The sequence below is a fragment of the Cydia amplana genome, chromosome 19 (genome assembly GCF_948474715.1).
Source record: "Cydia amplana chromosome 19, ilCydAmpl1.1, whole genome shotgun sequence".
NCBI lineage: Eukaryota > Metazoa > Arthropoda > Insecta > Lepidoptera > Tortricidae > Cydia > Cydia amplana.
Genome location: NC_086087.1, coordinates 7,237,666 through 7,307,587, shown reverse-complemented (window position 1 = coordinate 7,307,587; position 69,922 = coordinate 7,237,666). Strand labels below are relative to the sequence as shown.

The 69,922-nt window shown below is 35.4% G+C and overlaps 5 protein-coding genes across 5 annotated transcripts; 2 read left to right on the top strand and 3 right to left on the bottom strand.

Annotated features, from left to right (window-relative positions):
• Nucleotides 1–20,593: 20,593 nt before the first annotated feature.
• On the top strand, nucleotides 20,594–22,813 carry LOC134656960 (uncharacterized). Its single transcript, XM_063512523.1, has 4 exons — nucleotides 20,594–20,730; nucleotides 21,153–21,287; nucleotides 21,565–21,778; nucleotides 22,607–22,813. The coding sequence occupies exons 1-4, from the start codon at nucleotides 20,626–20,628 to the stop codon at nucleotides 22,759–22,761; spliced, it is 609 nt and encodes a 202-aa protein (XP_063368593.1). The 5' UTR covers nucleotides 20,594–20,625; the 3' UTR covers nucleotides 22,762–22,813.
• Nucleotides 22,814–27,381: 4,568 nt separating this feature from the next.
• LOC134656919 (alpha-tocopherol transfer protein-like) lies at nucleotides 27,382–31,276 on the top strand. The gene is made up of 6 exons (XM_063512472.1): nucleotides 27,382–27,464; nucleotides 28,135–28,306; nucleotides 28,804–29,020; nucleotides 29,482–29,668; nucleotides 29,950–30,166; nucleotides 31,122–31,276. Exons 1-6 carry the CDS (start codon nucleotides 27,453–27,455, stop codon nucleotides 31,274–31,276), a joined length of 960 nt encoding a protein of 319 aa, XP_063368542.1. The 5' UTR covers nucleotides 27,382–27,452.
• A 2,143-nt stretch (nucleotides 31,277–33,419) lies between these two features.
• Nucleotides 33,420–38,802, bottom strand: LOC134656934 (uncharacterized). The gene is made up of 6 exons (XM_063512488.1): nucleotides 38,647–38,802; nucleotides 37,850–38,009; nucleotides 37,105–37,219; nucleotides 35,429–35,560; nucleotides 34,198–34,411; nucleotides 33,420–33,565 (listed from the first exon to the last, which is right to left on the bottom strand). The coding sequence occupies exons 1-6, from the start codon at nucleotides 38,795–38,797 to the stop codon at nucleotides 33,420–33,422; spliced, it is 918 nt and encodes a 305-aa protein (XP_063368558.1). The 5' UTR covers nucleotides 38,798–38,802.
• A 2,339-nt stretch (nucleotides 38,803–41,141) lies between these two features.
• On the bottom strand, nucleotides 41,142–46,310 carry LOC134656935 (alpha-tocopherol transfer protein-like). The gene is made up of 7 exons (XM_063512489.1): nucleotides 46,227–46,310; nucleotides 45,209–45,353; nucleotides 44,333–44,492; nucleotides 42,893–43,007; nucleotides 42,374–42,505; nucleotides 41,861–42,074; nucleotides 41,142–41,299 (listed from the first exon to the last, which is right to left on the bottom strand). The coding sequence occupies exons 2-7, from the start codon at nucleotides 45,351–45,353 to the stop codon at nucleotides 41,151–41,153; spliced, it is 915 nt and encodes a 304-aa protein (XP_063368559.1). The 5' UTR covers nucleotides 46,227–46,310; the 3' UTR covers nucleotides 41,142–41,150.
• A 3,505-nt stretch (nucleotides 46,311–49,815) lies between these two features.
• LOC134656929 (uncharacterized) lies at nucleotides 49,816–55,580 on the bottom strand. The gene is made up of 6 exons (XM_063512482.1): nucleotides 55,356–55,580; nucleotides 54,120–54,276; nucleotides 53,478–53,592; nucleotides 53,104–53,235; nucleotides 52,396–52,612; nucleotides 49,816–49,976 (listed from the first exon to the last, which is right to left on the bottom strand). The coding sequence occupies exons 1-6, from the start codon at nucleotides 55,516–55,518 to the stop codon at nucleotides 49,822–49,824; spliced, it is 939 nt and encodes a 312-aa protein (XP_063368552.1). The 5' UTR covers nucleotides 55,519–55,580; the 3' UTR covers nucleotides 49,816–49,821.
• Between the last annotated feature and the right edge of the window lie 14,342 nt (nucleotides 55,581–69,922).

Here is a 69,922-nt window from a genome sequence, read left to right as displayed (position 1 = left end):
AGTTTTCATATGTAAAAATAAAATCTTATCGAGGTTTGAATTTCAGTTTTGACCCTACTCACCCCATTAAACGGTAGCTTCTTCTGAAAGGTAAATTATCGTGCTTTAAACTATCAACAGTACTAATTTATCTTTATTTCATCAACATTAAATTCGTTCGCCAATACCCATAATTATTAATTTTGCCCTATTTAACTATTGTTAAGTTTTAATAACGTTAGATGAAAGTATCCATTATACATGCTAACGCCAAACGTCAAATGTCAAACAACAACAGGCAGAAGGATATAGTATATGGATGTTATAGTATCATGTGTTGCCCCTTGAAGCTCAGTGGCGCCCTCCATAAAATTCTACAATTTTATGTACTACAATTGAGGCTTGTAAAGTTTTTTACAGTGCATATGGTGCTACTTTCCCGCACTAGTGCGGGAATAAGCACTTTCCGTGCCTATGTCGAAAATTTAAAGGGCCATATGTACTGTACAACGTTGTACGATACACGTGCGTTCCTCTTTTCCGCACTTGTATCGTAAATAACTAAAGGGATAAATGAATGAAATTACCGTACAGGTCCAGAATAGATTTCTGCTCCCCACCTAAATCCTTAGGAAGGAGTTGTTTTGGCATGACTTTGTGTAAATCTTCAAAGTTTTTTACTACATGTATCCGTTTCCCAATTTTCTCACTAACAATTTGCTTCATAAGTGTCACAAACGCGTTGATCATCTTTGACGGAGATATAAGGTAAATGCTTAACACTCTGAACCCATACACTTCCTAGAACAAATAAGCATAAAGATTTATGTAATATTAATTAAGTAACATGTGAGAAGCGCATTAACCCTTAAATGCATAATGATATAGATCTACATCGTATATTTTGATGGCCCCTGGCTCAGTAAGTACACAAAATATCAAGGTTCTTTTCTCAATTATTATTTTCATACTATATGATAATAATTTCATTTTAAAATGATGAGCTTCATATTATCAGTATATTTCATATCGATAACGATGCATGGTGGGTTGTTCGAGTACCTATGTTTGTAGTTTATTTTAAATTTCGGTTTGTACCTACCTACCTGTTTAAAATATAACACTTACAATTATCATTTCGACGACGGATCGTAAGTCGATCCAGTCTACGTTGCTTATTAGATCTGAGATGTTTACGTCACCAAAGTCATAAACGGCGTGGTAACCGATGGAATAATCATAAAGTTTGATATATTCAAGAATCTGTAAATAAAATTTTCACCTGTTAACGCACATTTTATTTAGAAATTTAATCGGTAGTTAAGGAGACCGTTTTAGATTAAAGATTCTTAAATGTTACGGTTATGGTTTCGATCTGGTTGACTTTTATGATCGACAACGCACGCGCAGTAATATATTGACATGCACCAATCAGCGTCAGCGATCATCAAGTTTGTGTCAAAACTACAAAAAATAATAAGAATCGGCCTCAATCAAATACTTCAAGGTTTAAAAACCATAAAGCTTGCAACATAAAACATAATTGATACAATATAAAATAACAGCTAGTAAGTAAAAAGAAATGTCTAGAAAACGAAAATATGAAACGATCTATTTTTTTTTCTTAAATTTACGATGAACAATAAATTTGAAATATCTACTAGTATTTATAATGTCATGTTGGGAAAGAGAAACATATTTTATTTTGCTCGGGGAAACAAATACAGTATGGAAATGTCCTACAAGTGGTTCGCTAGCCTCAATTTTTCTTTTATACTATCTAAAATTGAAGAAAAAAAAAATTATAAGAGTTCTTTCACAAGTCAATACAACATTTACAGTGCTATCATATAGTGACATTATTCTAACCTTAGGTACTTAGGGTCTCTATTGTTTCCCAAAAAGTTTTAAGTCATAATGTATTGTTTGCCCGCATTTTCGTTACTCTGTCATAATTTATTTGGTTCTGAAACGCGTGACTTTTCAGGATTGCCATAAAACAAACCTAACCTAACCTATCTATAGGATAACATTACGAAAATCCTGAGAAGTTAACGGTTTCAGTTTTAGGACTAATTATAATATGACAAACAATACATTATAACTTAAAACTTTATGGGAAACAAAGGGACCCCAGGTACTAAAATGGGGTGAGTAGGCGAGGCGCAAAACTGACATTCAAACCTCGATAACATTTTATTTTTAACACGCTTTTATTAGGTCGACCTGTATGTAACTAACTTGTAATGGAATCTTGCAAGTTAAATTTGATCCACTTCCCGGTTTCCGCTTGAGCTGAAATTTTGCATACACATGTAAGTCGGGTGACAATGCAATATTATGGTACCATCGAGCTGATCTGATGATGGAGACAGGAGGTGGCCATAGGAACTCTGTGATGAAACAACGCAGCCTAATTGTGTTAGAAGTTTTTAGAATTGTCTCGATGAGTATTAGTTGTCTGTCGTAAGAAAAGTACAGTCAGCGTTAAAACCGTGTACCAAAAATGAAATTTTTGCCAAAAACTTATTACATATGCAAACTGAATGGTGTATATAATAAGTGTTCCGGACGTTTGTATTTTAGTTTTTATTTTATTTTGGGTAGTTTCATTTGACTTTGACGACGATAAACAGGAAAACCCACCTCACCCCGTAGTCCCTCGTGTTTGGGGTGAGTTGGGTTTTCATACAAAGGTGATTTTGGAAGATTGTTGGATCGATTTTTTTTAATTATGGGTATTACTATAGCTCCATTTTAAATTGGAATACATTATTTTTGTAGCAGTAGCCTTAAAAAGCCATCTCACCCCCCTTTCATCCCTTCTCTCCCCATTCATAACCCAACTCTCCCCGCGAACCCTACTCACCCCATTTTACGGTACTTAACTATGAGAGCAAAAATAAAATAAAATGTTAGTCGAAGAAAAACCTACAATTCTTAAATGTTGATACGCCTCCAAACAACCCAAGGGTGTGATATTTTTTGTCATGAATTTTCCTACGTGAATCCTGGTGTTATCTTCAGAAGGATTAGGCATAGTGAGATTAATGCTGCAACGAACAAAAAATATTATTAACACAATAAATATGTAGTATGTTTTTATTATTCGGGATGCTTACTGCATAGGTAATAATTATACATAGGTTGATAGACTGATCTACTAGACGCAAATTACAAGCTTCCACATATATAATGCTAAATAACATAAATATAAAAGTCCCAAAATAGCAAAATATTACACTAAAATTATAGGTAATATAGGCACTTAGTAAATATAACACAAAATTAGGTAATGATGTTAAAAGTATGAAAATCGGTACGATTGATCTTCAGGCCATTTGAATTAATTTGACCTAAGATAGAAGCAAAAAAGAAGAGGATTTATGATGTCATCTGTGTTTTGTAAAATAATTTTTGGTCAGAAATCTATTTGACACCCCCCCCCCCCCCCTTTCTCGAGCTCACCCTCCCCCATCAAATGTTTTTTTTTCTTAAAGCTTAGTAAATAGATATTACCAAAGGAACACCTGACGTTTTGTAACAACTAAAAAAACATTACGTGGCAATGATTTCTTTATTGGTTGCACATAGATTACCCTGCAACATTGGCTTGGTCTGAATATATATATATAAACATAAAATTAGCATAACATACTTACAAAAAATTACGTAAATTTGGAAAATCTTTTGTTGCGTGGCATTTTTGAAAAAGTTTAGGGGTCATTGTTTGCATTGTGAAGAGTCTGTCTATTCTTTTTTTCCCTATCTCCACAGATCCCTTGGCGGAAATTATCGTTCTTTCCAAATACTCTCTAGCTGTGAAAGCAGACAAAAACTAAGCAATTTTGTACGAAACTTATTAATATGTATTTACCATCACCGAAAAATGGTGCTTTGGACATTCGGGAGGCACAATACGTAGAGGCCCTTTTGAAATTTTAATGAAAAGTAAGGGGTGTACCCCTTACTTTTCATCGGCGGGCGAGCGGATGCTGCCGTTGCCCGTTTCATGGGACGCACTCAGAGGCAACACCCGCCAGGGAGTAAAGTCTATAGAGTTGATGGAACCTAGGATGCTGCCTGAGTACTAGGATATGAACTAAAAAAAGTATATGAAATAAAAAAAAATCTGTTAAAACTCACGTAAATCTTTCTTCATGAAATGTTCTTGTTTTTTAACCCAATCCTTTAAAATATCAATGCCTTGATCCATTTCGTCCAATCTGTGTAAATTAAACTCTTTCCTTACATTTTCTTTTGCATTAGGATTTAACTGAAAATAACACTGTTTATTTTTTGCTGTCATTTTAGATATTAGTTTTAGATAAAGGTTGCTCTTGACTTGTTGTCTAGGCTACGAATGATTTGTGCTTACGTTATTATGTTAAACCGATAAAATAAAATCTAGTTTCTCACAAAAGTTATTCATGACATTAAAAAAGCTGACAGCTACGCAAATTTAAACTTTAAGTATAAATAAGATAAGGAATAATATGAACGCAACATACAACATCCAAATAAAGCGCTCCCAGAAGTTGACCTTCTCTTCCTATAATGAGTGTTAATAAAGGTGCTGTTCCGATGTGAACTGCAGCTGCCTTTGCCGTTGCGGCATCGTTGTTGCCGCTTGCCGCCGCTGTATCGGTCAACTTTTTCAGGCGTGGCTCACTCCGCGATTTCGTCGCTTTGCTACAGGTAGCTAAAAGTACATCCGTTCCACACCAATTTTGGTGGCTAGCCATAAGCTGCGCGTGGCGCTGTCGCCACCTAGCGGCCATATCTGTGCTGATCGTAACAGGCGCGTTTTGTTAGAGAGTTAGTCTTCTGTACCTAGTACTATTATTTATTCTGTGACTTCTTTTATAAAATTAGTGACGGAATCAACGTCATAATCGCGACAGTAACGACGCCGAATGTCACAATTATTTATCAAGGAAATTGACAAATACAGCGACTGCAACAACGACGCCGCAAAAGAAATGCAGTTGACATCCGAACGTTACCTTTAGATAGGTATTTTTATATTTCATAATGAATGTCTAAACTACGAAAATCAATTTACGAACCGGTCAAGTACCTACGTGTTGGGCCACGTATAATAGAGTAGGTACCGTAAAATGGGGTGAGTAGGTGCAAAACTGACATTCAAACCTCGATAACATTTTATTTTTACATATGCAAACTGAATGGTGTATATAATAAGTGTTCCGGACGTTTGTATTTTAGTTTTTATTTAGTTTTTTATTTATTTTATTTTGGGTAGTTCCATTTCATAACTTTGCCGATAAACAGGAAATCCCACCTCACCCCGTAGTCCCTCGTATTTGGGATGAGTTGGGTTTTCATACAAAGGTGATTTTGGAAGATTGTTGGATAGACTTTTTTTATTATGAATATTACTATAGCTCCATTTTAAATTGGAATACATTATTTTTTGTAGCAGTAGCCTTAAAAACCCATCTCAACCCCCTTTCATCCCTTTTCTCCCCATTCATAACCCAACTCTCCCCGCGAACCCTACTCACCCCACTTTACGGTACGTAAATTGTAAATGATATCATAAAAAAACCGGCCAAGTGCGAGTCGGACTCGCGCACGAAGGGTTTCGTACCATAACGCATAAAATGGCACGCGCCGTGCCCGTGCCGAGGCGTAGGCGTCCGACATGTCATTTTCCATGACGTCTGATTCGTGATCACGTGGTGCTTTCCATAGAAAACGAAGCGCCGGAAGCTCCAGCTAGGCCGTCCCCGGTCTAGCGTGAGTCATCCTTTAAGCAGACGCGTGACGCGTGTACAGACGTGCCGCGCACACATATAAACGCAAATCATTTCTGATGTATGGCGTATCCGCCCTGTGACTATGTTATATAGGTACAAGAGAAGATGTGGAGGGTATTTACAAATATATTTACAATGTTATTTACATCAATTTTTATTCAACAAATCAACGAATCAAAAATAACGTGAGATTTTTCGTCTTAGGCAGATCTGTAGGTATAATGTGTGTATAACCCACAGACAAGACATCCTCTAGACTGAGCATAGTAACGCTACCCCCTCTGCCACTTATACTGTAGTTTTACTCCATCTTCGAGTCAATCCCGTGCCGTGATTTGTCCGTGTCTTTGAACGGACCAATCACGGCACGGGATTCGCTCATTTCGTCCCCCCGCACCCCCGTATTTTTGGTAGCATCGGTTTCATGAAATAATTGCTCTAAACTCCGTCTAGAGGATTCCTAGTCTATGGTATACCCGTTGCCTACCAACGGCGGTGGCGCATCGCGCAGGCGCGCGGACTTGGGCGCGTAAGGAGAGTGGCGAGCGGAGCAGGTGGCCACATACGACATCGAATCAACATACTAACTTTAAAAAAACATAACTAATAAAAGAGACCAAGACTTCAAACAGGATCCCCGCTCACCATGATGCCACGGCAAGACAATAAATAAACCATTTACTTAATCTAACTTTAATAATTTATTTGTACAAACAATATGTCGAATGTAACAATAAAGGGCCCAAAAGGATGTAAAAAATAAAAACTAAACTTAAAAATAGACTATAAATAGAAAATCTGCCCCAAATCGCCGCGCCGTCTACTGGCAGCGTGCACAGAAGTCTGGCAGCATTGCCACGTTGTATGGCAATGCTGGTCCTCTGTGCTAGATATGACCCAGCCCTCTGGTCACGCGTCAATTGCACAAGCTACGGCTACATTCATTTAATCTACATTGAGCATCTTAAAAGTGCCTGACATCCCGAGGTACTCTGTATTAAAATTGTCTGAAGATCTCAGCTCTTCGATGGTACGCGCGTTTTTCATCTCCTCCATGTGAACTAAGTGCTCCGGAGATGTGAGAAATTCATTCATTTCATCTGAAATGAAAATAAAATTGTATTTGAGTAAGGGAATGTTTAGTCGTAATAAGAGATCATTGTGGCTTGCTCAGTAGCGATCAGTCACATATTTTTCTGTACCAAATGTATATTTTTTCTTGTAACGTATGATGTTCAAATCATAAAAATAAAATACTAATTATTATAATAACAAATGTGGGATTAGGAATAAGACTATTTATAAAGTACAGAAGATAACACTACTGTCACACACATTCTTTACCATTCTCGCACAAAAAAATCCACTCACTGACTTTACCACGACCCTGACGGTCGTGGCAAAGTCAGCTATTATAATATTTATACCTATATGTATACATAATAAATGCATGGTGGAGCATATATAATGTAACCTATGCGTCTAATTATATAATGTCAAAATGATAGGTGTGCTCGTACTTGGATACCTTGGTACACACAACAGAACAGGTAAAGCTGGTTAGAAAACTGCACAGTAGAATGCTACATACCTACGCTACATTTTACCTTTGCAGTTGGCAACACAGCGAAAGCATGGTAGTGTGTATGGCCAGCTTTAAATTAGCACCAATTTGCTAATTATAATATGTCTTTATTTTTCATTTTGACGCATGGTAGTGTGTATGGCCAGCCTTACATTAGCACCAATTTGCTAATTATAATATGTCTTTATTTTTCATTTTGACTCATGTATTGGTAAGAAAGGGATAAAACATGAACTAACTAGGTGAGGCTTACATGAATAAGGGGGGAAATGAGTGCATACCGTACAAGTCCAAAATAGATTTCTGCTCTCCACCAAAATCTTTAGGTAGGAATTGTTTGGCCATGACTCTGTGTAGATCTTCATATTTTTTTACTACATGAATCCGTTTGCCAATTTTCTCACTAACTATTTGCTTCACAAGTGTCACAAGCGCGTTGATTATCTTTGACGGAGATATAAGGTAAATGCTTATGACTCTGAATCCATATACTTCCTACAACAAAAATACATATACTTAATCCAACAACTTTGTCGCCTTTTGAAACGGGGTTTGCTGAAAATCATAATCATAATCAATTTGTTAGTAATAAAACATACAGGTCATAGATTTTTTATAATCCTCTACCAACCACCAGAAGTTTTTAAAAGTCTGTAAGTTTAGTTCAATTTTAGGTTTTGTATTTAAAATGTAACACTTACAATTATCATATCGATGGCCGATCGTAAGTCGACCCAGTCTACGTTGCTTATTAGATCTGATATGTTTACATCGCCTAAATCGTAAACAGCGTGGTAACCGATGCAGTAATCATGAAGTTTGATATATTCAAGAATCTGTAAATAAACATTTCACACATTTTATTTCGAAAAAGTTTGATCGGTGGATAAAGAGTCCGATTCTGACTTAAGATTCTTAAATGTTTTGATTACGGTTTTGATCTTGTTTCGAACGACCTTGGTGATCGAGATCACACGTAATCAATAAGGGACTCACACTAGCGTCATTGTCATCGGTGTCTAGTTATTTTATATGAATAAGATCACGTTGGGTAAGTGTAACAAATAATTTATTTTTCTCGGGGCAAGAGCGACAGTATGAAAAATCCCTTCAAATGTTTTTCTAGCCCCTATCTTTATCTTACTTGTAGGTCTTCGATCAACACGGGCTTCCGACACGTCGGAAGGGATAGGCCCAAGCGTTATCTTGACATTCAAATCATTCTGCCATTTTTCGCGGGGGGAACATGCACACAGTCGCACTTCTCACACACTTACATACAAACTCCAATCTGTAATGACGACACAAATACATAGAAAATGACACACGTCAAAGACAAATCTTGCAAACCTCGATCTCTTTTTGTGTACGGACGAGTCACAAGTGTGACAACACGCACACTAACACATTTACGTCGAAGAATTTTATTGTATTCTGAGAGATGAGAAGTCGGATTTGTCGCTCGACCGATCCGCAATTTGTACTGGGCGAGCAAAATCGATAAATCCAGCAATTACATGAGACTAAAATATAATAATTGTGTATAAATGTAATTAAACGTATGACATGTAAAAAAAATATTACATGTGAAATGTAACACCTTCTTTTTGTAAATTTGATGTCCTCGACCTCTTTTTACAACAAATAACCGAGCAATTAGGCATTTTTTCTGCTGCTGTGTTCACTCGCGCGTCTGGACTCGGTCTAGTTAAAAATCCGAGCGCAACTAGTTTTATTACCCGCGCTAGATCAGTTGATCTTGTACCTAGGCAGAGGGGAAATAGTGCGAATGCCGCATCCCTTCCGTGTTGATCGAAGTTGTAGGTACTCTATCTAAAATAAAATAAAAATCTAAATTCTAAAACATATTTTTTAGATAGTCAAGGGTTCTTTCAGATATCAATTAAATAGGACATTTACAATGACATTATTCTAACATTAAATTTCTTTCCTCTTATCTTCTTGAAAAAAATGTATAGGTAGAGGGTAAGAAAAACCTACAATTCTTAAATGTTGATAGGTCGCCAAACAATCCGAAGGTGTAATAGTTTTTGTCATGAGTTTTCCTACGTTTAACCTGCTGTTATCTTCAAAAGGATAAGGCATACTGATCATTAGGCTGAAATGAACAAAACATGTTATTAGTTAGGTAATTTAAACAATAGCATTATAATAAATGTAACGTTTAAAATAAAAAAGTTAATATTGAATTATGATGAAAAAAGCTATAAATTAAAGGATTAGTTGTATGCGTAAGAATCAATTAATATGTTACAGTAATAACATCATCATTTGCCGACCGGACTGGCCTAGTGGGTAGTGGTAGTGACCCTGGCTATGAAACCGATGGTTTCGGGTTCAATTCCTGGTAAGGGCATTTATTAGTGTGATGAACACGGAATTGTTCTTTAGTTATGGGTATGTATTTAAGTGTCTGATATTTATCCAAATCATCAGCTAAAGATCAGCTAAGGATCATTGCTAATATATTTTTTAATTGGTTGTCAAATGATTACTCTGCAGAATTGGCTCTACTCTTTATACAATAACATAAAGCAAACATACTTACAAAAAATTACGTAAAAAAAAGCGCTGGTGGCCTAGCGGTAAGAGCGTGCGACTTGCAATCCGGAGGTCGCGGGTTCAAACCCCGGCTCGTACCAATGAGTTTTTCGGAACTTATGTACGAAATATAATTTGATATTTACCAGTCGCTTTTCGGTGAAGGAAAACATCGTGAGGGAACCGGACTAATCCCAATAAGGCCTAGTCTCCCCTTTGGGTTGGAAGGTCAGATGGCAGTCGCTTTCGTAAAAACTAGTGCCTACGTCAAATCATGGGATTAGTTGTCAAGCGGACCCCAGGCTCCCATGAGCCGTGGCAAAAATGTCGGGATAACGCGAGGAAGAAGAAGAAGAAGACTTACAAAAAATTACGTAAATTCGGAAAATCTATTGTTGCGTGGCACTTTAAAAAAAGGTTAGGGGACATCGTTTGCAATGTGAAGAGTCTGTCTATTCTTTTTTTCGCTATCTCCACAGATCCCTTGGCGGAAATTATAGTTCTTTCCAAATACCCTCTAGCTGTGAAATAAAAAGACAAAAGTGAAGTATTAGTTGCATTTTCCTACGAAACTTATAAATATATTTTAGTTACCGTAAAATGGGGTGAGTAGGGTTCGCGGGGAGAGTTGGGTTATGAATGGGGAGAGAAGGGATGAAAGGGGGGTGAGATGGAATTTTAAGGCCACCTACTGATAAAAAAATAATGTATTCCAATTTAAAGTGCAGCTATAGTAATACTCATAATAAAAAAACATCGATCCAACAATCTTCCAAAATAACCTTTGTATGAAATCCCATCTCACCTCAAATACGAGGGACTACGGGGTGAGGTGGGATTTTCTGTTTATCGTCAAAGTTATGAAATGGAACTACCCAAAATAAAATAAAAACTAAAATACAAACGTCCGGAACACTTATTATATACACCATTCAGTTTGCATATGTAAAAATAAAATGTTATCGAGGTTTGAATGTCAGTTTTGACTCTACTCACCCCATTTTACGGTACCTAATAATAATATTCATTCGGAATTATTATTCACAACGACGGCCGTCTGCTTAGCCTCCTATGCCCAAGAGTCATTTATGAATTTGAAACCTTCGTTTACGTATTCGATTATAGTGTAAAATTATTTGAAATTGATTTGATGTTGTATTTTTAAGAGAACATCTGGACTTAGGAGGCTATTTCTCAGCGAGTTTCATCCAAAGGATATGAATTTAATGCACCTTAAAGTTAAATTAGGATATGAACGAAATAATATTTATACAAAAATAACAAAAACTCACGTAAATCCTTCTTCACGAGATGTTCTTGTTTTTTAATCCAATTATTTAAAATATCAATGCCTTGATCCATTTCGCCTAATCTGTGTAAATTAAACTCTTTCCTTACATTTTCTATTGTATTAAGATTTAATTTTAAATAAGACTGACAAATTTTTGCAGTCATTTTAGATTTTAACTTATGTGTCTTGACTACGATGTTGTAATGGCAGACATAATAAAATCTTGCATCCACAAAAGTAATTACTTATTCATGACATTTAAGAATAGTCAGACAGCTACGTAAATTTAAACTTTAAATGTAAATAAGATAAGGAATCATTAAACGCAACATACAACTTCCAAATAAAAAGGTCTCAGAAGATGACCTTGGAAAATCCAAAACCTTGTCCGTTAACGTTTTAGAAAATATTTTATGACAATTGTTATTTATATCTTCTTCGAATACCTATTTAAAATTATGTTTCGAAACAAAATTTGCATGCAAATTAAGTACTTATACGTATGGCTTATGAGGAATACAGTGAAAAATAGTAATTATTATTGGGAATACGTACTCGCCACGGCGTTTTGAACAGTATTTTTAATTTTTCAAGGTAACATGTAGATATGCCGCGGTAGAACATTAATGTGTTAAAAATTATTTGGTATGAAAAAAATGCATTTATTTTGTACGATAAACTTTTTTATTTTTAATAGAGAGAGTCATAACTATCTTGTGCAAAAACATAACAGATTGTTTAGTATATCAGTTATAGTTGTCAAAAGGTTACACGATAATAACTAGTTGTTGCGACTACGTATCAAAAACCATATTCCGACGTCTGAAGTACTTCTAGATACCTACGTAATAAAGTCTAATTTTGAATACACGATTAATCTTGGATTTAAAGCTTGTTTGGGCCTTAAATACCCAGTTCAGTGTTGTATAAACAACTATTGAGAGCGGTTCACAAGAGATTTCCAGTCAAATATATTGTAAATATGACAGAATTTGGACCCGGCATGGCTCAGAACGGGTTTTAGTTCTTAAGTTTTATAATGTACCTTTACCTTACATGTTATGTACCTTTATATTATTATATAAAATTAAAAATAATTTAAATTAACTATATTTATTTAAAAATCTACAATTCAAACTTATTTGCTATTTCACAGTCCTAAAAACTCTCGTTAGAAAAAATATAAATAATTTTGCACAGGTGCATTTAAAATATATGTATACTACTACCTAAGTTAGAAATAAATACATTATGGACTGTTTCTTTTTACCCGTTGCATGAACAGAAATTTGAAGTAAGGTCAAGTGAGGTAAATGCAACTATGGGGTTATTGCGTCTCTCCGTTCTTTCTCGAATACGATTGGTCGAAACGCCCTCTACTATGCAACGTTTCATTTCCAAGTAGCTCAGGCATGAAACGTTGCATAGTAGAAGGCGTTTCGACCAATCGTATTCGAGAAAGAACGGAGAGACGCAATAATCCCATAGTTGCATTTACCTCACTTGACCTTAACAGATTTTTAATACAGTTACAAAAAATCTCCAATTTGAACGGTAACTACAAAAATTCTATAAACGTTCCATGGAAAAAAGGGGCCTCAGATAATTTACGATTTGATGTACCTACTTGCTCTACTCTAAGTTGACCATGAACAAGGAAAAAATTGCAATACCTAGTCATATATTATTTGAAACAATGCACACTTAAACGACCTTTGTTGTTAAGGTTTCCAGGATTATAAATAATTAAAGACGTAAATTATAATTAAGTAGGTGTGTCTAGTAGAATACCTCGTATTTTTTGCTTTCTACGAGTACCTATCTTAAGCAGAAGCTCAGTATTTTTAAGGGGAAACTACTCGTACGAGTATACTAATGTCAATAAACTGACAGTTTATTTAAATTTGTGTGTGTATGTGTCAAGTTTTAATGTTCAATAGCTAAAATTAATGGATTGAAGAATTGAAGATCGAGTCTGATCTATACTCAGGGATAGATATAAAACAACTTGTAACTTGCCCAAGAGTACCCGTTAATACCAGATGAAACGTTTCATGAACCAAAGATTTATTTTTGCAGATATGATCCTTAGGACCCAAGGATAGATTTAAGAAGTGGAGTAACTAAGATTTCACATGTTACGTTTTAGTGGGGGGCTCTTTCCTCGTATTACGTTACTACATTAGTTAAGCTACTAGGCCAAGTTTGCAACACAAGAAGTATTGAACGAGTGTCTACCCAAACATTTCTTACCAGAAGACTATAAAGGGGAACATCTATTTCGACATTGCATGGTAACTATGGTAAGCACATAAGACAACGTATATTTTAAATCACGTATTTTTATTACTAAACTTCACTTTTATTATCATAACATAATTATGATATCATAATCATAATCATAATCATTTAATCGCAATCCATGGTATTACAGGTGTTAACTTAGATTAGGTACAGCATGGACCCTACAAGGGCGTGGCAACATAATAATATTATACATAGGTATATAAGGGAAATTAAACTAATTAATTGTCCATAAACTCTTGCAGAGTGTATGGGCATTCGGTTAAAAGGTAAGTCTTGAGCTTATTTACAAAGTTATCATATTTATTTTCATTTTTTATGTACTGGGGGACCTGGTTATCATGATTTTTAATAGAGTAAAAAAGTTAACAATAGATACCTACTGCATATTATTGTACTTTTTCTCTCTTAAATCAAGTTATGAAACGTATGAATAACTAAAGAGTGTCACGTGTAGGTATGTAAGTTGAAGTTTTATAAATAAGCTTGATCTTAGACATAAATATAACCACGTTTTAATCATCTAACTCAGTGATGCCTTAACAACTACCGCGTGTAGTTTGTTATCGATCTCAAGGCAAATACGTTATAATGATGACGGAATCAACAACAAGAGATATTTTACAAATAAATTCCCGCACTGTCCAGGAAGTTAGAAAAGAATACAATTTGGACAAACCGGGAATGATGGACCAAGCTGTTGATATTTTGCACGATTGGATTCAAAAACAAGAACACTTTGTTAAAAAGGATTTTCGTAAGTTGCTGACTATAGGAATAGTTTTAATAATCTTAGCTTAGACATACATTTTTTTGTTTTGTTTGCAATATTGCATTAATCTTGGGTGAATATTTCACCTCACGGGAGCGGCCTAGTACAATAATAAAACGTAAAATCATAATAATAAGGATCAGGGTCATGTTGTCGTGAGGTGAAGTAACCTACACTACCCACGCATGTGACCGTACAGGGTTACAAACCGGTCATGTTGAATTATTAATATATTATGCATGGTAATTGGTAACTTTAGATTTAACTTAACCTAAGAATAGTATATATATACAGTTTGCTCTGTACTCTGTAAGTATAACGCATAAAGTACTTACTTATATAGTTCATTTTTTTAGCATTAGAAAGAACTTGAAAGAAGATAAGCGATTTTGACATCTCTTTTAATTGAAAAACACTTTTTAAAAATCAATAACTATTACTTATGAAAGCAGAAGACTATAAAAGATCGTATTAGATTGATAATTGTTACATAATTACCGTAACTTATTTTTAAAATGTGTTTTTCAATTAAAAGACACATCAAGATTGTTTACCTTATTTCTAATGCTAAAAAAACGAAGTATAATAATAATTGAGAGCGCACTATTCGCCAACAAACTGTCTACAGTTTGGCGAAACGTTTGTATACCTGGACATAAGTATTTTTTTGAAATAAATAAATTAAAAAGGAAAAAAAAATTACCGACTTCAAAAAAAAGACTTTTTGAATCCGTCGGAATCTATTATTTTTATTTTATTTAGGAGGTCTGCGCGGGACCAAAACGTAGAGGCCCTTTTGACACTTTAATTAGATGTAAATGGTGCACCGAGGGGATGCTGCCCTTGCCCGTATCGTAGGATGTAAGCACCCATCAGGGTGCAAGGACTATCAAGGGAGTTGATGGATTCTCAAATGAAATATAGGTTATTGGATGAAAGCGACGAACTAAATACTGGGGCTATAATGGGGTTCAAAATCGGACGCCTGCTTAATACCGTTTGGTATGCTATTTTATTTTCCTTCTGACGATAACTTGACTGATTTGACCCCACAAGATGGGTCTCCACAAAAAGCGACATCTAGGATGACTCAAGGGCAACACCGGTGTGAGGCTTGGAGGTAGAGATGTGTCACTGAACTAATGTAGCCAACTCGCCACTCACGTTTGCACATCTACCCTCGAGAACGCAGCTTTCGCGACTCCACTCTAGACAGCCGGCGTGATCCTGTGATCCGGTCCCCCCCCCCCATCTACATTTCGGGTGAGAGAGCTCCCCTAGGACCACTCGGGTACGTGAGGTCGCTACTCCCCAACAGCTCGGCACAAGCTGCCCTGGGTTCACTGATTCCACTGGTCTTTATTATGTCTTACCTCAGGAAAATACTAAACATTCGTGAATTTAAACTTATCTAAATTTAAACATCATTTTTCCATGTGTTATAAAAGTTTAATATCAGTTCGCCAACCGGTTTTACCTGATGACCAATCTATAAATCTAGCATTTAATTGTGCCGCACTACGCATATCGAGCGTCATACGCGTTTCAAGGTTAATTATTCAATATCTGGGTGACCGAGTTTCGCTCGGAAAACATATAAAAACTCGAAAATGCGCGTTTTCCCAGAGATAAGACCAAGCTAGATCGATTTTTCGCCCCCGAAAACCCCCGTATAGCAAATTTTATCGAAATCGTTAGAGCCGTTTCCGAGATCCCCGAAATATATTATATAAATAAATAAATAAATAAACAAAAATTGCTCGTTTAAAGGTATTAGATTAGATAGATAGATTAGATAGATTAGCTGCAACTTCCACGTTAGTTCACTGCGTAATAAGCTGTTAATATTACACTTTAAACAACATTACTGAGCAAAACATTAAAAAAAAATTCGAAACGACGTCGCCATTTTGAATTTTTACCGGAATTCCTTGAAATTTATTACCGTGAGAATACGGCATGGTGGGGTAAATAACTTGAAGCCATTTGTTTCTGACGTCTTGTTTCATAATGAATGATTTCAACAATTTTTCTAAAATATTAAGTTAACGATTTTAGAGCAAAAATGTAAAATTGATAGATTTAAGAAAGAAAGAAAATAAATTTATTTACGTCAAACCAATTTAGTCATAGAGATTGTACACTTTTTGTTAGGTATATCTAAATAACAAATATTGGTTTCTATTAGCACGTCTTCTCATCTTGCCTTTTTAATAATGAGGTCGCGAGCGTGCATCACCGGTAATATATGACGAGAAGGGGCAGTTATTAAAAGTTCATCAAAAAATTATGGTGGTAAATTATATAAAATGATGTATAAGAACAGTTTTAGGAAATGCTGTAGATTGTTTAAGTATCAAAATCACGAGAAATTGTCTGTTGTTTTGAAGTAATTTCTGGTGAAAATTGATTTCGTCTAACTTTCATTTATTCTTGTTCAATATCATAACACAAATATAGTCTATTAAAGATAAATGACAGGATATAAATAATACAACAACACTTTTAGCAGTCTAAACTTTTAAAATTTTATAAATAAGGGTTCTAAAATCAGAGCTTTACGCGGATTCTCATAAACGAAACAAAAATCATTATTAATTTAGAGACTCCTTTTTCAAAATTGTGATCTATTAAAAGAAAATATAAGAAAACGTGATAATTGGAACAATTACTGTTTATTTCTATTAGTAAACGAATACTGTAAAATTTCAACGATGAAAATTACCAATTTTACATTTTTCAACTTTTTTCGTAAACGGACTCTTAATATTAGAAAAATACAAACTCAAATTTGTAAACTAATTGCCTAAAATTTAGAATTTATATACATTTGAAACCATTCAAATATTTACGTTTACCTACGTAACAATTGAAATTAGATATTATAGATATCGACTTATTAGTTAGATTCAACGAACCGACCCAAGCGTAATAAATACTTTTGGACCGAAAATATTTAATAGTAAATACTGAAATATGATTTAGCTACTTTATTTACATCTCATTAAGCGCCACTTGCACAATCCCACTAGCCCGGGGTTAACCGGTTAAACCGTTAAATCAGTGACAAATTATACTGGTAACCATGGTAACTCCAGGTTTAACCGGTTAAGCCCGATTACGTAGTGAACGTTGCCCTAAGTGACAAAATGGAATCTGCGTGTTGGCTTCGGCTCCGCGCACATCACCCAAATGTCCGAAACACCATTCTTCCGTGTTGGGTAAAGACATACAAATTAATATTAAGTATTATTACCTAGTCTTAGTAAGTAAGTACATCATTCTTAGTAAGTACATCTAATTATAACTTTTCAGATAGAGACTATTTGGAACGCATAATCATTTCTACAAAAGGATCTGTCGAAAAAGCGAAAAAAAGGATAGATAAAGTTTGCACCATGCGGACTATGGTGCCTAACTTGTTCGAGAAATGTCACGCGAAAAATGACTTCCCAAATTTACATCAGGATTGCTAGTAAGTACAGTAGAACCTCGATACCACAAATCTCAAGGTGTACGCCAAAAAGTTCGTGTTAACGAATTTTTGTCTTATAGAAGGTATCTGGGGGCACGGCAGTGCCCCCGCCAAGTCGAGCGCGAAGCAAACACTGCCGTACCATCCTTTACTGGAACCATTTCGCCGCATTTTCAGGCCCCTATTTGAGAACCTCCAGATAAGACCAGAACGCAGAAATTTTCGTCATCCAGTAAGCTATAATCACATACTTAAAATCCAAAATTTCAAGTCTGTAGGTCATTTCGTTCCGAAGTTAAGCGAAAGCAAAGTTTCGCATTTATGACACTCACTCACTCACTCATGATCATCAGAATAGAATTAGTACTTCCCATAAACTCAGAGAGCTGAAATTTGGTACAGAGTTAGGGTTTAATGGCCATATAAAGGGAAAACCTAAAAATATTGCAATATCAGTCACGTTTTAAAGATCGAAGAACTGCATAAGTAAGTTTATAATCCCATATAAATATATGATATTACAAAGTTACTGTTGCAGTTCCTACAAATAGTAGGTTAAGTAAAGGTACACTACGATGTATGTACGATGTGAATATGAATAAAGACGTGTTTAGTTATGATATGTGTATACATAGTATGGGTATGAGTACCCGAAAAGATGGACTGCCTACAAAAAGAGATGAGATCCGATCAAAAACATTACATGTAAAAAGGTGCAAGTCTCGCAACGCTTTTACTCCAAAAAAGTTTTGAGATGTAATGTGAAACCAAGTCGGTTATTTTAATCAGTGCCAGGGGGTGTTAAAACCGTATCAATAAGATATCTTTAATTTGTAATACATATAATGACTTGGCAATCGCACATAATGCTTTACTCAAACCGTACTCGTAAATATGTGTAATGCTCAAACTGCAATTAGCGCTAGCGTTATGTTCAATTAGAATTATTTTTAATAGGTGACGATGATCCTTTTGTCATTATGCAGCCGTGCGATGGCCAAGTCATTATACGTATTACAAATTAAAGATATCTTATTGATACGGTTTTAACACCCCCTGGCACTGATTAAAATAACCGACTTGGTTTCACATTACATCTCAAAACTTTTTTGGAGTAAAAGCGTTGCGAGACTTGCACCTTTTTACATGTAATGTTTTTGATGGGATCGATTTAAGAGCCAACAGGAGTGGTAATTTCCCCATACAAACGTACTCGACTGTTTCCTCCGTGGGTTTTGAAGCTAGAGCAATGATTTTTTCAACACAGATTAATATTTTCAATATCTGTGTCGGACCGTTTTGCTTTTTTTGATATTTTTGTTTTTTAAGGCGCTCGAGCCCTTCAAAAATGGCCAAAATGGCCTAATTGACTATGCCGCAATGAGAGGCGTGGTATTCAAAACTGATATCAAGTAGCCAAAAAAGTAAAACGGTTCGACACAGATAATTACATATTCATTTAGATTCCCAAATTTGGTTACGATGGGTTAAGTTTTGGAGGAGGAAACAGTCGAGTACGAAACCTCGATTTTTGAGATTTTTACGCACGATCTTTCGCCTTGTCCTTATCGCACTAGTTTTAGGAGTCGCTTCCGTTAGCGAGACGGGTATATTTACCTAAAATATTTAAATCTCAGCTCCTTTTTCGTCTTAAGGTTTTTGTTCATATGGAAGTTTTGGGCTTTGAAGAGAAGGGAAACAGCATTCGCTTTAACGGGGATTTTACTTAACGATAACGAGGTTTCACTCTATACATCAACTTTACAATAAATAATAAATATTTTTATGTTTAAACATGTGCTAGAGGTACAGTCACCAGTAATACGTTACTCTTCGAAGACCGCAATAATATGTGACAACGCTCTTAATGGCTCGACAAATAAGATCATGTCAGATATTTTTGCGTCCTTCGTTGTGTAACATAACATAAACAGTTAAGATCCAATTTGGCTATAATATAGTTTAGAATTTGAAACAATATTTCAATTTTTTCTAATAAATAAGATCCTAGCTTTGATAAATTCGATTTGGACATTATTTACAAAGAGAAGAGACATATTTCAGAACCTATTATAATCAAGAAAATTTTAAAACTAATAATAAAGACATTTACTTTTATTCTTACCAAGAGCTGTTTTGTAGCTATTCTTTATAGTCCGACTGGTCGGACAGCGAGGAATAAATTCCTTATCGTTCGACATGTCGGACAGGACTGTCAAACTACGAGGCTGGTGGGAAATAAAAAAAAATATTTTAAGTAACTGTGTGACTCATAAATAATCTAATAACCTTAACCTGCCGAATCCCACGATATGACGTCACCATAAGCGTTCTGGCTCATATATGAGCCGTGGGAGCTGACAGATTAAACGACCAATTCTTGTTTATTTATTTATATATATATATATATATATATATATATATATATTCGGGGATCTCGGAAACGGCTCTAACGATTTCGATGAAATTTTTGTATATAGGGGTTTTCGGGGGCGAAAAATTGATCTAGCTAGGTCTTATCTCTGGGAAAACGCGCATTTCCGAGTTATTACATGTTTTCCGAGCGAAGCTCGGTCACCCAGATATTTATTATTAAATGAATATGATTAACTATACTTGGTCAACTAGATCTTGACAGTAGAAAAAGGCGGCAAATTTGAAAAATGTAGGCGCGAAGGGATATCGTCCCATAGAAAATTTGAATTTCGCGCCTTTTTTTACTGACAAGATTTGGTTGACCAGCTAATAAGTATAAGTTTGCACCACGCCGCGTACATATATTTGAACCGGTTTCTGTAGCGCATCCTAATATTAAGTGTTCTGTATTTTGTTTACAAATAAATAAAATGTTTATTTTTCAGCATAAACCTTAACATGCCAAAAATAACTGATGACAACTATAGAATATTCATTGCAAAAATAAACAACAAACCACTTTCGGCTTCGGTGTTTCTGCAGGCGTATCAGTTTTCGGTTATTGTAAGTTAGATATTAAGTAATAAAGCAGTCCCTCTTGTATGTAGTTGAGAAGTGTTCTGATAGACTTGGCTTATTTGATATTTATGATACAGTAAAAGATTTGGAGACTCATTATTTACTTTGCTATGAACATTTTAAATCAAAGTCAAGTCGCTTAACGAATGTGTTTCTGTAAATCATACACAACAGGCTGGTCCAAAAATACTTTGAATTTTTTTACTATTTTATCGTTGATAAATTTAACAAATTTTCAACGATATGTTTTAGTTAAATTATTGTCTATTTTTTGTAAAAGAAACAAAAATTGACAACGTATTTTTGGGCCAACTATTATATACATGAGGGGGGCTTTACTTAAGTTTTTACCTTTACTTTATTGACTTCTTTAAAAAATATATAATTAATATAAAATATTTTTTCAGCTTTCTGAATACATGAAACTTTACGATTACACTCTTGGCTACCACGTGATAGTTGATTTGAAAGATACCAATATTTTGGATGTGGTCAGTAAGATCGACTTAGTGGACCTCCGCAATATTATGGCGTTATACACTGTAAGTTGACCAAAAATACGTTAATAAAAAAAAATATTTCTTATTTGACGGGTACTTAAGTAACAAAAATATTAGAATTGCAATCGTTTAACTAAAACATACCGTTATTCTCTTCAAAATATTCTCCTTTAACTTCGATTCACAAACAAAAACGTCGGTTACAATTATTAACAAACTGCCGCAGTAATAATTATCTTGGATAAATCTTGGAAGCAATAAATTTTAGAATAATTATAAGTCTAATTCTGCACTTTGTGACCCTCATGTCTGATTTCAGGATGGCTACGGTTTCAGAATTAAAAATATACACGTTTTATCTACTTCATCCATGGTGGGAGCTTTCGTCGATATTTTAAAACAGATCCTCACCGCTAAACTCGGTCAAAGGATCTATGTTTGTAAGACAGTAGAAGCTTTGCACGAACGCCTACCTAAACATTTGCTGCCCGAAGATTATGGAGGAGAACAGAAGTCTATTTCCATACTTTATGGTAAGTAAGTTTTGAGCCATTTACAAGAAATATCATAGAAGGGAAAATAAATGGAAGGAGAGAGGGGAAGACCAAGAAAATGTTATATGAGCCAAGTGTGGGAGCATGCAGGGGCCGTGTCGTACCAGGACACTAAAGGGCTGGCTTCGGATCGACCAAGTTGGTGACAACTTCATCACACTGCACCGACAAGAGCCCAGGGGGCCGATTTTTGAATTTCCATCGCTCGATTTCGTCACCCGAAAATGGGTAGAAAACGGCGTAAGTTTAATTTTTGAAAAACGAGTGTTAGAAATTGGGAATCTAGTGGTATTTACCACTCGTTTTCAAATCTTTTAGTAGAATTTAAATATTTAGTAGTGGAGATATTATTGCACGAAATACACGAAATTGAGCGGTCGAAATTCAAAAATCGGCCCCCAGGCTCTTAAATTGAATGAACGAAGTTTTGAGGGCGACAGAGCCTCGGCCTTTTCAAACTTAGTAGTAAGAAGCTAGCATATCCTAACATAGGCATTTATGTGTGATAAGCACAACACAAGCCATCGGGAACACAAGCCATATAATAATTTTAGTTTAATTTAATCATATTATATTTTATTATGTAATTAGTTTTAAATATTTTAGAAATTAATCACATGGAATATTTCTGGAATAAATTAATTTCATTCATTCATTCATTCATTGAGCTTACTGTGGAATTAACTAGTTTGATTTGAGTACGAGTATCCCATACGGTTTATTTAAACTGAAATAGGTGTAAATAAATAAACTGGTTTGTTCTCTAGATTTTTTTTACGTAATTGATCAGTGAATGCCTGTTTTCAGATCAATGGTTAGAAGAACTGACGTTAGACAAGCATGTGGCGTACATGAAAGAAATTAGAGGAGCATGCACCAATGAAACGTTGAGACGTCCAGACAAATTTAACGATGACTGTCTTGGGATGCCCGGCTCCTTCAAGATGCTGCATGTTGATTAGACTGGGTCCGATTACTTTGAAATTATCGAAGAAAATGAAATCTGAACTATCTTGTATAATATAAGTCTGTCAAGTTGAATATGTCAGTAGCCATGTAAAGCAAACTAAAGTATGGTGTCCTAGGAAACGAACAAAAAGCTGCAATGTACCTACATCGAACAACGATGAAACGTAAACAAAACAGTTCCACAGATAAGACATGATAAGACATGATACGCGATTTTCGAATAATTCAAACGTAGTGTTGCTAACCCGTTATTTTTAAAATTTGCCGCTTTTTTCTACTGACAAGATTTGCTGGACCAAGTATATTTCATTTACAGTTTGTTGCCAAATGAACAGGTATATTAAAGCGAATGAGGTGCTTACAAATATCAGGAGCCCGATTCAGTTTTTTTTTATTCGGTTTTGTTCTTATTTTGATAGGATCTTTTTTAGGGTTCCGTACCCAAAGGGTAAAAACGGGACTCTATTACTAAGACTCCGCTGTCCGTCCGTCCGTCTGTCTGTCACCAGGCTGTATCTCACGAACCGTGATAGCTAGACAGTTGAAATTTTCACAGATGATGTATTTCTGTTGCCGCTATAACAACAAATACTAAAAACAGAATAAAATAAAAGATTTAAGTGGGGCTCCCATACAACAAACGTGATTTGTGAACGAAATTAAGCAACGTCGGGCGGGGTCAGTACTTGGATGGGTGACCGTTTTTTTGCTTGTTTTTTTGCTTGTTCTGCTCTATTTTTTGTTGATGGTGCGGAACCCTCCGTGCGCGAGTCCGACTCGCCCTTGGCCGGTTTTTTTTTATTTTTTTTATTGGGTTTTTTTCTTATTTTGATACGATCTTAAGCATAAGAGGTTGTTATAACAGAATTGGGTTTCAGCTTAGAGAACATCATGTTCAGATATTTCTGGGCAGCTGGTATTATGCAGGTATTTTTATGGCAGATTTATATAAATATATTTTCTGTTATTATAGTACATATCTATATTTATTTGTAAGTGTAAGACTAAAATATAAGACTTTTAGTTTTAAAGTTTTTTTTACTTGTTTCCAGTAGGTAACTTTACATCGCAAAATATTTGATATCAAAAATATATTCTTTAAAACTCTGGTTTCTTTTATTGTCTGGGGAGTAAAGTGATTCGGTGTAGGTAATGGTCATTTAACAATTATGTTAGATATTCAAGTCACAAAACAATTATTTCTTCATGCAGATTAAAATTGACACGTAATGTAATCATTTGTATCCTACATTTCCTCATTTCTATTCATGAATTGTGCCCCATTCAAGGTTAAATTATAGAGCCAAGAGTGAATAGACAACACCAACCGTCCAACACCACTAATCGGTCCAGCAATATTGCCATATACCTCGCCTTTAACAAAATTACGATCTCCATAGCGCAACTTCGGCAGTTCCACGTAGCACACGACCGTTACAGCGTGGAAAACTATCAAACGTGCCGACTAGCCGGGAAACACTCTATTTACTGCCCAGACGTGAGTTTCGTGGTAAATAAACTGGTAGGTTTAGCTGCTTAAAGTTAGCACCTAAGATTCGCTGACCGACAGAAATTTGCTATGGCTGCGCATAGACTGTATTTTGTACCCAAGTGAATATTTTTCGGAAATAAACGATTTTATTTTTATTTTTTATTTTTGCATTTTGCTGATTTTACAAGCACGTGCTAAAGTCTATTTTTTTATTCCGTAGACTGAAATGACAGTTAATTGTATGAACATGAAATGTCATTTCATACTATTAACTGTCATTTCAGTCTACCGAATAAAAAAATAGACTTTAGAAATAAAATGGTTGTATCTTTTTAATGAATAGTCAAATGCATATAATATATATGCATATCTAAAATAAAAAGTTATGAATATGTTTCGACAAGCTACCTCTGAAAAAAAAAAACTTAACGCTGTATTTTGACGTAAGCGGTGCGTACTAAAAGTTGTGCATTATTTATCTCTCAGAGTTAGTCAGACATAACAAAATCATCCTGTATTTTTATTCTATGGAATAATATACTCATAGTTTTTTACTTTCTTTGCTTATTCATGAATATAGTCTACAGTTTCAGTGAAAATCATCATTCGCAAGAGTCGTTCTTTTTATCAATTTTAAAACCATAAATATGGTCAGTGATATAATTTTCAGTATAACTATGCAATTTTCAGATTACTCGTACCCAATTTAATACCTATTTAAAACTAGGTAGCTATTTTATTTCCAAGACCTACAACTACAAAGAAAGTATTATCGTATCCGAGCGTGCTGAGATGCATCCAGACAGAAGAAACTTGGCGTAAGTAATTGAATTTCATTTTCAGTGTTCCACGAGGGAATAAAAATCCTTGTAATACTGGGTGTATTTTTTAGGTGATACAAGATGTATGTAGTGTACGCGTTTGTACTGATTGCTATGACAAGAGCCCGTACCATGGAGTCACTGACAGTGTCAAAACTGACATTTACGCTATCGAGAACGTAATTTACTTTCTATACATCTCGTTTGCACTAATATGCGAGTACGAGCGAGATGTATAGAAAGTAAATTACGTTCTCGACGGCGTTTATGTCAGTGCCAAACTGATGGTAGCCGTAAAGGACGATATAAACTTCCTTGATTTACAATCAAATTTTACTATAGAAATAACTCTGAAGCCACAAAAAAAATCATGTTGACCATACAATTCTTGAATTGAAGCTTAGTATAAGATACCTGATATTTTTTTGCGATTTCGGGGTTACTCTTAATATCAAACTTTAAGGGTGACTCACGTTACACGGGGCCGACCGGGCCGTGTCCGGGCCGGAGCTTCCGGCGCTTACTTTTCTATGACAGATGAGAGGTGATCACGTGATGCTTTCCATAGAAAACGAAGCTCCGGAAGCTCCATCTGTCATAGAAAAGTAAGCGCCGGAAGCTCCGGGTCGGACACGGCCCGGTCGGCCCAGTTTAACGTGAGTCATGCTTTACGATTTTATGAATATTGCTCGCGCTGCACTGCCGCACATCCCCTGAAACAACTAACCTACAAATTATAGTGCTTATAACCCCAAGATTATTAGGTAGGAATGTCGAATTAGGTGCAATTGCCGGTTGTATTATACGTGATAGCGGAAACTAGCCATTACTAGTTAATTTCACCTAATCACCGTTGGTGCTTCATTTGCTAAATACACTCGCTGTCAAAAGTGACATTTGAATAGTGAACTATTAATGAATTTTTGACCTAGTAATAAATGCCTAGATATTCTTCTCTTAATATGAATACATTTTATTCTGTCTATATTTTACCTGAGTATTAAACGTAGTTTATTAAAATAAATAAATAAATAAAAAGTCATTTATTGTCGCAAAACACAGTAACAAAATAAAACAAACAAGGAAAAAGAAAAAAAGACACAATAAGCACATAAGTCCAATAGGGTTGCTGACTGTATAAATATATATATGTTTAATTATAACTATGTAGAAGGAGGAGTTAATTTGAACGTGACGTCGTGTGTGCGTTTCATATACACTAGTATCTAACCGTTCCGACAGTTCGAGAAAAAAAAAAGAACTTGATTTGACCTGACAGTCAACCACCCTATAAGGGCAATAAGCATTAATTACAGCAGCAGTAAAGTAGCGATAAGTATACATACATCTATTAATAACTACTTATCTAATAGGTATAAAATTTAGAACTATTTGTTAACATATAAATACCTACTATTTAAGTGCGACAATAGGCTCGGGACTCAGCTTGTGCCGCGAGTCAGGTGACTGCACAGCGCTGTTTTTCAGCCCGTACCTGTCTCTTTGCGTATATAAAAGAAAATATGAATTGCTAGCTATAGGGGAATACATGCCTTCATAGCCTGTATTAACATTTAAGTAGGTGTTCATTTAAATCTAAATTTCAATTTTCTACCTATAGAAATATTTGTTCACGTCCAGCAATGGGGCCCTAATATGTTTTACTTTAATTTGATTTACATTTAGGTAAGTGTACATTGTTATGCAACTAATCATCGTTCACATTATTGTTCCCTTAAAAGAATTCTTAACACGACACGTTCACGATGACGATTGACGTTGACGTTGACGATTCTTATTGACACGTTTATGACTGTGGTAAATGAACTTTACTCCCTAGAATTTTATGCTGGATAAGCACTTGTAATTCCGGAAAAGAACGTTTTTGATGTAATCTAGCGATCTTATTTAGCTCTAGAAATCAGAAGCAGATGGCGTGGCGTGGGTAGATACAGGAAATACATATTTTAAAAAACACCACCTTGGACTGCTTTAAAGCCACAACGTCAAAAAGGCTTTAATGTGCAAAACGGTAACATTGGGTAACTTACCTAGTTATTGTTGCATAGTGTAGCTCCACAGTTGTTCCACAAAACTTAACTGCGGTGATGCAACATTTAAAGGGGCCCACTGAATACCAGTCCGCCGGACGATATCGGCCTGTCAATTATTCGGAACTGTCAACTTTTTGTTCTAACTGACAGGTCGATATCGTCCGGCGGACTGTTAATCAGTGGGCCCCTTAAGTGGTGCGTGTTAAGATAAGGTAAATGTTCCTATCTGTACCTACCTATTCATATTATGGTAACTCCATTGATAATGAGAAGCATAGACCGTGAACTTCTTAGTGGATGTAGTATCATAAACAAAGATGTACAACATTGTAAGTACACGTGTTTTGTGTTAGAACTATAGTGTTCTAGTATTTTATGACATTTTTGTGAAATATACAGCGTGTAATTTTAATACCATAAACTGAAACGAGGCTTAAGTTTTAGACATTTTTAATTTAATCTTAACTAACGAAGTACAAATTATATATAATTATATATTTTTTATTTCGAGCAGTAACACATACATACATTTCGTAAATAGACATCACTTGTGTTGTATCAGTTGTATGTTACTTTGTGTTTATTCAAGGCGTCGCAAAGTAATGATACATAACTATAACTTTGCTTGCAAAGTTATAGTCCTGATTAAAGTAAATAATTATGTAGTGTAATGAACCGTTGTCTTAATTTGTAACTCTATATCTACCAGTAGGTATCAGCTTATGCATAATTAAGTAAGTTGTAAATGCCTCAAGGGCCTATTTTAGATTAAAGCTAGCTATTAATTGAGTTTAGTAGTACCAATGTAGGTATATATCTTTTATATAAATAAACGATTATAACATGGAAAAAAGTAAGTTGTTTAGACGTTTGCCGTTTAGACTTTTATTTCGCCATTTCTATCAAAACATTTTTATAAATCTAAATGAACAACTGTATATAATGAAATATTGGAATTTGTCGTATATTAAAATTATTTTGCTGTTTTGTAATTTACAGAAAGAAAATGAAGACTTAGCGATTAACTCAAGATTACTTCTAAATTCCGATAGAGGGACCTTAGAACAGCTTTTCAATGACCTTGGGGTCGACCCATTTTCAGTAGACGATATGCTTAGGACTATTCATGAGTGGTACCAAAAAGAGCCGCATTTGCCAGCAGGACAGTTACGTGAGTTTATATTATAAGATACATTGAGGTAATTTAAAAGCTGGGTAATTTCAAAAATGGCTATCACACTTCACACTTTAGCAACACTTACGCTATTGCAATGGATAACAAGGCCCAGGCATCTTACTTACTATTGCTACAGTAGAAAGTGTTTCTAGTTCAGTGGATAGTTGCCATTTTCAAAATTACATCGCCTTCGAAGTTACCCCATTGCACCTTTACCGGGTGCCATGGGCCACATGGAGGGGAAGTACTTTAAATATTGAAGATAGGACATTTCCGTAAAAGAAAACCTCAATGTATCTTTTTAAACGATAGCAGCAATCCTGGACTAGAAAACGCTGCCGGTACTGGATTTGTGTGGCCAGAACCCCTTCCCGGTTCTATTTTTTTTATATAAAAAGAGTACCGGGAGCACTCCCTATTTTAATAGACAGTTATCATACCAATTTTGGCTTTGTATGGTACAGAAATGTTAATTTTATTAATTTTTACAGATGACCAATTCATTGCCAGACTACTAATAATGAGAAAGTTTAGTATAGAAAAAGTGAAACAAAAGATTGACAACTATTACTCCGTGAGACCCAAGATGCCAGAATTATTGAGTAACAGAGACCTAATGGAACCTAATTTGATTAAGTATATAAAAGATGGTTTTTGGATAACGTTACCTCGAAAAACTCAAGAAAACCACAGAGTTACCATATTAAGGTAAGAAACTAGTGTGTAATATTAAGGTATGAGATAGATTTTTTGTTTTTCATTGAATAAACAAGCATTGCAAGTTTAGGATTATTCTATTAAAAATTAGTTTTACTTTTAGGTACACATTTGCAAGGTTAACTGAATTTGTTGTATTTTTATTATATTGGTATACAGGATAGCAGCCGTAAAAATAACTAAGTCATATTAATGTTTACATAAATAAGGCCAATAACAGTCATCCATTAAATTACATGTAACGATTAAAAATAACAAAAATATTTATAGGCACAATAGGATGTAAGTTATAAATGCAATTTGTTTTTTCATTACAAATTGTTGCAAGAACTATGCCAACAAACCGTATTTTATTGATACCTAAAGATTCTCTCCTCAACTGTTAAACAAATTGCAATTTTAGATCCAGAATTATACTTTTTATTACCTTAGTCTTGACATTTTTATTTCAGAGTGCAGCGCAGCGAAGACGTGTCTGTTCTAGATTTCACCAAAGTGCTAACCATGATTGTCGACTACAGAATGTGGAACGACAGTGTATTAGGAGAACAAGTCATTTTCGACTATAGCAACGTCACTTTACCATTAGCGTTGCAGTTTACTCCAGTATTTATACAGAGGGCAATTTACTTTTTCACTGTAAGTAAATATTTACAGAATCATGAACAGACAATACAAAAAGCTTAATCGATGCACCTAATAAAGGTTATGATAAGATAATATAAGATAAGATCGTTCTTTATTGGATTTATTTATCTTTATAATTTAGGTTAATTTGAGTTTTAGGTATTAGATAAGTTTTTATTAACACTAGCCGCTGCCTGCGACGGCTCGTAAAATTCCTTAAATGGACTGTACAATTTTATTTTATTTTATAACTTTTTACACATATACTTACAGTATTTCCATAAATTTTACAGGAATGCCTGGGCCCAAATTTAAAAGGCATTTATATTGTAAATCTACCTCCATTTGCCGAATATATCCTATCAGCGGTCAAAAAACTACTGAAGCCAAAGGTGGTCCAAAGAATACACATTTACAAGAACTTACAAGAGGTGTTAGGAAAATTTCCAAAAAATATCATTCCTAAGGACTTGGGTGGCACTGATGATGTAACCTGCCAGGACATAGCCGGTAAGTAGAACAATGCAGCGTTTTGTTTTACCTAATTATTATTACTGGGGTGGTACTGGGCATTTGAGTGTCACGTCGACCAGGTATTGATCTATCTACAAACAAACCCAAACCCTAGACTTCCTTTTACACAACCAGTCCCACTCCACTCCAAGAGGAGAAAACCTCTTTAAAAAACCCCAATCTAAGGTGGACCAATCGTGCCGAGAGATGCGTGGCTGAGGGGGAGCTCAGTCGCTAACGATGACCCTCGATACTGGGCGACCTCGAGGAGTACCAAGCAAAGCAAGCGGCAAGCGGGGCTCTGCTGGATACTGACCACATGTTTCCCTAGCTTCTCGTGGGAATTTGTTTTACCTAATGATTGGTATTTAAATTTTTAATTACATTTTGTAACAGCCTGTAATGCCTGTATGACGGGATAGTCGAGTAGCGAACCAATTTGCAATGTTTCAATTGTTAACAAAATTCGCTCAATTTGTGCTGATAGTGACGCCATCTAGTCCCTTATACCCAAACTACGATGAAGTATATAACGTAACTGTGTAAATGAAAATTTATGGAAACGCACCTGATAAATGTTTTCTTCTTTATATATCACAATACATGAATAAACAATCATGTTATAATTATACATATATTATATGTATATGGATACTTTTATGAATACAAAATACTGGATTGATTAATTATTTCTTTCTGTAAGGAATGTTCTCGAAGTAGATATACAAATCTTATCAATAAAATATTAAGATAAAATCGAGTTTGTTGTTTTCATATAGTTTTAATTATATTTTTAAAGTTAAGTTATTCTTTTTTATGGTGATTCCTGCAAGGCACTTAAATTAATATCAAAACATACCCGACAACATTTTGTGAAATGTATGTGTTTTATCTATTCTGCCTTTAACTTATTATCCATATAAACAATTAAAATAATAATGTATGCTTACAGATGCTTGGGAGAGGACATTAAGTTCTGCCTCATGGAGAAAATTCTTTAAAAAACAAGATTTAATTCATACTGACGAAACTAAGAGGACTGTAAAGAAGAATTTCCAGGACGACTTTGGCCTCGCCGGGTCTTTTAAAAAGCTTAATATAGATTAACCCCGTTCTTCTCAAAACTTTACCAAGCCCCAATTAGTTAATTTATGTTTTATCCCTATCTTAGTGTAAGGCCTGAGTGGACGCTCGAAGCGGAGCGTTCGGCGGGGCGTGCTGCGGGGCGTCGAGCTCCCAAGGGATTTGAGCAGCGTGCACTAAGGCCGCTCCTATACGCTATGCATTTGTTTAACATGCACGCCGCACGCCCCGCCCCGCTGCACGACCAACTTGAGCATCCACTCAGGCCTTACACTTACAAATACGTAATTGGTGAATAAATAGGTATACTGGGTGTGGTCTGTAATTTGAGCAAAAAATTAAACTGTAGGCTAATGACCAACATTTGTTGAGCGAATTTTAAAAATAACTTGTGTTTTGATTTTACATTTTAAAGTTTATTTTAAAGGGGCCCACTGATTAACAGTCCGGTATCGGCCTGTCAGTTGTTCGGAACTGTCAAAATTTTGTTCTAACTGACAGGCCGATAGCGTCCGGCGGACTGTTAATCAGTGAGCCCCTTAAGACACAATGCACATATTACGCATTCTGTTATGTTTAAGGCGTGACAAGCAACGCAACGTCAATCAATTATTGTGGCGTATTGAAGATAATATTTATTTTGTAAGAAAATTATGAAGTATAAAGACTTATAATTGAAGGGTACACGGAAAGAACATGTCTATAGTCACTTTTTTCGGAAAATGAGATTTTCATCTCAAAATGTAGCGCTCTTAATGAACTATTAGTTACATCCTTTGCTACCACCCCGTATAATATATGTAACACAAATTTTGTTTTAGTTCAAAAAGGTCTGGTCACGGAATTACCATACATTTTGACATTGTTCCAAATTTTAAAACCGCGATTATTCAAAATGTTACAAAAGGGACTAGACATGTTCTTTCCGTGTACCCTTCAATTTTTAAATGTTATTGAACAATCAAAGTGTTTGAGGAGTATTTACAATCCATGTTTTAGGTAATTATTTGCTCGTATTACAAGTCACACCCGGTATGATATACTATGCTACCCCATGGACATCGGGCGGACAGACGGACGTCTGTCCGTTCGGTTCCATTTATCACGAATTGTTGTTCCAGATATATGACTGTTATCTGATGTATCGAAGTTTGTATTTAATTTACTTTATCGTCGCCTAGTAACCATCGTACAAGCTTTGTTTAGGGCTACGTCGATCTGTGTGAGAGTGTCCCCAAATATTTATATATTTAAAAAAGGTCCTGTGGGTAAGCAAACTGTAACTCACAACTTGTAATTATGTAGACAGTTAAAATTAACACAAGTGTGTTTATTTTAACCCTAGAAGCTTGGAAGCATTATACTATACCAGTCATACTCTAAGTGTGTTCCGCGGAACCCTAGGGTTCCGCGACACCCCTGCAGGGGTTCCGCAAGAATTTAGAACACTATGCTTTAGTCGGCTCGAAAAATGTTACTATGCCGCCACCGTATTTGTAGGATTCCATCAAGTTTTCGCTTTCAAAAAGGGTTCCTTCAAAAAAAAGATTGAAAACCGCTGTACTATACTATAGGTAACAGACAGTATTCTTTTTTTGCAAAAGGCGGAGGACAGCATATAAATAAATAAAGTTTGAACAATAGACTTTTTACACTCGATTGGGAAACGGAGAGCCTCTTAATTAAAATAATTCAACAATATACTTTAAACAATACAATGTTATTTTTTAGATAAAATTATTGTTAAAACATTCTTGTTTATGATAATGCAATGTACCTACCTAATGCTAACCATGATGTAGGTAACTATAAAAAATGTAGGCTAATCTCATTATTGTATAGGTAGTATACTTACTTATCTGTATCTGAATGGTATAGTTACATTCAGAATCCTTCAGTTTTAATACGTGAAACTCTGCGTAGGGGGCGCTAATACCACAACCATCCACAGTAATATTACTACAATGTTCTGCCACCCCCCTATTACTGCAATTTTCACAACGCCAAAACATGTATCATCTAGTACCTAAATGTTTTTATTAATTAATTTAATAGCAATCCACATCGAGTGAGATTAATCTCCAAATTTTTCGAAAGTTAAAGGAAAAATGGAAAATTCACTATTTTTAACAAGATTCGAACTTGCGAACTATTGAAAAAAAAACAGTTAATCTAGATTTAATTTCTTGAATGTTCCCGCTAATTCCTCGTTCGTATTAACACTAGGTCTCTTCTTCTCGTCGGATACCTTCTTACAACCATCCAACAAGCACTGCAGGGTTGTTCCGCTTCGAAACTCCCTTTGATATAAGTCTGTAATACAACAAAATAGTCATGAACTTCGTTAAAACTACTTGCACATTTAATGGGGTACTCAGAAATACCTTTTGTGTATAATTTTAAACAATTCACAGATGGCGCTAGTGCTACCGCGCCCAAATTGTAGGGAAGTATGGATACTTTTGCAAGTTTAAGAGCTTTTTTAAGTTTGTGAAACCGTGTTTTAGATACCATAAAATCGGTTTACTTTAATCCAACAAGGGGATAACTTTGACCAACACATGACAAAAAAAAATGATCTAATAAAAAATATATAAAAATGAGGGGCCTAATAAAAAAAACCGTGGAAGGTTAGCTAAAATCAACCGGAGCATAAGGTGTCACAATATCAATGCACCGAATTAATCTCAATGGCCAAAGCCTGGAGGGTTCCAGTTCCAGGGCCATCATAACCCAAATTTACGGCATATAGTAGCGCCATCTGTTAGTTTTCTGTGGCGCAAATCCTGAATTATCAAGGCGCTATAACAGTCTCGCTTGGACCACATATTTCTCGAGTACTTATATATGTATATTTAGCTTATCAATGGCTGCTGATCTTAATTTTAATACAATAAAAAAGTGAACAAAATTTATATACGTCTATGAGAAGCATTTTAGCTAACCTTTAAATTCATCCATACTGTAATCTTCTCCTTCATAGTCCTTAGGCAAATACATCTTTGGCAAAACTTTATGTAGTTCCTCTAAAGTTTCGTGTACCACCAGTCTTTCCATTAACTTTGGTTTTATAAATTGCTTAAACAAATTATATATCTGTCGTCCGATTGAAGGAACATTTATTACATGGACGCTAAATACTCTGAACCCGGATCCTTCCTGAAACACAATTATTTTTATTTGATTAAAGTAATAGGCTTGCAATGATACCTAAGTATAAAAGAAATTTAAATATAAAGTGACATTCAATAGAACTTGCTAACTATGTAAACAACCCGCCATACTAAAATTGACACTTAATATCAATTTACTAGTAACTTTTGTTTACATAGTTAGCAAGTTCTATTAAATGACACTATAGTACGAAACATCTTTGTATTTGACAGTTTAATTCCAATATTTGACAGCCCACTGTCACCTCTATAGGTTGGAACTATTAAAAACTATTGGGACAGTAACCTGAACTGTGACATTGACCTAAGTTGTCCTTCAAAATAATTAAAGTAAAGAAAATCAGTTTACGCACATAAGACTGTTGCTGTTTTGCGTGACTAAATACATAGGTAGTTTCATCATCTTCCTCGCGTTGTCCCGGCATTTTGCCACGGCTCATGGGAGCCTGGGGTCCGCTTGGCAACTAAACCCAGTAACTGGCGTGGGCACTAGTTTTTACGAAAGCGACTGCCATCTGACCTTCCAACCCAGAGGGTAAACTAGGCCCTTATTGGGATTAGTCCGGTTTCCTCACGATGTTTTTCCTTCACCGAAAAGCGACTGGTATATATCAAATGATATATCGTACATAAGTTCCAAAAAACTCATTGGTACGAACCGGGGTTCGAACCCATACATAGGTAGTTTAAACCTATAAATATTTGATTTTAAATTACTACTTGTCGAGATATGAACTTTATTATCTACTAGACTAGCGACCCGCCCCGACTTCGCACGGGTAGTTCAACCAATTTACACAAAACCTTAACAAATTATACACCAAAACCTTCCTCAAGAATCACTCTATTCATATGTGAGAACCGCATAAAAATCCGTAAAGTAGTTTTTGAGTTTATCGCGAACAAACATACAGACATACAGACAGACGCGGCGGGGACTTTGTTTTATAATTGTATTAATAGTCAAACATACCTTCCAATAAAATCAATAAAATGTACTTACTTGAAACATTTGCGAAGCCCTCTGCACCACCATGGGGTTGATTCTCAAGAAATGGCCTAGAGTAATATTCTTGAGGTCCAGGAGCCATATTTCACCGAGCATGTAGTCGTAATTCACTCTTAAGTCACCAACCTGAAATTGAATGATTACCTATTAAATGAAATTTTACGAATATTATTACTAAATACAAATTACCTACAAAGTAATAAATCGTCAGGTGACAAGCAAAAGTTACTAAGTACAAGTTCATAGCCATAGTGAACCATATTAGTACGAAAATAAGGTTGATTTTTGTTTAAATATTTTATAGTTATTAGTGACTTTTGCTTGTCACCTGACGAAATGTAAATAAAACAGTAGGTACATTAAATAAAATTTAAAATTGTAACTATAAAAGTATATAGTATATCAAAATAGTGGTATCAATGAAAAAATATGAAATGTATTTTTTTTTATTAAAGTTTAACTGTGAATGTGTAAGTTATTTCATTCTTAAACACGCCACCAATAAAATGTTACTTATTTTTAACAAGCTACAAAAATTAAAATGGAGCTAAAACTAATTTGATTCCTTTAACGCATAACAAAATAGTTATTTTCGATACAAGTGCGAAAAAGAGGAAATTCGAAACGAGTGGCGATAAATTAAAACACGACCGAAGGGAGTGTTCTAAATCGACACGAGTTGCGAAATTACCTATTGGCACGTGTATCGAACAACGTTATACAGTACATATGGCACTTTAAAGTTTCTACATACGCACGAAAAGTGTTATTTTACGCACTAGTGCGGAAAAGTATGTACAGTAAATGATTTTTCGAACATTACCTATCAGCATTGTTGTTTAGAAAAGTACTAGAATATTCCCCGAGTTAAATTGGTCGGATAACTTGAAATTCATCAATTTGTATATAAATCTTATGCGCATATTTTCGAATAATAAGACTTAAATTTCGCAAGACGTCTAATATTATTGTGACGTACATGATCCATAAGGAAAAATAACTGTAATTGAGTGCCGCGTAAACAAAAATTATGAGAGCAGAAAAACCCACGACACACGTGTACTTCTGTACTTACCTGTACACACCTAAATTTTATTAGGTATAGGTATATTATTGACAACTCTTACGGGACGTACTTATATAGTTAACGTTCTGGAAAACCCATACCTCATCCCTTTTTTATTTGCGCAATTTTTATTTTTTAAATTCATGAGGTCTTTCAATCCTGATCTTTATAGGGATTTTTTTCTAGGAATTTTTCCCTTCTCGTCTATCTAACGAAGAAGGTAATTATAAAAGAAAAAAATGAATTTTTTAGGACCCAAAGAAATGAAAAAACCTTAAACTTATTTAAAAGTTACTGTGTCTTATAGAACCGTCCGTCCGTCCGAAAGAAAAGAAAAACGATTAACAAAAGGTTAACTGGAAGAGTTCCCTAAGAGATAGGTTCGCCTTTGTAAGTATCTTTTACTAATTGTAAGTTACTTTTATTATGTTTTTTGTACAATAAAGAGTGTACTACTGCCACTACCATAACATTAAGTATAAGTTATTTAAATTTAAAACAAATGATTATTATAGAGAGGTGCAGACTGCAGACATTACCATGAGTACTAGTATTATAATAGTAATACCTACTAGAAGTGTTTAAGCAAAGTGGTTTAACATACCATATAAGAGTTTCTAAAGATCTCTTCAATTCTGAAAGAGTTAGAATTAGGGTCAACGAACTTTAATGTAGTGATTCTCTTTCCTTCGTATAATTTTGTTGAAATGGCTTGACGACTGAAAATATAACAAAACATTTAAGGACTTAACAAATTATTACAGCAGGAGACGTATCAATGAATTTCTCGGAACGTGTGAAATATAATTTGATATTTAAGTACTGTCTACTGTACTGTGTACTGTCACAGAGTAAAGTAATAATATTAACTCGGTGTAGGATAATAGAGTGAGTAAACCAGACTAATCCCAACTAATAACTTAACAGGCCTAATAACTTATATATAAATATATGAGTATAATTATTATTCTTTAAATTACAGTTTCTCGATTAAAATTACAGTTTTTGCAGACTTTTTAAATATTAGGTTTAGGTACATTATGTATCTTTAAAATTGGGTAAACGTTTAGAAAATATCGTGCAAATACAAATCGTTTACAAATCGTTTATTTACCAAACATTTTTACAAATCGACATAGCAGATTGAACTTATCATAAATTAGATTTTACAACTAAGCTAATATCAAAAGTCACTAAGTACAAGTTCATAGCCATAGTGAACCATTTTAGTACGAAAAGAAGGTTGATTTTTGTTTCAATATTTTATAGTAATTAGTGACTTTTGCTTGTCACCTGACGATATGTTGGTAAATAAATAATATTTCATCCGGGAATATTAAAAAACTCACTAAAAGGTAAACAAATCTTGATGTCCAGTCAACACTTCTATTCTGCTATGAATCAAATCCGGAGACATCCCTCTGTATTTGTAAAAATTATCTATTTTACTTTTGACTTTCTCTCGAGATCCTTTGGCCATTATAAGCATCTTGACTATAACTTCAGAATCTGAGAATTCAGTTAAATATAAATTAAAACCATTTGAAATTATTGTTCTTGATTCAATGAGTCCTGAATTTGCCCAACTAACTGAAAGCGTTAATACCGACTCGTGTACACGTATATTATACACGGTCGGCAACGCGCTTGTGATAGATATTAAGTTGCAAGCTTCGTTACGGTATTTGCTTACCATTCTGACAGAACGTATTCTTGTTTATCATTATTAATAGTACAAAAAAGCTTCAAGAAATCTTATTCCAACTAATCATTATTTTGCACTATTAAACCACCCAACTATAGTACAAAATCTCCAAGCTTAGTTTGGAAAAACTCACTCGAATATCTTTGTTACGGTATTATTATGAATGACGGAGTACTGAAGCTAAATATTTTTATAATTCGACAGAAAACATCCAGAAAATACTAAGAAAAATAACACTGGTAAGTGATAATTAATTAATAATTGAACTTAAAATATGTATGTACCTTAGATGTAGTATTGGACTATCTTGAGTGATTTAAAGGTACTCAAAATATTATTGAAAATCCCGAGTTTACCCTATAGTCTGGTGTATTTTAACTTACACGAGTATTTAAAAGATGAGTATTAAAAAGCATAGCTTCATGATAATGCATAATTTACCTAATCCTGCGTCAACCAGGTGCGGTTGTCTCTGGAACCAGTCCATGATTGCCTCGACATCTTCTTTTATACCGCTTTCAGTAAAACCGATTTCTTTTAGCACTATTTTTCTTTCCTCCGCGCTGTATGGAAATATACTTATTTGTTCCATCTGCAAAAAAATATACACAAATTGGACAATTTTTTATCATAAATCATAAATCTTTATCTGTATGAACCCCAAGTGTCATGATATTTATTTAATATATGTATTTAAATACTAAATTGTTGACTGCGTCTAAAAAAAATTGTAAGCCTTTCAGTTTTTTATTTAATCGCTATTCTATGATACTTGGAGATTAAAGGAAAAATTAATTGATGTCAAGAAGGCTAAACGCTCATTGTGGTGGTTATACAATAAGTATAAATTTTTTTTTTGTTTAATAGGTGAGCGATAGTTAAAATAATTTAAATGTTAACAGGAAAATTTTAAAATGAAAAAAAAATATATCATACCTTGTTGTTGCCGTAACGTCCAACCATCGACACACTGGATTTAGTTTTAAAGAACCATGACCCATGATCTCGTATGAAAACCGGTTTGGCGAACCGGTCAAGTTTGCCATATGAACAGGAAATAAAAAAAAATAAGTAAAGAATGGTGTGAAGTATATAATTATAATAACAGATATGGTTTAGAAATTAATTATAATGATAAACATGAATGATATCAAAGTTTTTCAATCTGATTGAGTTAAGGCGAGGAGTGTAACATGTATACTTCTACTTAACTGAGATATACTTACATATTTAAGTAGGGTACAGGTTTATATTCCATAAGCCAAATATGGCGTTCAGAAACAGTATAAGAAAAGATTTTTTTTTCTTCATACAATTTGTATAGGAATGTATTTATTCGTTTATTAGTGATGATGATGATGATGATGATGGTATCCTGTTATCCCTCATCAGGGACATAGGGCTCTCAGAAGGGATTTCCATTTTTCGCGGTCCAGCGCGGCCTCCTCCAGCTCCGCCCAGCCGAGGCCGAGTGGTGCAGCCTCCTTTTCCACTGTGCGCCTCCAGGTGGTACGTGGGCGACCTGGCCCCCTTCTTCCGGGAATTTTCCAAGTCAGCCCTTGCTTGGATATGTGGTTGTTTGGCCTTCGTAAAACATGACCTATCCAGCGCCATTTCCGCAGAAGTATCTCCTTAGCTAAAGGGTTTTGTCCGGTCAACTCCCATAATTTAATATTGGATATGGTCCGTGGCCAGTAGACTCCTACGATTCGCCGCAGACACTTGTTTACAAACACCTGTAGTCTACTGGTTATGTCTTGCTTGACGGGCCATGTCTCGCATCCATACAGGAGGACCGACTTGACGTTCGAGTTGAAAACCCTTAGCTTGGTGCGGCGAGTGATTACTGTGGAAGTCCACACGGGTTTCAACTGTGCGTATGCGGCGCGGGCTTTATTGATGCGAGCTTCAACATCCGCTTCTGCACCTCCCAGGGGGTCCATGACACTTCCAAGGTATGTGAATGTTGTAACTTGTTCAACCGGTTCCCCGTTTATTAGAATTGGAGTTGTGTTCGGGGCATGCAGGCGCATAGCTTTTGTTTTGGCACAATTGATACGCAATCCTTCTCTTGCCGCGGCATCGGCCAGGTCATCGGTCTTCGACTGCAGGTGGTCCTGTGTCGTGGCGAGCAAGCACAGGTCATCAGCGAAGTCAATGTCTTCAAGGGTTTTGCCATTGACCCAGGACAGCCCCCTTTCCCCTTGACTGGTAACTCTGCGCATCACATCGTCCAGGACAATCAGGAACAGCAATGGCGACAGCAAGCAACCCTGTTTAACCCCAGCAGTGACGGGTATCGGATCTGACAATTGGCCCCTGTGCATTATCCGGCAAGTGGATCCCTCATAAAGGCACTTAATTATTTCTATGACCTTGACTGGTATTCCCCTTTGCTTCAGTATTCGCCATATACTTCTCCACTTCACCCTATCAAAAGCTTTCTCGAAGTCCACGAACAGGACATGGAGCTCGCTTTTTATCTCGTGACACTGTTCTAAGATCATGCGCAGGACGTTAATCTGATCGTTAATCTTATTCTTCGTTTATTAGTACAATCGAAAAAGTGTTGTTATGAAATTCTTAATTGGTTAGTTAACGTTTTTCTCTGATAGGCATAACTTTTCCTTAAAAACAAAGTTTTAAGATGTTTTTCCTAGAAAATTATCTCTACCACGGGGAAAGATGAATTTAGTAAAGTAAGTACATTTTAAATATTTTATTACAAAGAGACATTTAACGCTAAAAATCTTTGTACTGTATATTTATTTACTGTTTCTAAAAAATAACATAAACAACAATAAATAAAGCCTTAAAGTAAAAATTAAAATTATAAACGAAACTTATAAGTAAACTAGGTATAAATATCTAGACAATTTGCCCCAAATCGCCGTCTATTAGTACTTTGCAGACTTATCTTGGTCTAACTTTAAATATGCACTATACTAATCTATATCTAGTTTCTTAAATGTCCCAGACAAAAACTCATAGTTATAATCGGCAAGAGGCCTCTTCTTTTCATTCGATACATGCTTACACGCATTGAGTAGAAATTGTTTCGTTGGCTCACTTCGAAGTTCTATCTCATACATATCTGTAACATTTAATTTAAGTATTAAATATTACCATTAACTCAGCTCCACATACTTAATTACGGTTCAAATGTTATGTTGTACTCCAAAGTATAGTTACCGTCAACAGGGGTGAATAGGGATGGCTGGGGTGAGTTTTATCGCTTTTTTTATATATATACTGATCGGCGATTGGCTCTAGTCACACCTAATGGAAAGTGAAGATAGAGCCTAAGATGGAGCTCACCGGTTCAGTAATAGCCTATTCACTCTTGCTTTAAAGAGACAGAGGTCATATTTCTCAGGGAATACAGATGACGGGAGCGCATTCTATTCTCTAGCCGTCCTTACCAAAATCGTCCCTAAACTTAAAATGTGATTTACCTGACAGTTTCTTACTCTCATAAATTGTATCATACAAAATCTACTATTATTTTCAATCAAATTATACGATTTGTGTAAGTATTTTTAAGAAATTGTCAGGTTAATCATATTTTAAGTTTTGTTCCTATTCACCCCAGCCATTCCTATTCACCCCGGTTGACGGTATATAAAGTAAAGTTTCTTGAGCGATAAGTACTTACCTTTATATTCTTGCATACTGTAGTCCTCTCCTCCATAATCTTTTGGCAGATATTGTTTTGGTAGGAACTTGTGTAAATCTGCTATACTAGCGTGTATCATAATTCGGTCCATTATTTTCGATTTGACAAATTTTCGAAATAAACTTATAATTTGTTGCCCTATGCTCGGAAAGTTTAAGATGTGGATTGCATGCACTTTGAACCCAAGTCCTTCCTTTAACAAATAAATGTATATTAGTAAACTTGACAAGCAATTACATAATTATTATTACCTGATTGACAAGCTTTTTTAATATAATGTCTATTTTTGTAAACCTTCTACAGATTTTGAAAGTGTTAGTGACTTCAGAAACAAACACAAATTTTCAGAAACACGTTTGACATATTATAAACACTTATAATTTAAGATTGTTTAAAAAAACAGTAATTTTAATCTCAGTAGCGATATGATCTTCATCTTTGTCTTGTACTACTTTTTTTAAATATGTCACGAAACTCTTTTCTTTATATTACCTGGAAAATTTGAGCAGATTTTTGAGCCAACATAGGATTTAACCTTAGGAGATGTCCAAGTGTTGCGTTTTTGAGATCAATAATCCAAATGTCACCTCGAAAACAGTCGTATTTTACTCTTAAATCGTTCATCTGAAAAATTACAAACAATATACAAATTTTAAAAAATAGAGCGGAGTTTTTCTGTGTTATATTTGAATTTTTAATAATTCTCTGAAAGATAATGAATATAATGATATTGATAATTCGACATTAAACTATTCTCCGGCAAATTTTCGTTCTCTTTCAGTTGTTTAGACAACAGAATCTTCGAACGTTTGATCAACGACGAGTACGTAATTGAAAAGATCAACCATTTTTTGCTTTTTTTACATCAAAAAGTTAAAAAAGGGATTGAAATACATATTACCTACTTGTATATTTATTCTAATATAATAATTCATGGAAAACGAAAAATTTGGCTGACTGGGGCAGTAAGAATCTCAGGATTAATGACCAAAGACGTATAAAAATAACTACCATGTATAGATTCCTGAAGACTTGTTCAGACGAAAAAGAACTGGGGTCTGGGTCGATAAACTGGACTATCGTAATTCTTCTTCCTTCGTACAGTTTCAATATTGCTGCATATCGACTGAAAAAGTATTTGAGCTAACAGTTAACATTACAAATACTGCTTATGGTGGTGGCCTAGTGGATAACGTCCGACTTTTAAGCCGGACGTCGCGGGTTCAAACCCTGCATGGCTCGTACAAATGAGTTTTTCGGAATTTATGTACTAGATATTAGTAACATTTGGTATTCACCAGTAGTTTTTCGGTTCGGTGAAGGAAAACATCTTGAGGAAACCTGCATACATTCGCCAAAAATTCGAGGGTGTACACATGTGAAGTCCCCAACCCGCAATGGTCCAGCAGCGTGAAGACATATCTATTGTGAAGTCTATATCCCAAGCACTCTCGCGCATAAAGGGGCCCACTGATTAACAGTCCGCCGGACGGTATCGGCCTGTCAGTTAGAACAAAAATTTGACAGTTGCCGATCCGGCGGACTGTTAATCCGTGGGCCCCTTAAGAGGAAGGCTGTGCCCAGCTGTGGGGCGTATGTCAGCTTAATTTTTACATTAACAAAATGTAAATTAACTCATCCAAGTTATATGGCATATTCATTACTTAACTATTATGTTTATTACCAGCTCTTTAAATATTTAATAACAAATTTTGGCAGTAGGTGTCATTGTCAATGACATTGTATAAATGCATTATGCATAACAATATCATTCATGCGTTTTTTAATAAATATTAGGAGTCCGTCTCTAAGCTGTTAACCACTAGAATGGCGATGCGAGCAGGGTACGTGTCGCCGCCGGTTTTGAGCAAACGCTCGCATGCTACTCGCCCGCGCTTACCGAAAAACGAAGTAAACGCCTTTTTGCGCCAAAATAACCTTCAGATTATGAAGCCAGACATCAAATCTGTCTAAAGGAGGCGTATCCATTCACCACGCACACAAGGCGCTAGCTAATTTTTACTACCGTTGCGCGAGTGTTAGTAAATGTGGAGAGGAACGAGCGGCGACACCGGTTCCGATACTAACTGCGCGCGATAGCCATTCTAACCTCTTTAATATGTTCTGTGCTGTCAACTTTGCACAGAGTATGTATGGTAAACGACAGACTGTGGAAGTATTATGGAAGCGACACGATAAATGTCAAGTTCATAATGGTTCATAATAATTATGAAAATATGACTGCTATGATGTTATTACCGAATCCTTTTAGTATCCTACCGAATCCATTTCGTAACAATCCAATTAATTGTAATAAATTCATCTCAATCTCAATTTCTATAACTTTATTATTAAATTCAATATCTATCATCATCGCAATCCAAAAATAAAATACCAAATGTTACTTTGAAACCTAATACGTTATGATGAATTTAAACAACATAAACTTACTAGATCGTCCAAAGATCCTGGTTGCTAGACAAGGCTTGCGTCCTGCTCTGAATTAATTCCGGAGCCAATCCTCTATATTTGTAGAAGTTGTCAATTCTACGTTTCGCTTTTTCTCGAGAACCTTTACTCACTAGGAGAAAAGTTCTTACAACATCTGAATCTATAAATGTGATCATTTTTTTAGTAGTACGTTATTTACATTTTGTAAGTATTGTAGGTAATCGAAATTTTAATTTTTATCAATAAATATTCAGGGCAAAGGCGAAAATAAAGAGAAAATTATAATCAGGGATGTTGCGGACATCCGCATCCGCATCCGCAAAACTTCCGCATTATTTTCAACATCCGCATCCGCATAAAATCGATGCGGAGCTTATGCGGATGCGGATGTCGAACAAGTCGGTACAGGAACGTCTTAGCGGCGGCGTAAGTGCTAGGTAATTTCGTCATTACCTATAACGAAATCATCTAGATCCAGAAAAGTCGGCGAAGTTATTGTTTATTAAATATAATGCACCTATATTCTTGCTCAAATACTAAAACGTTTCGTTTTTTTTTAATAAACAATACTAAAAATGTAATATTTGACGTTTTCTAAGTACCTAATCTTGACATCCGCATCCGCATCTGCATCCGCGGATATGAGCCTTTAAATATCCGCATCCGCATCCGCGGATGTCAAAAAATCTGCATCCGCAACATCCCTGATAATAATGTTCAAAAGTTTACACGGCATGAATAATAAAACAGAAAAATACTAAAACGACGATTAGTGACCGTGTTACCCCACACTGAACACACTAAAATTTGACCAAAAGCTATCTCTGTTTAACAAACACAAATGCGAACGTGACAGATAAAGACAAAAATATTCACCTATTCCAGCTTCAACCAAATGCGGTTGTTTCTGGAACCAATCCATGATGGCGTCCACATCTTCCTTCAGACCTTCGGAGCATTCCAAGTTTTTCTCTATCGCTAATTTTTCTTCAGCGGTATGCGGAAATAGTTTGTGCGCCATCTGAAATTATTTGTATGAATAATAAACTATACATGTAAATCAAATCAATGTATAGGCTGTCCATCGCAATATAACGCGGCAACGCAGCGAGTGTGATGGGCACCTTTGCGTCAGGGACAGCCCGGGACGGGTTTTAGTAAGTAGTTATTTTTTATATTTTTAGTTTGTATTTATATTTAAGTTTTTGCAATAAATGTTGTTTTAATCAATGTATTAATTTACTTTAAAAAATTCTAATAACTAACTAGGTAGTTGAGATTATGATCCTTAATTATTTATGAACTCTAAAAAATTAAGAGAATAGAAACTCAAAGAAAAATAAATACGCTATTCAAAATGTAAGATAGCTAAAAACGTCAGTCGCGACTTTAGTGTCTGCAGGTTAGCAAAGATAAATGTTCCTTTTTATATTTTACACAGAATATTTTTTACAAATGTTAAAATAGTAAAATTTCATTAATTTAATAAAATTATTTGTTCTTATATAACCCGTATAAAGAGACTTAAAATCTGATGAACTTTTTAATCTCCAATCACCTAATTCCACATTCTCTCCCAATTTATACATTATAAAATTAAAGTAATAAAAAAAGTTAATTGTTAATAACATTTACACACATTTACTTTAAAGTAATTAATTAACAATGATTAACTGTCTCTTGAATGATTTATTATACGATACTGCCTAGCCCGAGACATATCATATAAATATTCACTTGAAGAAGCCACCTTTTCACGTGATATTCAGAGAGTTGGCCGCAAATACAAATTTTATAATACAAATGGAACTTCACTTACAGGTAAGTTCGTTTAATTTTGTAATTATCTTCGCTACTATTGAAATACACAATTGTAAAATATTTATATGCTTACCTTTACCGGTAGATATGCGTAGCCTCTCGTGCCAATCGCCGCAGTGTACAATTAATTGTAAGCAGCAACCTTAAGAAGAACTTACATCATTATATTTCCGTGTAGACTTTGTGTGACATTATACCTACTGATTGGTTGCTTTATAAATTAATTTGTTTACAATATCCATGTCTGTCTTAATGATATCAAATATGTACAAACATTGTGGAGAACATTGAAGAAATAAATAAAACGTACTTACAAATACTTATAGCATAATTTTTAGACAACCTATAATGATATTATAGTTACATACCTTCATAACCATGATGATACATCAGTATTTGCGGTAACATTATACTTTATTCGAATATCAATTAAATACCAATACATACTAACAAAAGAAATAAATTGCATTTGTCAAATATTTAAATGAAACAATTTGTAAGGCTTTATTAATTATAATTATGTTTGTTAAATACATTACCTTTTAAAAAGAAACAGTGATACAAAATTATTCCAGGCTCAATGTACATACATTATATTAGTAATTTATTTTATTTGCTAAATGAAATTCAATATAGAAAAACATAATGAATAATGATATTAATAATAAACTACCCAATATTCAATAAATTTTACGGTTTAACTCACGTATTTTGTATATATTGCTAAGGGCCGGTAGCGTGCGAGTAATTACAAATATATATAAATATACACCGTGGGCGTTAATGACCCGAAAGATTTAAACCAACGATTTTAGAGCCTAATTAGAGTATATAAAGTTATATAACATATAGTCCAAAAACCCATAGTTTAAGAGATATTAATTATTTAAAACAAATCACAAGTTAAAAAATCTCAATTCTAACACACCCTTATGCGTGACGTAGCCACCAACTAATTTTACACGCAGACGCACTAACTGCATGGTTATTAGCCAGTTTCACTTAATTAAGTTTGGTATCTATCCTACAAAAAGGTTTCACTACCGAAATTTTCTTCTGTTCTCAATCGCGAGAGTGCAAACTATTTACCTTCACGATAACTGGCTGATAGTTTGAAATTGATGTTAATAAAATAACATATTTCATATTATTTTGATTGTCACGCAAGATAAAATCTTAAAAATTTGATTGACTGTAATAAATAAAATTCGCCATGCCGCATTATCCTCCGGCTCATTTAGCGGATATTTGTTTACGGATTTGGAAACCCGAAGAACTATGTGGTTCCGGCACGACGGACCCACTTCAGCCTAGAAGTTCGTAAATTGGCTAGACGAACAATACCCTGAGAGGTGGATTGGCAGTGGAAGCAACGTCCTAACCTGACCCGCCCGGTCACCCGACTTAACGCCATTGGATTTCTTTTCTATGGGGAACTCTGAAAGATAAGGAATACTCAACACCAGTGAACTCTGGAGAAGAATTATTAATAAGAATTCGAACGGCTTCCGAAGAAATAAAGAACACTTTTGTAAACCTAAATAATGAAATCCGTTTAAAATTAAATCTTTGTGCTGAAAACGGTGGTACACACTTCGAAAACCTAATTCATTAAATTAATAAAAAAGCGTAATTGTTTAACATAGTTGTTTATTTTACTTTTCTCAGTATAAATCAACACATCGAGAATTTAAAATACGTACTGATAAGCATGATCGATATTTTAACAAAAGGTAATTGATTTTAACAAAGTAATCATCCCTTTCCAGCTGTAGTACGAGTTAAAACAATAGGAGGCATGAATTCTTTCGGATATAATCATAGTTAATGGCTTTGGTTACCTCAGTCAAAGGAAAAGATTTTATCGCAAAGTTTCAACAATAATAACTGCACTGTAATGTTGTAGTAACTAATAAAGTTTTGATACAATTTGTGGTATTTTGAGGTGCCAATAAATTGAAATAATTTCAACGTAAACATCATCTTAGACTAGACATAACTTGACACTTCTTGTCATGGAACACAAGTCACTGCATTCGCCGTGCATCGTATGATATCGGAGTGATTCGTGAAATGTCATACTCGCTCTCTGTTTCTCTACTTGAGATTAATTAAACTCGCTCACTTTATGAAGTAAAGGTTTGTTCACAAAGAAGCGGTAAATTAATATGATTTAATTTGTACTGAAATAGTAGTTTAATTAAAACACATAATTGGACCCATGTTGATATAACATTATTTACTCGTACTGTCGTCAAAAATATGTGGTTTAAATCCTTCGGGTTATTAAATCCCGCGGTGTATAGTTATATCAGTTGAACCGTTAAATTAATTAACTAAATATTAAATAAGAATAAATACATAAAGTTAATGTCGATTGCATTCAATACACTTTAAACTTGAAACGTTTGTACTTATACCTTGTGCATTATTATTTGCATTATTTGACACATTATAACTGATGTTTAAAATAGATATGTAACTAACCCAAATCGATTGTCACAGCAAGCGATTGCGATTGGATGGCACCTAGACTGAGGTATCGAATTGTGACGTTTAATGAATTTTTATTTGAGATTTAAATAAAGCTAGAATTATATGGTTAATAAATAATAATAAGAGAATATAATAAATATAATAATGCTTTGTTATAAATATCGAATAACTATATTATATGAATAATTTATAACAAAATTTACCTAGATTTAATAATGTTAAAAAAAATTACGTGTAAAATGTATATTTTATGAATAAAACATTGAATTGAATTGTATTCTTGCGCCCTAAAATGAAAAATTTATATCGATTTACTTAGACGACTACGGATTCATAACGGTGGTGTCCGGCCAACCCTAAATAAAAAAAAGCGGCCAAGTGCGAGTCGGACTCGCCCATGAAGGGTTCCGTATTTAGGAGATTTATGACGTATTAAAAAAAAACTACTTACTAGATCTCGTTCAAACCAATTTTCGGTGGAAGTTTGCATGGTAATGTACATCATATATTTTTTTAGTTTTATCATTCTCTTATTTTAGAAGTTACAGGGGGGGGGACACATTTTACCACTTTGGAAGTGTCTCTCGCGTAAACTATTCAGTTTAGAAAAAAAATATATTAGAAACCTCAATATCATTTTTGAAGACCTATCCATAGATACCCCACAAGTATGGGTTTGAGTTTCAGTTCTAAGTAATGGAAACCCCCAAATTTTTTCAATTTTTGTGTGAAAATCTTAATGCGGTTCACACAATAATACTTACCAAGTTTCAACAGTATAGTTCTTATAGTTTCGGAAAAAAGTGGCTGTGACATACGGACGGACAGACAGACAGACATGACGAATCCATAAAGGTTCCGTTTTTTGCCATTTGGCTACGGAACCCTAAAAAAAGACTTAAAACGTTAACGTTCGCAGTGCAATTGTCTTCCTTTATGATTTCGGTTGTTGTGAGTGACATGTGTCAAATAATGCAAATACGAATAATCCCACTATAGCTAGTTATGGACAAACAAAATTTTACAGTTGCACAAAAAGTGGTACATACTTTACGTGGTCGTCTGTTTAGCGTTCGCAATGTTTATTTTTGCGAACGGTTGCTTACTTTTCCGATTTTTATTTTACTTATTATTTACATAACCCGGAACCCGGAACCCTAAAAAAGGTGGTTTTAGTCAACGCACAAAGTTTTGAAAGAGCCAGGCATGCCGGAATACTCTTCATTGAATGAAGCTTTTAATCTTTGGGATTCAATAGTCACAGCTGCGTCCAAACCTCTGATCCGCGTCTGGTTCGATTCGGTGCAGAGTTCCTTGAAGAATTCATCTGTAATAAGTAAGAACGACCACCATAAAACAAATTGATGCAAAGCAATTTGACCCATATTGATCTGAAGTAGGGCGTTTTTTTTTTTGTTGTCCCCTACACTTTTTTTTTCAAATTTGCGATTTTTTATGTTATTTCTACTCAGAATCACGAGCTCTGTCTATCCTAATATGAGAAAAAAGTGTCCCAAAATTTCCATACATTTTTCGATCTTTCCATTGCGCGACCGCCATACAAAGTCTATGAAAAATGGTGACGTAATGGAAATAAAAACCTTAGGACACTTTTTTTCTCCTATTAGGATAGAAAGAGCTCGTGATTCTGAGTAGAAATAACATAAAAAATCCCAAATTGGAAAAAAAAGTGTAGGGGACAACAAAAAAAAAACGCCCAGTAAAACACGTCTGATACAAATTCGCTACGCCCAAATTGATTTAGTATCACACGTATGATACTAGGGCGCTTCACGGGTTAAATTCTCGTAATCGTAGGTAGGTGAAGGTTTTCTACTATGAGCATTCACATGCCTCAAAAACTTACTGGGGAAAGTTTGATTAAATATCATTACCAATGCGATCAAACATTTATAAACCGAGGAAGATTTTTTAAAGACAATAAACAGCTTCATCATAACAAAGAAAGATAAATACTTATTCCTTGTTTTCAAATTGCATTCAATTAAATACCATTTTATAGATGTTTGTTGAAAAAAACGTAATTAACTTGCTACAGAGCGTGGAAAAGTACAAAAAGATAGTTTTTATGGACTATAATTATTTTTAATTGGCACGTTGTGGTTATAACTAGCACAATGTATTACCGAGTAATAAACTTACCAATTATTTATACAATAAAACAAAAGTAATACATTTTGTCCTTGTTCAAATAGATTTTTTTTATTTATTAAAGTGTATATCGGGGCTTAATAGTCCTAATAAGTTTTGTCCGAAGTGAAAATTTTGATAGAATCATAATTAAAATAAAATAATAGTACATTATTGCAGAGGCCGGGAAAGGGCAATTCGTGGATGAGTTTCGATTTTGTCGGACGACGCGTAGCGGAGTCCGACAAAGAAGACGAATCCACGAATTGCTATTCCTGCCGAGGCATATATAGCAGTGTTGGCCGAAAGTTAATGCGAATTGAAAATGTTGGCCATTAACCATTATAAATTGAACCTTAAACCGTATCGGACGATTATAGTTTACGATTCAATTTATAATGGTTAATGGCCAGCATTTTCAATTTGCATTAACTTTCGGCCAACACTGATATATAGTGCTTTTCTCCAAAACATGCGAGGAAATAAAGTAAAATAATAATTATTTAAGCATCGAGCATCACTCAAATCGAAACTTCACATCAAAAACGTCAAAAACAATTTCCCTCGTTATTTTTAAAAGTTAAAGGCACAAACTTATTCTGCCATTCAATTCAGTACCATTCAATATTCGTTCATTGAAAATATAGTTGGTCAAACCAAATTGTCAGTAAATAAGAACAAAAATAACTATACTCATCCTTTTCTTTTGGGTTCTAGTACTGGTGTAAGACAAAGATAGTATGATTCTCTCTGTCTATGTCAAACTATAATTGTGCAATATAAGCTTTATGAACACGGATGAGATCCTTAAAAAAAATATAAATAATCTTTGATTTTATTAAGCAGTATTCGCACGATCATACACGAGCACAACGGTCTTGTAAGAACGAGACATGTAAGGTCGTTTATATTACTATCTCACTCTATCCTATAGCTTGAAATGATAGCTGATCGGGTCGTGTAGACGCGGCCCGCGGCTATAATAATTGGCTGTTTGCGTTTTTTATTTTTAAAAAGTAAAAAACACTACAGTAATAAGTTATTACTGTAGTGTTTTTTTACTTCCCGTCCGCTAGAACAGGACAGCGATAGTTTTATTTTTTTAAATTAGAGTTTGACAATAAAGAAGTACTTCCGGTACTATTTTTGCTACAATAAGGTGAACATTTCCGAGCATATTGGAGAAAAATAAAATATAGGTAGTGACGTAGGTATTTAAAACAACTACTGAGAAAATTATTTCTGAATGTATTTTCCTAAAACAATATACATATTTATAGGTTTTCTCAGTAATGTGCCTCAGTGTGTTAGAATTAAATAGAAGTAACGACCACAGTGGCCAAACATATCGTAATTTTGTTAGAAATACCTAAGAATGCATTCTGATATATTTGGCAACTTTGGCCGTCACTAAAAATTTGATGCTGACTGTACAATTGACAATCGTATGTAGAAAATGTCAAACAAAACTTATAATTATATTGTATAGAAATGATGACGTCACACTTCGTTGAATCTGTCATCAGGATATATTTTTGAAATTAAAATTCATATATTTTTAAAGATAAAGCATAGTAAAAACATAAAATACCAACCACTTATTTCATTTACAGTCTTCTTGTATTCCCCGCCAATATCGACTGGTAATACAGATTTGTCTATAACTTGGCAGATGGTCTCATAGGAATTATGCACGTGTATCCTCTTGTTCAACTTTTCGCTCAAACACTTCCGTAATAGTATCATAAGTCCATCTAGGACTTTATTCGAAAATATGACGTGAAGCGATTTACATCTGCTGCCGAAAGTTTGCTAAAAAGAAACATTAAATTTATTATAATGAATTCCAGGTTCCAGTCAATAATAGATATCTATGTAAAGATGTTTTATAGGTCTTTCATAAAAAGATATATTTTCATATTGTCATAGTTATTACGATATATTTGATCACACACTCAATCATCAGAAAACGTCATCTCGACTGATACTAGAAATGCTTTATGCCTTATGGCATGGCATTAAGTCTGTAAAAAAAAGTGTAGGGGACAACAAAAAAAAACGTCCACAAACATGAACGCTGACAACAATACACTCCTTTTTTTGGGCAGTTTTATTTTCCAGAGATGTTCGAAATTTGAATGTCATTATTATATAGGTATCGAACTATTGACATAGACGTTATCATGACGCAATAATAACACTATGCACCGTTAATTTAATTTCTCTTTATGCTGGCCGTAATTTCCGGTTTTTGAACGCATCATAGAGGGTTTATGACATGTGTGTAGATAAATATTACTTACCATCAGCATCATAATGCCTTTGTGCATGTCGGAATAGCTTAATGTGCTCAACATACTAAAGCTGTACTCTCTCAGGTCGATAATGCATTCAATACCCGCGCAATACTCGTTGAAGAGACTATACTGAAGGATCTGCAAGAATTACCGTATACTCGTGGAATGTCCCATAAAATTAAGTTTAGGGAACACTAGTTAATAATAGTTACACTTTTAAGATAAGAAAAAACTGTTTTCGCAAATGATTAGTCCTCAACATGTTATATAATGATGAAAACCATTTTGATGAAAGCTATCTTTTTTCAAAGTTATACTAAATCCAATTTATTTCCTAAAAAGAAATGTAGCTTTTCACAAAAACATTAAAACCGTCTTACCCAATACGTGTATCTGAAGGTATGCAGTACATTGTAACTATCATCAGGTTTAATGAACGCTTCATATACAACTCTGTAGTTATCCTTTGTAGGTTTTGGGAAGGAACAAATATGTCTGCAAAAAATAATCTGCTTTGAACCAGAAGGTCAATCAATCAATCAATCGTTCAATCAATCAATCAATCAATCAATATTTTTTATTTGTCAAACATAGGTACATAGGTCGATTCAAATTTAACAATTTGTTAAGGTTTTAACATGACTTTGATACGACCTTGATGAATGTTTTTTACTCCATTTCTTCATTAATCAGAGTGAGTGATCTTCAAGGTCGTATCAAAAAATATCGAAAACGTAACAGTGTCAGCCGAGCTAGCACATGATTAGAGCGACAGTATCTCGCCCGCGAGATAGACTACCCGTCTCTGTTTAATTGATACAGTTAGAAAAGACGGGTCGAAAAGACTATCGCGCGCCTCTCCTGTGCTAGGCCTAGTTCGCACGAATAACCACGGTAGATATGAATAAAGTAAAGTAAGAAGAAAATAGGCAAGAAGTATTCTTATCAGGTTTTGGCATTAAGACAAGCCATAATTAGGCCATAATTATGTGTATTTATATATATAAGTAGGTTATACTTACAAAATTTTACGTAAATTCTGGAATTCATTCAAAATATCAATGTTGCACATGAATTCAGGCATGAGGTTCCGTAGAGTGCAGGTTCTGTCCAAACGCTGCTTGGCACGCTCTACAGAACCCTTGTTGTTAATGATCTGGCGTTCTAAATAATCTCGATCTAAAAAATAAATTAAAAAAAAATCACTTCCAATGTGTTTGGGTTTGCGTTACTTATTCATAACTATTCCAAATTTCAAATCGATAGCTCCAGTAGTTCTCGAGATATTTAGCAATGTGACAGGCAGACAGACAGACAGACAGACAGACGGACAGAGTCGCACCGTAAGGGTTCCTTTTGTACCTTTCTGGTACGGAACCCTAAAACGAGTAGGTCACTTTTTTGCGAACAAATAGATTATGTGAAATAAGAATCTTTTTAACGAAAATAAGTGGTTTTTAAGGGTTAACTGTACACCGCTTTATAAAAAAAAGCGGCCAAGTGCGAGTCGGACTCGCCCATGAAGGGTTCCGTATTTAGGCGATTTATGACGTATAAAAAAAAATTACTTACTAGATCTCGTTTAAACCAATTTTCGGTGGAAGTTTACATGGTAATGTACATCATATATTTTTTTTAGTATTATCATTCTCTTATTTTAGAAGTTACAGGGGGGGGGGGGACACACATTTTACCACTTTGGAAGTGTCTCTCGCGCAAACTATTCAGTTAAGAAAAAAATGATATTAGAAACCTCAATATCATTTTTGAAGACCTATCCATAGATACCCCACACGTATGGGTTTGATGAAAAAAAAAATTTTGAGTTTCAGTTCGAAGTATGGGAAACCCCAAAAATTTATTGTTTTTTTACTATTTTTGTGTGAAAATCTTAATGCGGTTCACAGAATACATCTACTTACCAAGTTTCAACAGTATAGTTCTTATAGTTTCGGAGAAAAGTGGCTGTGACATACGGACGGACAGACAGACGGACAGACAGACAGACATGACGAATCTATAAGGGTTCCGTTTTTTGCCATTTGGCTACGGAACCCTAAAAAGGTTAGTAAATAAATTCGAATCAGATTTTACAGGATAAGTACGTCAGCTTTTCAGTAAATAAAAATACCGTGAACATTAATAAAACAGTGAACCTTAATAAAAATAAAAATAAATTAATAAATATTATCAATAAAACTGAAAATTGATATAAGAGTATGCTGCAAGCGAAACCTCTAAAAGTTCAAAGAACTCACCAAAATCCTTGAAAGCGAAATGATTTTGCTTTTTAATCCAATCATCGAGCGCATCTATGGCTTGACTCATTTGCTTCGCATCTTCATAGCCATTCAGAACCCTCACTTCATGTAATTGGTTCGGATTAAATTCGAGCGCTGGGTTTGAGGGAAGTTTTTCCATGTTCGGAAACCTGCGACCACTTGGATAGTAGTGATATTAAAATGGATGTAGCTGCTTGTTGGCTGATTTATACGCGAATGGTCTAGGAAATTGCTTTCAAGGAATAAATAGGAGTTTAATAAAAACAATACGAGTAAGTAATGATGGGAGAAGATTATGATGTAGGTACAAACATTTCGCAAGGCATTGTTCTGAGGCGATGGCGGCACGCAGAGCTCGGGATAGAGAAACAAAACTTTTCATGTGGTGTAGCCTGTCCGTGCTCTGATTACATACCAGAACTAAAATGATACTCATACTCAACTACTCATACTTTACCTCGTAAGATCCAGGGCAATTTTTAGGCTTTTGAATTTGGAACTCTCCTTCGTACCTAGTTGGGTGGTTTGACGGTACCGTTAGACAATTTGCTATCAAGATTATCTGACTTTGCACGATAATGATAGTTGGATTGGGGAAAGAGCAGAGGGCCTACCGCGAACCACGTTCGACGTGATGCCTCCCTGTCACACTTAGGTACGAATTTACAAGTGCGACAGAGAGGCAACGCGTCGAACGTGGTTCGCGGTAGGCCTTCTGTTTTACAATTTTGTATAATTGATAAAAATAGTGTAGCGTACAACTTTAAATAATTGACTTAAAAAAACAATGGGGCCCAATGACCCAGATAAGGCATTAAAGCATCATGATCGTTTCTTTAATTATTAAACATACTTTATATTATTAACGCCTGATGAATGTTACAATTTATCTAAGCTGGGTAACACAATTATTGCAGTCAACAAATGACAAGGAGATTTTAATCGAATAGTAAAATAGTTTGTGACTGATTATAGGTCAATGGAAACGGGTCAGTTGAAATTGAAATTAAATACTTCACTTTGACATGCTCGTATTAGTCTTGAGTGTAATTGTAGTTTAGAAAACGTTTTGTTGTTCTAGCAAATCTATAAAAAGCTATAAGTAAGTAATTTAAATATCAAGCAGTAAGAAGAAAGATAAAACTAGAATAGTAAAAAGTTTCCGAAGTGAGTCTAAACAGTAAAATTAATCAATGTTAGTATGTCTCACAACAGTTTAAATTCCATTAAATTCAATTATTAATAGTAAAAAGTTGTTAAGTCGACTATAAACATGTTTAAAAAAACATACCGATGAATTAGAAATTGTTGCCATACACATATATACCACTGCTGGGCTCAGGTCTTCTTTATAACTTTTATAAGCAATATACCTAAACGGAGAAAAAAATCGCACATACAAAAATTATTAAATTATACAAAATTGTAAAACAGCTCTTTGGTCAATCCAACTATCATTATCATTATTGTGCAAATATGGAGGCATATTCAGATTCAAAACGGTTATAGATATGATTTCTGGTTGAAGAAACGTTAAAAGTGTCATTCTATGGAACTTGCTATTTGCTAATTGTAATTATGTAAACGGAAGTCAATATGTTACAAGTAAGTAAATTGATATTCAGAGACAATTTTAATATGGCGGATTGTTTACATAGTTAGCAAGTTCCATTCCATACAATGACATTTTACTGTCGAGTGTTGACAGCTGACAGATCATATCCATGACCGTTTCATAACAAGATTATAAACAACGAATCGCCCTCATACCGAGATACGACCGTCTTTTCAGGGGAACAATTTGTTTATTGTACCTACACAAAGTATAATGTGCCTAAGTATAAAACAATCCTCTAATTCCCCCTTTACACTGATAGGTCTACAAGGGGAGATACAATTGTCCCATCCGCGAGCCCATGATCATAATGTTTAACATTTTAACTTTTTCCGAGGGACCCGTTCCTTAAATTTACACCTTTTGCTAATTAAGATAATGCCTCGAAACAAAGGTTCTTGTAACAATTCTTGCGAAATAAAAGGGTTGAGAATTTGTGTATTTTGCTTATTTTATCGACCCTATCTGAACTTTGAACAAAAGCTGGTAAGCTTCTTTGCGTAATTTAGGTTTTATCACTGTTTTTTAAATAGGACACATATTTATCTTATGAGCAATTATTTCAGAAAATATTAGCTTTATGAAAAAAAACGTTTATATTCTTTTGTAGTTTTTATTTTGATGATTGATTTAATGTATCCATGCCAAATTGCAGCTTTCTAGCACTAACGAAAACGATCACGGAGCAAAGCCGTGGACAGACATACGGACGGACAAATGGCGAAACTATAAGGGTTTCTAGGTCATTACGAAGCCCTAAAAACTATCATATTACTATGTTTTTTACCTGGGGTTAAAATATTTCAATACCAGTTTTCATCTAAATTGGTTCAGCGGTTAAAGGGTTTTAACGGTCCAGATTTACGCGATTCAAACCAAATTATTGTTTTAAAATAATAAACCATAATAATTTGTGCGAAATCTGAAAAACGGCACTTTAAAAATCTCTTCACATAAGTCATTCGGAAAGACATAAAAATAAATAAAAGTAATTTATGTTTGTAGTTACAGTATTTATTGTAATAACCTTCCTTTCAAATGAAGTAATCGTTGTACTAAAAGGATGTTGGGCCTTGTTGGGCAACTTCCAAATTAGTCATTGACGATACGACATTGAGCCGTAAAAAAGTACTTGCAAAAACTGGATCACTTTGTTACATATATGAGAAAGTAAGGCCAGTCAGGGTAATTAGGATGGTGGAAATTTCCAAGCAAAAACAAGAAAATACTTTCTAATTTTGTAGATTAAAAGTATTACATATACAGGGTGGCTAAAATATATCTGCTGCCAGGGCGATTTCTGGTTTGGTCCCTTAGTAAAAGTTGCTCAGTATAATACCAAAACCGCCCTGGCAACGGGAATGCAGTTATTTTTTTAGCCACCGTGTATGTACAAGCAATTAGTATAACTACACTACTTAAGATTACGACAGTGATATATTTAAATAGTTTTATCCAAATAGGTGGCAAAGAGTGTGACACGCCTGATTATAAGCAGTTACCAGAGCGGTTACGTAGTGTACACATGCAACCTTAAGGGGTCCACTATTAACAGTCCGCCGGACGATATCGGCCTGTCAGTTAGAACAAAAAGTTGACAGTTCCGAACAACTGAAAGGCCGATATCTTCCGGCGGACTGTTAATGAGTGGGCCCCTTTAGGACAGGAGTAGGTGTTAGACCCCTGCTAGGCAGTTGTCCTACCAAGAGCGAGTAAGCGATTAGCTATCGGCGATTTTCTCGCCCAAGAAACGAACAAAAGATAGGGATCCTGTGTTAGTAAAAGAGATACATATATTTATAGTTCATCGATGGCTGTTCACACTGCCGGCAAGAACACTTGCTCTACTAGTTTGTCGCCGAGATAAGAGCGATGAGATAAAACTAGCTCAGCGGTACTCGCTCGGCGATGCTCGCTTGGTAGTTGAACTCAAGCTGCGAGACCAATAGCCCGTCGCACTCGAACACTCGCCTATAGCCGAGCGACAAAACTATTGAAGCTAACACTCGCTTCTCGCCGCTCGCCCACTCGTTTCTAGTTTATCGTTCTACTCGCTTATAGCTCATCGCTTGCGGTGGGACAACTGCCTTACCGTTACCGATGATTTAAAAACCTGCAGGCTCCTCTTGGAGAATCCGCATATTTGAAAGCAGAGGGTTCCTTTGATGACAATTAAATAAAAACTCCTTGAAGCAAAATATTAGCTGTTCCCTGTATGCATTTGAATAAAATCAACCTTTACAAGCCCAGTGTGAAAAATATTTACATAAGTAAATATTTACTATATTCTACTTTGTATAAGTTCGCCTTTGTACATTGTATATATTTTATATTTATTAAGTTTTAAACTGTTTACGTACAATAAAGTGTTTACATGGCTACAATACAATACAATAGGTACTAGGCTCCTAGGGAGACACGAAACACAATCATCTAATAAAAACCGGACAAGTACGAGTCGGACTCGCCCACCGAGGGTTCCGTACTTTTTAGGGTTCCGTAGCCAAATGGCAAAAAACGGAACCCTTATGGATTTTAGTATTTGTTGTTATAGCGGCAACAGAAATGGGTGTCATTCTGAATCCCTAACAACGTTTGTCCTAAAGTCACTTGCCCTAACTGGTTTGTCCTAATGGGCACATGCCCTAACGATCAATTGACATAACGATTATTTTCCATAATGTAAGATTCTGAGAAATGGTTAGGTTTTAGAACTTACTGCCACAAAAGTGGGTTAGGTTAGGATTAGAACTGCGACCCTCGATAAAAAGAAAATATGCTTAATAACATTAGAATAAGTAATCAATAATTAGGGAAAACAAAATGAAGGTTTTTAGTGTTAGGACAACTGATCATTATGACAAACAATATTAGGGAATGCAAAGATAGGAAAAAAGACTTTAGGGATTCAGATTATAGATCCAACAGAAATACATACATCATCTGTGAAAATTTCAACTATCTAGCTACCACGGTCCATGAGTGACAGACAGACAGACGGACGGAGAGCAGTCTTAGTAAAAGGGTCCCGTTTCTACCCTTTGGGTACTGAACCCTGCAAAACGATTTTATCCAGATCTCACAAAAATGGTAGGTATCTCTTGCCTACAAACGTCACAACGGATCAGACAATTGGCTATGTTTACGACATTACGACTGTGGTAGCCGCCTGGCTGACTGTATTAATATGCCACATTACCATTAGATAATTTTCTAATCGTTCCCTTAAAATGATCGGTGATCTTGTACTTTTAATGCTTTCAGTAGAAAACTGAAGTGTAACGGTTGCGCCCGGACCCGGACCGTTCTAGCGTGAGTCATCCGTGATTAAACCGAAATTGGTAGAAATGGTAGATAATGTTTTAGACTCTGGCCCTGAATTCGTAGGTACTACTTATTTATAATTAGGTATGTGCATGAATTATGTAATATAAAATTTAACATAATATGGGCATGATAAGTGCCCAAATTATCACATGTGACCACTTAATTTGACATGAACCAAAATCATGTACAGTCGACTACAAAGAAATGTATCCACTTTTTCACTTAATTACCTACAATGCAGTAAGGTGAAAAAGTGGATACATCTCTTTGGACTCGACTGTACCTACTATAGTGGATGCTAAATCTTGCAGATATCATTTTGTTTAAACAAATTGTTAGCAGACGATTATTTCTTAGAGTCAAACACTAAACACCGTCTTAACAAATAAGTTTCAAAATGTACCTATACCTTATGTCTGGGGATTAAGACATAGAATTGTATATATATTTTTAGAGTTTACCAACATACTGCGCATTTCCTTCGAAGTATGGAATAAGCATCGACACACTAATGCAAAGTTACAGATGATATAATACAGAAGATACACCATCACTCACCATACAAACTATCATGCTTAAGCTTAGAGAGAATTGAAATGTGTAAAAGAGAAGTCATCACGTATATGAACTACTTACAAACTACGTATATATAGTATATATATATATTCAGGCTTGGTTATTCAAACCCACAACTACTGAAGACCAAATCCGTGAATTTCTGTGCAAAGTGGCACAATCAAATGACTACGTAGTCGAAAAGCGCGACATAAAAACGGACAGACACGCAGCATTTGTTATCGGTATGCCGGAGACACTGTATGGACGATTAACGACGCCGACTGTGTGGCCGCCGGGCATCAGATTCGCGGACTGGTTTCTCGTGCGCCCCCGCCAGCGGCGGGGAGCCGCTACCGCTAGCAGTCGACGCGCCGCCGGCGCACGATGAGGATGTGTGCCTGCGCCCGCTGTCCGCCAACACTTGCAATGCGACGTATGAGTACGACCCACCGGCCGCCCATAAGATTGTTATTTGCCAGCAAAATGTTCAATCACTTAACAATAAGACTGAACGGTTAGAGGTATTATTAAAGACTGAATTGACCTGCGACATATTAGCTATTACGGAGCACTGGCTCACCGATAATAACATTGCATGTATTAATTTTGACGATTATTGTTTAGTATCCTTTTTTTGTCGAAAACAATATATTCACGGTGGTTCGTGTATTTTTGTAAAAAAAAATGTTAAAGCTATCGAAGTAACCGAATTGCAAAAACTGTCAATTGAACTGTATTGCGAAATATCTGCAATAGAATTACTAGATTTTAATTTATTAGTTGTTTGTGTTTATAGAACAAACATGGTAAGCGCTAATGAGTTCATGACTCATTTAGAAAATGTGCTCGATAAGGTCGGGGAATATGGAAAAGACTGCATTATCGTTGGTGACATGAATATAGATCTATTATGTAATGACACTACACAAAAAAACTTAAAAAATCTATTGGCTGTGTATAACTTTAAATGCTTAGTAGATTTTAATACAAGGATAACTAGCCACTCTTCCACATGTCTAGATCATGTTTACTCTAACTGTTAAGCCGGCATAACGCATGCGTCGCCTGTGACTACTAACATAAGCGATCATCTCGCGGTACGCTGCGAGGCGGTGTACCGGGCTCGCGCGCCGCCTGCGCCGACGCGGCTGGCGCGCGCATTCACTCATGCGAACCGAGCTAGTTTTGTTGAAGCCATTTACAGCATTGACTGGGGCGAACTGTGGAATCGTCGAGGGCGTACGGCTGACGAGATGGCGACGTCTATTATAAATATAATCAACAATAAGTTTGACATTTGTTTCCCACTAAAAATTATATGTAACCGTAAACCACATACTTGGCTATCCGATGATATTTTTAATGCAAAATTATTACTATTTGACATGATAAAAATAAGCAATGTATTCCCTTATGACGAACGTGTAAGCCATATTATTTCGATTGCGCACAAAAAATATAGTGAGCTGGTAAGGCAGAGTAAATACGATCACTATATTAATATTATTGCAAAGAGCCAAAATGCCTCAAAATCTATGTGGCAAATTGTTAACAAAGAGCGGGGTCAAACGTCACTCCGTCCTCAGACTGATTTTACAGAGATCGTCGTGAACTCGAGCGGTGCAGGATTTGGTTCCAAGCAGGCTGCAGCGAGCGCTATGAACCAACGGTTCGCGTGCGCGGCGGCAGCGTGCGGTGCGCCGAAAGCCGACTTGCCGCGAGTGCGAGTTGCGCTAAACCTTGCTCGTGCGACCGCTGACCGCAGCTTTCGCCTGCGGCCGTTCTCTGCAGAAGAGGTTTTTCATATGATTACTAAAGTTATTCCACATAAAACTACGAAAGACCTCTACGGGATTTCTATGGAGCTTTTATACATTGCCGCGGCTCCCCTGTCACCAGTGCTGGCGGGTCTGTATAATCAATGTATCATTGAAGGTGTGTTTCCCTCCCCCTTGAAAGTGAGCAAAATCTCACCTCTTTTTAAGGGGAAAGGAAAAAGAGAAGACATTGATTCCTACAGACCCGTCTCCATTATACCGGCGGTAGCAAAAGTGTTCGAGAACGGCCTTAGTTCGCGCTTAACGGAGTTTTTGACTGCAACCGATGCCTTGTCCGAGCGTCAATACGCCTACCGCGCCGGCCGCTCGACATGTGCGATGACGCGCGAGCTGGTGCGCCGTGTAATGGACGCTCGCGAACGTAGCCAACAGGTCGCAGTGTTGTGCTGCGACTTATCGAAGGCCTTCGATGTAGCTGACCACGGCGTTCTCGCTATTAAACTACGCCATTACGGTATCGAGGGCAAGGCTCACGCACTCGTATGTGATATGCTGCGCGGGCGGTCACAAGTGGTGGTGTCTGACGGAGGCAGAGTGAGATCAGAGCCTATATCTACGACAACGGGCGTTGCCCAGGGGTCGTCGGTATCCAATATACTTTTCTCTTTGCTTCTCAACGATCTACCAGAAGCCATAGTGGAGGGAGAAGTGTATATGTATGCCGACGATGTAGCCGTGGTAGTGTGTGCACCTAGCATTGACAAACTCGAGCAGTGTCTGAATAAAGTCGCAAACCAGGTGTCACAGTACTTCAGTAGCAATGGCCTGGTACTAAATATAAATAAAACCCATTTTATTCACTTCAACCTCGGGGGTAGGGGCCCAAGAAACCTTGGAGTATTTGTGGATGGTACCCAAGTTGGTCAGGTTCAGACTGCCACATTCCTGGGTTTTGAACTTGACAGAGGGCTGCAGTGGGAATCGCACATAAGCAAGGTATGTAACAAGCTAGCGAGCGCCTGCTTTGCCCTGCGTCGTCTAGCGAGAGTTGTGCCCAGAAATGTGGTACGGTCATGTTACTTTGCCACTGTACACTCGCTCCTACAATACGGCGCAGAGCTGTGGGGCCGCGCTGCCGAATGGGAGCGTGTCTTTCGCATGCAAAAGAGAGCCGTCCGAGCGATTGTGCAGGTGGGTCAAAGCACCTCCGCAAGACCTTACTTTAAGGATCTGCGGATACTTACTCTGCCCTCCCTTGTGATATTCCAAGTGGCTACATACGTGCGATGTCACCTTGACGAATACTCAAGTGGAGCGGATATCCATGGGCGAAACCTACGAAACGCCCGAAAACTCGTGGGCGTCAAGCATAAACTGGCGAAATCCGTAAAAATTACACATATAATGGGTCCAGCAGTTTATAACCGTCTGCCACCACACGTCACAGAAGCGCCGTCACTAAACAGTTTTAAATACAGGTTAAAACGATGGCTTATCGAGCACACTTTCTACAGTTTTGCAGATTTCGCTAATTAAGTAATTAGGGACCTAATGTAACTGTAGGTATATGTAAGTACTTTTATTTGACATTGTATTTTATTATGCTAATTTTAATTAACTTAATTGTTAATTCTTATTTTATTTTTTATTTTTAATGTAATTATGAAAAACGACATGTAATATGAATTATTATGAATATACGAATATGAATATATGAATATGAATATACTACAAATAAAATACGTGACCACTTTTGAGCTCTAGAGGCCGCTAACGGCCGCTTGAATGTACGAAAGCTTTAAGGTTAGCAATACCGAACAGACTAGAAAATACAAAAAGCTATTCAGAGGCTGATTATTTCTTAGAATGTTCTCTTACAAATGAAAATAATTTGCACAATCATATATTATTTCTGAATCCAATCTTCCAATGACATTCGACTCCATTCCAATTTTGATCGTATATTTGACAGGATTTTTTTACATTTGAGATCTGTACCTAAAACTTACAGTTCTATCGCTGATTAGGTACCTATACCCAACTTTTCAGGGTTACTTATTTCACGCATGTTTGGAAAACTAAATTATATATTAGTTATGTGTTCTTTTTGCTATTAGAAATTCCTTATTTTTTATAATATTAACTTTCTTAAAAGAATGGTAAAATTACAAGGAACATTACTATATAATGAAATATTTTTATTTTATTAGTGGCATGTCTATAAAGAATTACTTAATCTGTGACAAAGCCTTGCCACTTTTGACATATCTACTATGTAACATGTAACATCGTGATCTCTTGTTATTTTTCCTCGTAGAAACGAGTACCTTGCCTACACACTTAACACAGGTGGACGAAATACGTCACTTTTAACACTTGTTTGACACTGACATATCCTATCCATGTCGTTTCAATATCTTATATTTGACGTACAGTCAGCAGCAATAGTTGATAAGCGGGCAAGGTGTTCAAAATGATATTGACGCGACTAAGAGAATAAGAGCGTGTCAAGGTAATTTTGAACACTTCGCCCGCTTAGCAACTTCTGCTGCTGACTGTATCTTAAAGTTAGAATATGGCTGATGTATGGTATTCGCAACTTAGTGAGACCGGATTCGAATCTCGGTAAGAGCATATTATTCGAGTGACAAGGACTAGGAGGCCATAAATATATGAATGCAAAAACCTTAACAAATTGCAAATCAGAATCAGCCTCGAGTATTTGTATATAGTTTATGTAGGTCTACAACGCACCTTAAAAATGTGTACCAATTTTTGAACAAAAGCTAAAAATATGAAATTACTAGATTTTGCCCGCGGCCTCGCACGCGCAGGAGTTGCTTTAGGGGATGAATTTTGAAAAATCCTTTCTTAGTGGACCCCTAGATCTTATAAGGAACCTACTTGCCAAATTTGGACTTTCTAGTCCCAGCGGTTTGGGCTGGGCGGTCTTTCACGTTTATATATAGAATATATATAGATTTCTAAATATGCGCAATATTATTTTTAATCTAACTAATCAATTAGGTACAGGTGTATTCGGGTATTTCCGAATGACGAATAGTGGCGGATAATTCCGAAAGCTGACTCTTACTACAACGGAATATGAGTGATTTTACAATGATTTTCGGGATTACCCGATTTCCGGAATTACCCGAATACACCTTACATTTTTGAATAAAAAAAAATAAAAAAAATAAACATAAAAAATCAAAACCATGATTATCGCGATCCCGGACACGCACAGTCACCTCTCTCAGTGAGAGAGAGACCTTGAACCCACGGGGCCTTAATATCGTCGTTCGCACTTGACCCTAGCCAACTCGTTATTGTTTCTCATGAACGTAATATAATGGCTCCTCTACACGATGGGCCAGCGCCGGCCACTCCAAGGGACGCATTTATGCGTTAGAGGGAGCAAGTGATATTGCTATCTCATTCTACCATAATGCAATTAAATGCAGAGACGTTAAAGACAATGCAATTGCGTTTTCTTTGTTTATTCGTTTTACTGACATGTAAAAAATAAACAGGCGACGAATGCTACAAGATTTTATCTACTAGTCAACTATTAGAGCCACTTGCACCATTGGGTAAACGGTTTAACCGCATAACCCCGGGTTAGTGGAATGGTGCAAGTGGGCCTTAGACATATAAATGCAAAACAAACACAAAATCATGAAGATTTACATACCTATAGTTCGTAATGCCGTAATAAACATAAAATAAAATGTACAATAATTTTAAATACGAACGAGAAGCCAAATCAAACTAACATAATGACATCAAAATTATGTCATTTTTTGATAAAATAAATATTTTCGGAAATAATCGCTCCGAAATAAAAGAAACAACGGGTTGCACTCAGGGAGTGCCGGTTGAAGTGAAAACTGAATGACTATTGCAAAATGCACTATGTATAATTGAGGTTAACGCCATCTAGCATTAGCGTTAATTACTTGAAACCCCTAAGCACATCACTGTTAGTACTCTAGTTATATTAATACCAGTTAGAGCGAAACTCACTAGATGGCATTTAAATCAATAAAGAAAAACTCAATGATATTACATGTAACAGTTTTTCCATCAGGTCACGTGTCCGTCTTACGGTCACATGAGCGTCTTACGGTCACGTGATCGTCTTACGCTGTCTCGAGTTTAACATTTTTCCCCACCTCAAAAAGTGCACAGCGCCGCTAAAGAAGTTTTCACTTCAAAAGAATATGTGTCCCGCCAACCCTTTTGAACAATGGGTCCAAAAATCTTCTTAGTAGAAAAACATACAAAGCGCTGCGTAGGTACTCCCTTATGCTTAGAATGTAGGTACATACATGATACTTACTAATAGCCCCCGTTTAGCTTATTCTGACAGAACAGTAACTACGGAACCCTACACTGAGCATGGCCCGACATGCTCTTGGCCGATATTTTAAAAGGATATTCATTTATCCTTTTACAACAAGTATGAGTTATTACTGAAACTTCAAAATTGACGACATGGTAATTTCAATAAAGAAACTTTATTTCACTTAAGTACTTTATTTTTGTCGTCTTTTCCGGGTGTCTTCTATAAAGGTCAAAGCACACTTGCAGAACCGGAAAATAATACGTATAAACTTTATATCCGTACACGGCGGGAAGAAATTGCTCGCGGGAAAAAATGGAACAAATTTGAACCTTATGTCATTGTACGGATATGTACTATGTATAGTATTATCTAGGTACCTTTAAAAAGTCCTGGTACTTTTTTATGCTATTACGTTTCTGATGCTATTACGCGCCAAATGTTACGACACATATTTTCGGTGTTTTTTGATATTTTACTGTTTATGTAATCACTTCTTACACTCTTTAAGATAACTGACAAATAGTTTTGATACTTGCCATTTTATGCATATTTAGGTATATGTACTTAATTATTTTTGAGGATTGAGTAAAAGTACCTACGGTATCTCGAATAAAAGACCGCTAAGTAGGTGATATGCAAAAATTTGTAATCTACGTGCCGGATAATAATAATAATAATTGACATCACCATCCCCCATGATGAGAATCTCGTGAAAGCCGAGAAGGACAAGTCCAGTAAGTACCTAGACTTGGCTCACGAGATAACCGCCATGTGGGATGTTGATTCGACGATCATTGTCCCGATAGTTGTTTCAGCGAACGGTCTCAGCGAAGAGTCTCGACCAACATCTTGAGAGACTCTCGCTAGGTGGTTGGATCAAGGGTCAGATGCAGAAGGCGGTGATCTTGGACACGGCGCGGATAGTCCGCCGGTTCCTCTCTCTGCAGCCCTGACCACCGGCAGCTTGGGCCTTGCCCCGCTGCTGGCGGCACCCTAGGTTAGGTTTTTATAATATGTTTATATGTATTTTGTATTGTTTTTGTAAGTGTTTTTGTATTTTATTTTTATATCCATATTATAAAATAACCTAGCCTAAGAGTTGAAATAAATAAAGAGAATAATAATATATTTTATTGGTCAAGCAACATGGCTCAAAAGGCTGTGAAACATAAAAATTTAAATTGCAACTAAAATTAAAAATTAAAAATACAGAATACATTAAGATATTACCTACTAAAATATAATTAATTGATTTAAGGGAAACATGTCATAAAAATAAAATAATAAAAATAATAACATTTAAGATATAATTAAACAATGATTTAAATAATAATAATTAAAGTAAAGTAAATAATGTCACGAAGTATAATCACATGTCTACTAATAAATCAACCCACAATACTTATTATTTATCCCATTTTTGAGACACTGGTGCATGCAATGACAACCAGTACCTCACAAATGGAGAGTCAACACGGTCAGCGACGACCGCTAGTAGGGCAAAGTGACATTGAATATTTTAATTCAGACTTCGATTACAAAGAATAAAACTTTTTCTAATAAAATATTTCTTTATTTGTTTTGTAAGTTCGTTTTTTAGGGTTCGTACCTCAAAAGGAAAAAACGGCACCCTAATAGGATCACTCGTCTGTCTGTCTGTCCGTCCGTCCGTCTGTCACAGCCTATTTTCTCCGAAACTACTGGACCAATTAAGTTGAAAATTGGTACACATATGTAAGTTTGTTACCCAAAGATGGACGTGTAACGTAAATAAATGAATTTTAAATATGGAGGCGATTTTTTGGGGGTAAATGAGAAAATTAAAAAGTAAAGTTTTTCTAACTATATCGTGTTACATACCAAATGAAAGAGCTCATTGTAAGAATCTCAAATTTATTTTTTTTATAATTTTAGGATAAATAGTTTAGCGGTTATTCAAGAAAATAGACAAAAAATGACCATTCCCCCCTTATCTCCGAAACTACTGGGTCTAAAATTTTGAAAAAAATACACAAAATAGTTCTTTACCTATAGATGACAGGAAAACCTATTAGAAATGTGCAGTCAAGCGGAGTCGAACTTAATTACTTAGTCTTTGACCCTACCCCTACGGTTTTTTTTAAATGTTTTCTACGAAACTACTGGACCAATTAAGGTGAAAATTGGTACACATATGCAAGTTTGTGACTCAAAGACGGACATGTAACGCAAATAAATGAATTTTAAACATGGGAGTCACTTTTGGGGGGTAAATGGGAAACTTAAAAAATAAAGTTTTTCAAACTATATCTTGTTACATATCAAATGAAAGAGCTCATTGTGAGTAACTCAAATTTTTTTTTGGTAATTTTAGGATAAATAGGACAAAAAACGACGAAGCGTTTCGAGAAAAGGTAGGTAGTGCCCTTGCGCTTCTCTTTGCTTGTCTTGGCGGGGGCACTGCCGTGTCCCCAGATACGAGTATGTAGTGTATGGTATGAAGATAACCTAACGTAGGATTGCCATACGTCCCGGTACGCCGGGACATGTCCCGGTTTGAAGCATGGTGTCACGGCGTCCCGGCCGATAAGAAAATTGTCCCGGTTTAAAAATCATAGTTATTTAGTAGGGGGCTGGACTTGGTAAATAATAATATACCTACATTTCTATGGCCAAATAAAAAAAAATGTTTTATGGTACCTACTTTTAGCTATTTAATGTCCAATATCAGTTTCTCAGACACACAATCATTAGATGGTTATGTAAATTATGTTATTTTGTAGCTTTTAAAGTCTGTAATGTAGAGCTCGAATTTCAGGCTCCCGTGGGCCTAAAACCTCATCAATGGAACTTCGGCCCTCCGAGTAACTCTTGTACATATGACACATATTACTGTTGAGTACATTTGACGATTGGTTCGTGTTAGAGCGCTGCTTTC

Coding starts and splice junctions, on each gene's coding strand:
- LOC134656960 (XM_063512523.1), top strand. CDS start 20,626: ATGCCAAAAATAACTGATGACAACTATAGAATATTCATTGCAAAAATA. Junction 20,731..21,152: donor CGTATCAGTTTTCGGTTATT/GTAAGTTAGATA, acceptor ATATTTTTTCAG/CTTTCTGAATACATGAAACT. Junction 21,288..21,564: donor ATATTATGGCGTTATACACT/GTAAGTTGACCA, acceptor GTCTGATTTCAG/GATGGCTACGGTTTCAGAAT.
- LOC134656919 (XM_063512472.1), top strand. Junction 28,307..28,803: donor TTTGCCAGCAGGACAGTTAC/GTGAGTTTATAT, acceptor TAATTTTTACAG/ATGACCAATTCATTGCCAGA. Junction 30,167..31,121: donor AACCTGCCAGGACATAGCCG/GTAAGTAGAACA, acceptor GTATGCTTACAG/ATGCTTGGGAGAGGACATTA.
- LOC134656934 (XM_063512488.1), bottom strand. CDS start 38,797: ATGGAACAAATAAGTATATTTCCATACAGCGCGGAGGAAAGAAAAATA. Junction 34,412..35,428: donor GGGCTTCGCAAATGTTTCAA/GTAAGTACATTT, acceptor ATTGTGTTTCAG/GAAGGATCCGGGTTCAGAGT. Junction 33,566..34,197: donor CAGTATGGATGAATTTAAAG/GTTAGCTAAAAT, acceptor GTTGTATTACAG/ACTTATATCAAAGGGAGTTT.
- LOC134656935 (XM_063512489.1), bottom strand. CDS start 45,353: ATGGCGCACAAACTATTTCCGCATACCGCTGAAGAAAAATTAGCGATA. Junction 42,075..42,373: donor AATCTGCTCAAATTTTCCAG/GTAATATAAAGA, acceptor TATTTGTTAAAG/GAAGGACTTGGGTTCAAAGT. Junction 41,300..41,860: donor CAGTATGCAAGAATATAAAG/GTAAGTACTTAT, acceptor TAAATGTTACAG/ATATGTATGAGATAGAACTT.
- LOC134656929 (XM_063512482.1), bottom strand. CDS start 55,518: ATGGAAAAACTTCCCTCAAACCCAGCGCTCGAATTTAATCCGAACCAA. Junction 54,277..55,355: donor TTTCGCTTTCAAGGATTTTG/GTGAGTTCTTTG, acceptor TTTATTTTTTAG/ATCGAGATTATTTAGAACGC. Junction 53,236..53,477: donor CCTTCAGATACACGTATTGG/GTAAGACGGTTT, acceptor TAATTCTTGCAG/ATCCTTCAGTATAGTCTCTT.